The following is a 69,914-nucleotide window of genomic DNA, read 5'->3' as shown; positions in this document are numbered from 1 at the left end:
TAAGCTATTTAAATAAAAACATTTGAACCAAAATTTTGCTACTAAACCTACAAAAGGGCCTATAAATCAATGAATTGTAGTAAATATGGTTTCACTACTCTAATGGATTCTTGCAAAACCTAGTAAGAAAAGAAAATGAAATTTTAGAGTACGACTCTATACATCAACAACACAACACATTCACTTCAACAACACACTTCAACATAATAGAGAAAAACAACCATTTTGCTACCAAACCTACTTAATATATTATTTTTGTTGTTTGCATGTAGGAGCAATGAAGGACAAATAAACATAATAGAGAAAAACAACCATTTCATTACAATAGTGGGTCAAAGTCATTCATGTAGAGACAATCGGAGCTTAGTGAACAACGAGGTGAATAGTAGGATGTGTGGACCTATTTAAGGAAATACCTCAAATAAGAGTGGTTAGTTCGACAATTAGGCAGCTGAAGATGCACATGTAAGCAAAGTGGATTTTTTTTTTGTTTATTTTGAGTGCATAAATTAATTAATTGTATATAAAATCAAATTGTGGAACTACTATTGGCACCCACTCCAGAAGGTTCTTAACCTCCATCTGAAGACGAAATATGTGAGACATATTTGGATAGACGACCTGGTTATTTAAAAGGTCTTGGTTGAGGTCCTAAACCCAAGTTAAGGAGAAGTAGTAAGTCATTGAGTTCGACGTCCCAAGAAATGCACAATAGGTAGGTGAGGAAACTAAAAGCCAACTTTGAGATGTCGCAATGAAAGATTAAGGAACTTGAAAAAGGGTAACGACGTATGGCAGAGGAGCATGCTAGAGAAAAAGAAGAATAAAGAAGAATGTCAATTCAAAGATGCATGCAAAACAAATGGAAGAAATGAAAAAAAAAATGATTGAAGAAATGACACGAGAACAAAGAGGATCGTGAACTTTAGGTACGTATTAGCAAGAATCCCTAATACTTTGCTAAATAGTTAAGTATATGGTAGCTTTATTCCAAAACATTAGCATTCTAAGGTTTTGTTCTGGCTATCATGCAATTATGGTAGCCTTTAGGGGTGGGGATGAGGGATTAGTTGTATGTGAGAGCTTTTCTTCATTTGTAGTGTTGAGGGGTGTGAGCTTTTCTTGATTTATTGCATTAAGCGGTAGGTTTGAGGGATGAGTTGTATGTTTAATATGTATGGCTAAGGGGTGTGTGAACTTTTCTTAATTTGTTGTATTGAGGAGTGGGTTAAATTTTCTTGATTTGTTGTGTTTAGAGTTGGGTTGAGAGGTGAGTTGTATGAGTTAGTTTTCTTGATTTTTTGCTTGACTTTAATTTATTTTGTTAGTTTTGCTTAAACTTTAACTTATTTTGGAAAGTAGAATATTTTTATATTGAAATTTTTGCTTAGAATTTTGGATTTTCTAAATTTTGTAACAATGTATTTTACTTGATGTGATTGTAGGCAAGGAATTGTTCAAAGATAACGTTTTCAGATTGGTTTTGGAGATGACATTTTTTTATTAATTAATTCAAAAAGCACTTCGTAAACAATTATGAAAACTTTTTTAATATAATTTTCGTCACCAAATACATTCAAAATTAAGAAAAATGGATTTCGTATTCCAATTTCGTTATTTAATATATATAATTTAGTTTGAAAATATTCTTTTAAATTTTTAATATAAAAAAACTGAAAAAGAAATAACATAGATGATAATAAAAAATAATTGTAAAAAAAATTGAAGAAATTGTTCCTGAATATGCCATAAGAAAGTTTGGTGCTTCTGATGGGGTACGATGTTAGAAGATGATCATTAACTCCTAACGAATTTAAAGAGCCATCGGGAGTTATTATCACCCGACGATGTAAATTATCTATCGAGTGTAGCATGCATTTTCGATGTTGGAAATTCCTCTCCCAATTTGGTTTTTTGACCACATTTTCGACGAACCAATATGTGTTGGGGATCCTTTCCCAACGTGTTTTGGTACATTTCCTGACAACTTCTCCAACTTCTTCCGTCAAGAAGTTGTCAGTTTCTTGTAGTGTATAGTAAACTGTCTATCATACTTTTGTACAAGCTCTCATCAACACGAGCAACTTCAGTGTCTTTAGAACGCTTTAAGTGAGTGGCAGTAGGAGTGTGCTTGGATTGAGATTCGTTAAGCCTAAACTTTTTAACCAAGCTTTGGGCATATTTCTCTTAAGACAGAAATATTCTATCTCCACTATGCTTGACTTGAAACCTCAAATAAATATACTAACTTGCCTGGGATTCTTCTAACTCCATTTTCTTCTTTAATGGCAGAACTATAGACAATTCTTCTAAGTTTTAACCTAGATTTTTTCAGTTTGTTATGTCCTCTTCTTGCGCACAAATAACTTCAACATCTTCCTTTGAATTATACTTCATTTTTCTATTTGTTCTGGCAACTTGGCATTGTAGTCCATGTGTTTCTGCTACGTTTGGATTGGTAACTAATAGCTGAAGAGTCAATGTGTTGTCTATTTTAGGAGTGATGAGTTGGTTTTACTCATTATGTAATGGTGAGAAAAGGGAAAAACCAATGAACTCAATACCATTTATGTCGATCAGTTCCACACATGCCGACATTGAAGTTGGAAGGTCTGGTTCTGAACTTAACTTTTTCTTCTTCATTAATTTCATTTGAAAATAGCTTAGTAAAGAAAGTACATTGGCAATTCCATGGAAGTTAAAGATGGTGGTGACTGGTGTGTTGTTTTATCGAGGGTTTTTAATTTTTCTTTCATACTTTCACGGAGATCTAGAACATTCTTTTGTATACATTTTCAATTCTTACAAGTATAACTTATATGAGACAATTTTTGTGACTGAATGCATCATCTTATATGTCTCTCATACATCATATCTGCAAAAGTATGTTCTAAACCCAAATGTTATATGGCAAACAAATTACATGCTATTTTGAACTTATTATGCTGAAATATTATAGACTCTAGGGTTCTACAAGTAAGCACCCAATTTCGTTATAGGATGATTTGAGTAACTTATATCCTCCAATATTGTTATTTAGCAATTTTTACTACTTTTAGGTTCCATTGGGAGCAAATGAATGTGCGTATTTCCCTTTTGAGGAACTTTGTGACAAGTCTTTAGGAGCTGCAGATTACTTTGGGTTGTTTAGTAAGTGATCTTTCAGGATGACATTTGCCTCTAGGAGCTGTAGATTACTTCGAGTTGTTTGGTATTGGAGGGTAATATTTCAGGATGACATTTGCCCTTGTTTAGTAAGTAGTCATTTACATTTTACTGTGCTAAATTTTTAGTCTAACTTGCTTAATGGATTTATTTTCAAGTATTTGTTGTCTTCCTTATGCAGAAACATTTCATGCTCTGGCATTGGAAGGTGTCCCAATATTTAGACTCCACAACAGAATAACAGCTTATTGTTTGCTAGAACCTTTGAACCCAGTTTAGTGAATATTTGTTTGCTAGAACCTTTGAAAATCGTCTTTCTTGTATTTTATTCTTGTTTATTTTCATTGATCTGGTTTTTAGAACAACTGAAGGCATTTTTAATCCCAAAACTATTCTTCAAAGCAACAAAATTACATAAAAGATTATTCGTGGAGAAAAACAAGTCTAATGGCAATGTTACGTAATTTGCCTTGGTAATGTTCGTTGGACAAAGTGACTATAAGTTGATACCTTTTCTGTAACTATACACCATTGCAGTTTAAAATGGCCATGGAGTATTTTAAATCTGTTGAAGGTGGTCTTTTAGTGGATGCAAGCTGTGGTAGTGGTTTGTTTTCCAGAAAATTTGCAATATCTTGATCCTTCTCAGGTGTAATTGCTCTTGATTTCTCTAAGAATATGCTTCTTCAATGTTATGACTTCATTAAGAAAGATGTTACTCTCTTGAATAGGTAATTTTAGTGACTTTTATTCTCTCTTAGTTTAGTTCTTTAGAACTACAATCAATATTATATTTGGCTGGCTTGTGTATTATATTATGCTAGCTAATGATGCAAGCTCTAACTAAAATTTTGCTTTCTGCATTGAATAAGTAGAGACTTGAGATATGTAGTGCCCATTTGATGTGTTATTTGTAAATATGATTTTTGTAAGAGTAGTTATAGCCACTTCTTGCATTCTAGTTTTACTAGATGGTCGATTAGGTATGGCTAAGTTGGCTTGGTCCATATTGAACTGATTTTGAGAAAAGTTTTGAATTGTAATGTACTTATCTTTACGTCATACATGCATTTAATATTAAGAATTCAATCGGTTCTGATCATTGTGGGTTTCTTTTACTATATGGTGAGGATCTAGTTGACTAGGCTTTAGAGTGTCCATGTGTCTAGGACTCGTAAGTCATAAGTCTGCTTGAGATGCATATAGCTTACTGTTGATTTACTTTGATGTAGAATTTTTTTAAGAGAAGAAATTCTTTGATGTAGAATGTTAAAATAGTTCATTACCTTTTCAATTGAGGGCAATATATAGAACACCAAATCTTGAACTTTTCTTGAGTTTCTAAAGAAACTAGCTAAGATCTAGATTTAGGTCAGTACATAAGGCATCTTCCATAACTATGAGTTAAACCTATTCATGATGGTGATGCAAAGTAAAACTATGGTAGAATGTTATATCATTTGTGTGTTTTATGTAATCAGTTATATATATATATATATATATATATTGAATACTAGTTATTATATTTAGATAATAATGCAAGAAGTTAAAGTTTGTTGTCACTGTTTCTTGTCATATTTTTCTTCTGTGTGGAAAAAAAATTGAAGTTGAGATTGATTAGCATGATGGTCGATGAAGTTAATTGAAGTTGGCATAATCTTGTTCATCAGTTTCTGCAGTTGATCTCTTGCTTCATCTCTTTCTTCATATGCTGCCTGCAGTAGAAGAAGTAAGCTTTTCACTTTCTCTTTGTTCTTAATACTTTCTTCATTTGCTTCCATTTTTAGTGACTCAAGTTCAAAATTCGTCTGTAAGAGTTTCTGCTTCAAATCCTCCACGTTCTCCTAAAATCTCTGTAAACTGCCCAAATCCTCCATAGTTGTTTCTACTGTTTGGCTAATATTAGATGTAATAAGCTTTGGGCTTTGGGCATTATTGAGATTAATTTAGTTTATGAGTTTCATTGTCTTGTTGAATTTATTTCTTTTTGTAAGTTTAGTTTGTTTTTATTTGTTTAAATTTTGCATTGTTATGTTTCATTGACATACAGAAAGTCGTTCCAAGAGATTATTAATATTGAGGGGTAAATTTAAGTTTGAATTTAAAGTGTGTGTGAGAGGGGGGTACATAGTTTTGTGGGTAGTTTTCTTGTTGACTGCCACTAAAAGTTTATGTTGTTACATTTATTTAGTTCATTGATTTCCCTTTTATTTTAAAAAAGTATGCATTGCTTATGGATTTGAATTTGGGGTAGTGACTAAGATGCTTACTTAGATTAAGACTTGTAAATCTTAAGGATCAGTAAACTACTACTGTCATATCGATTTCAAGTTTTTTTTTTATTTTGTCTTTTCTCCTTGGAAATTACCTTACAAATTTCATATTGAAAGAATTTAAATTTTGAATTAATATTCCAAAGGATCACTAAGAATCCTGCTCTGTGTGGATCACTTACAAACTCTGGTTTGTTCCTTGTTACACATTATTCCAAACTTCGATTCTTGTGAGTTTTAGTATCGTCTTTTAAAATATTTTGGTTCAGATTGTAGATATTTTTATGCTTCTACTGCTTTTTTTTATTTGATTCTCTCTTTGATCTTAAATTAATCTTTGATTTATATATACTATGCTAGATGTTTGCAGATTTAAGATGTTCTCCCTCATGTGCCCATGTAGGAGTTCATGGTACAGTAGCAATATGTCCTCCTGACTGATGGTGTGTATGTGAATGTGATGTGTTGTGTATGTTCTGTGTATGTGAATGCTCTGTGTTATTGAAGTGAATGTGTTGTGTATGTGAAAGTGTTGTGTATGTAAATGTGTTGTGTATGTGAATGTGCTGCAGTTAAATGAAATGAATGTAAACCTTTCTTATATTCTTATCTTGATGTGTAGAGTCATACTCTAAAATTTCATTTTGTTTTCTTACTAGGTTTTGCAAGAATTCATTGTAGCAGTGAAACCATATTTGCGACAATTGATTGATTTATGTCTTTTTGTAGTTTTTGTAGCAAAATTTTGGTTCAAATGTACTTGTTTAAATAGCTTGTTGGTACCAAAACATGTATGTTCATTTCTTCATTGTAGAAACACTTTACGAACAATTGTACATATATTAAAGTATATATATTAAAGTGTTCATCATTTCTTTCCATATGGGTGTATTGTATAGTACTTTGTGATTATATTGGTCTGTGTAATGGTAGGGCGACAAGAAAACAAAGACTGAAAATACAATTATGACATTTGAATCTAAAAAAAACTGTCATAAAAAATGTTTTCTTGACAATTAATTAAAGTCATGGTAGAAGAAACGATAACAGTTAATAAGTATCATAAATAATAAATAATGATATTTAATATCTGTCAAACAAGATTAATAATGACACTTATTCTCTGTCATAAAAAACAACAATGACAATTATTATCTGTCATACAGTTATTATCTGCCATAAAATCTAAATAATGACAGTTATAATCTGTCATAAAATAAGTAATTCGTGACATTTATCCTTTGTCATGAAAAACACATTTCGTGATAGTTTTGTAGAACTGTCATAAAATACTTTCCATGACTGTCGCATCAATGACTTCAAATAACTGTCACAAAATCTTTCTATGACAACATTTAACTATCATCATATGCCTTTTTTCTATTAGTGATGATCGTACGATGCTCTTGGCACCTGCCTGAGATAAAGCCTTGTGAAATTTGTACACATGTTGTGGGTACACATGATCAGTAAAGCCTTTAGGTTGAGCTATAAGCACTTCCTCATTCAAGTACTTATTGAGAAAGACACTTTTTACATCCATTTGAAAAAACTTAAACTTTAGCAAGTACAAAAGGTCGAAAAGCAAGCAAATGACTTCCAACCTAGCTACAGGAGAAAAGATCTCACCAAAGTCTACTCCTTCAATTTACGAATATCCGTGTGCCACAAGCCTAGCCTTATTTCTAATAACCATACCACTTTCATCTGCCTTATTCTTGAAAATCCATTTAGTACCGATGATATTGGCATTAATAGGTCGACAGACCAATTTCCGTACCTAATTTCTCTCAAATTGTACCAGCTTAACTTACATTGCATTTACCCAAAATTTATCTTTAAGGGCATCATAGGCATTCATGGGTTCAAAAGTAGATGAGCATCAGACATTGGCAAATCATCTTGGTATAATCAATCCTCTCATTCTTTTCTACCGTACTTCCTATATCAATACTACTGATTATATTACTAGATAGATGATTTCTTTGAACATGAGTAGATGGAGTACCAACATTAGAAACGATTGATACCTTACCACAAATATTAACAAGTCTTCTTGTCCACTAGAAGAAATATGCCCTTTAATGTCGGTTGGAAAAAATGAAAATGGAGCTTTAATGTCGCTTTTTGAAATGCGGATGTTTAATGTCGGTTTAAAACCGACATTAAAGAGAGAGCTTTAATGTCGGTTTAAAACCGACATTAAAGGTATAGTTAATTTTTTTTTTTATTTTTAAAAAACTTAAGTACCTTCTCTCTTACTTTACTCTTTTATTTCTCACGATCCCTCGCCACACGATTTCTTCCCTCTCCTTATCAATTTCTTCCATCTCTTCTCAATCTCATTTTCAACCTCTTCTCCGACGAATAGTCACCGCACACACAATCGTCGTCCCTCGTGTCCAGCCATCGCCGTGTCTGTTACTGTTGTGCTCGTTCGTTGTCTGTTCACAGTCCTCATTCCTCACGTTTGCGCGTTCGTGCCCAGCCCTCGCTACCACCGTTCCTAGCCCTTTCGTCGACCACTAGCTGCTAAAAAGCTTTTCCCACTCTTTCACGACTTCATCGATGTTCTTTCTTCTCGTTCTTGCTGTGAAATCTCATTTTCAATACTTCAATCCTTTTTTTTCTTCCGTACAAAATTGGAGAACATAGTTTCATCCCAGGTTAGGGATTTTCTTTTATGTTAAAGCACTTGAGTGTGGTTTTATCCTTTTAGGTTTAATATATACATATGTTCCCTTAACTCTGGAAATTGCTGAGCTTTCTTTTAGGTTTATTCTTTTATGGAACTGAACGCAACTGCTGAGCTTTCCTATTGGAGACGTTCGTATGGATTGTTTTACGAACGTTTTTCCAACGTTTTACTATTGTTTTTCCAACTTTCCTATTGGAAAAAGCATCATCAGCGCATGAATTGTTTTACATGAGGAACAGAATGTTGAAGGAAGGAGATAGGAGACGTTCGTACCTTCCATACTGGCAAGACCTCGTCGGATTCTGGGCAAATCTCAACAGTATAGGAAACTGTACGTGACGACATCGGGCATCCATAAGGAACCTGTTCATTGCATATTTCTGATAAATAGATAACTCATGGAAATTGAGGTCTGATCTTACGGAAAGCATGTACATACTCTGCGTTGAATATAATTATCCCAGAGTGTGCAAATATCTCCTGTAGTTATTGTTGCCAAATAATACAATCAATGAAGGTACCCAAAAAAGTTCTTCTCTCCAACTTTATGTTTTCTTTGAATGCAGCGGAATATAAATGCATACTGTTGCAATTCTGATCTCCTAACTTTTTAAATTGATGTTTATTCCAGATAATACAAGTATGGCCTACTCCTGTGTACTAAAATATTAGGAATTGTAGCATTATGAGAAATAGTTCCTTCGGTCTAATTTCAATATATTGTACACTGTTACCATTGTCAATCAATGGGGGGAACATGAGCTCGAAAACATCGTCTCAGATTGACCAGTTTTCATATATCTGCAGCCATTCAATGAGGTTATTTACTTGTTCTCTTGAATCCTTTTAATTCATTTTTTTCCTTCTCCATTTGACATTCAAATTTCTTCAGGATATTGGCCATTGGGCGGATGATAATTTTACTTCGCTAAGGATACCACGGTTGTGAAGGAATATCATTTGACTTTTGTTACATTCTCTTAGACGTGTGCTGTACTACGTGAAATGACTTGTGAGTCTCTAGCCCATCATGATTGTTTTTTTATTGCATATTGCCTTTGACTCTGGCAATAGTGTGTTGGATAATTAGGGACAAAACCATATATTTTCTAATGAGGATTGACAGAGAGAATTTTACTTTTCTTGTTCTTCTTCTTGTTACTGTAGTTTTCCAACCAGAATGATGTTTCATCAATCTGATAGTGTACTGAGTTTCCTTTTACCAATTGAATAAAGAACAATCTATTGCTATCAATAATTCATGGTCATATAGCTCTGAGCTAATCAAGATCAAAGCTTCCTGCTGGTGTTCCCTCCCAAAAGCTATTGCGGGCTATTCTTTCCTAGATATTTCCAACAATTGGGTTTTTTTTGGTAAATTTGTGTTTTGTTCCTTTATCTTGTGTACATTTTTGCTTTCTATTGTCTCTTTTCAGTCACCTTGTTAGCCTGTTTTTACTCTTATCTTGTACTCATTTCTTAATTAATGAGAAATGTTGTTTCCTTTATAAGATATAGATTTTCCATATTATTGCTAAAGCTCATTTCTGTCCTTGATTAATCTAAATCTGGTTTCCCTTTTATAAAATTTCTATGCAGACTAGCACACAAGAATTTTGTGATATATTCCCCTTGCTTTATGATAATGTTTTGACTTAAAGTTAATTCTGTAATGATGCTAAGTACAGTATTTTTGCCTCTATATTATTCTTAAAGGCCATTACTGCTTTGAAGAAAGGAGCCTACTTGCTCAAGTATGGAAGAAGGGGGAAGCCAAAGTTTTGTCCTTTCCGACTTTCCAATGTGAGTAGTCTTGTTTCTCCAGATGAAAAAGGAATACAAAAGCATACTAGTGTGTAATGTTTAAGTGCATAACTCTACGACTACTTGTATTTGTATTATCTTTTATTTCATTTAATTATCACATGTTTGAGAGTGATTATGAAATGATTAAAATTACTCTTGTCATTTTCAAAATCAGTTGAAAAGTTCTTTTAATCATTCCAAAATTCAAATCAATTTTAAATAGTATGGAATTCTGTTTGAAAGTGTAAAATTGAATATTGAATTGATTTTGAGTAGGTGAGTTTCATAGTGATTTTAAACATGACAAATTGATTTTAATCATTTCAAAATCACTCCCAAACATGTCCCTGGCAGTAAACCTATGGATTTCTCTTGAGGCGTAATTTTTTAAAACCTATTTTGTGGATATATCCATGATCTGAATCAAAGTGGTCAAATATTGAGAAATTTTCCTGATTTCATTGGCTAATCTAGCACAGCCAATGAAATCAGACAACTTTTACTCTTTGAAGGAAGGTTGTTGCCAAAGTGTATAAATTTTGCCTTTGAAAGATGGCTCGAACTAGGTATGATTGATTCAAGCCAACTTGTGTAGCTTCTTTTAAGTTCCTCTGGCAGTGAAGTTGGTGCTTCTACTTCCCTCTCTTTGTTGGGTTAAATATAATATTCCGATGTAAAGAATTATCATACTTTCATGCATCAAAGGAAGTAAGACTTCAATAGTTTGGTTAGTGTGAAGTGAGGGATAAAAACTACTGATATGATGTATTTCTTCTTAATGTAGGATGTTTTGAACTTTTGTTGGAAGGTGGCATCTGCTTGATATAGAATCATGGGTGGCAGTGAGATGAATAAATCCGCAAAGGAAGAATCCAAAACAGCACCTGCCACTACGCAGGTCTGCTTGTTTTTCTTTTTGAGACAGACGACTTGGTCTGTTATGGGCTGTCAGTTGCTTTTCGTTAATATATTTTGTTACTTTTTGTATCTATATTTTGTGGAATTCTGTCTGCTTCATTGGCATTTCCACTAGTTGTAATTATTTCTGATTTACAGGCTTGCAAATACATTAAATTATGGCCTTGAACGAGTTTGGGCAATTGGATACATGAAGAGCTCACGCCGGTAAGTTGATCAATTTTCGACTTCCTTGCTTACGTTAAAATCTTTGTTACATTTCTTTCATGTCCTGGTGTAGGATTTTTGAATACTATACCTTTATTTCTATTTTTTTAAAACATTAACTTGAGATCCCTACCCATACCCATCCTCCTATGGTATTGGTTAAATTAGCATGATGTTATGATCAAGAAGAATTCCAGTGGGGTTTCAACCCAAAATTTCTATAATTCTTAAAATTTACAATGACCTGAACCTGCCTGAAATTCTACTACTCCCTACAGGGTTGTGATTGGTTATAATGAAGGAACTATTATGGTAAAACTTGGCCGGAAAGTACCTATTGCAAGTATGGACAATAGTGGAAAGATAACATGGGCTAAGCATAATGAAATTCAAACAGTAAACATCAAAAGTGTGGGAGCAGACTTTGAGGTTTGGAATGGTTTTATTTGTAACCTTTTATTGATCATTAAATTGTTTCTGGTGTGGCCTTAGTTGTGTGCTTTTTTTGCTTCATAGGTTACTGATGGAGAGAGATTGCCTTTAGCTGTTAAGGAGATGGGAACTTGTGATCTTTATCCTCAAGTAAGTTATTTTACATCTGCGTTTGAATTCTCTGTATATTTTGTCATGAATTGGCTGGATCTATTCCTTTATCTTATAAAAAACCTTTGATTGTAGCCTCCAGTGATATTTTAATATTTTCAGTATATATAATGTTTATAGATGTGTATGTCAATATGTTCTTGGCCCCTTTTTCTGCTACTGTTATGTTTTATTCTAAGTCAATGAAGTTGTTGAGTCTGAGTTCAATTCCCAATTATAGTTTCTTGTAGAGTTGTAGTTACTTGATAGTTACATTAATTCATATACCACGGGTAGAATATGTTTGGCTACCAATTCAAGTTACATATCAAAGAAGGGGCAAAAAGGTCAGTGGAGGTGAAACCGGTGCTGCTGGGGAGGGAAGTGTTGAGTGAGATGAGAGAGTATTTGTGGGGACCATTTGGGAGAGAGAGTTGGGGGCTGTTTTCCAGTTAGTGTGTACATAAATAATTGTTTGTTAGAGTGAGAGGCTAACTTGTTTTTTATTGCAGTCTTTGCAGAAATTTATAACTTATAACTATTGTTGCACCTTGCATGGCTGACCAACCTTTTTCATTTAAATAGTATAGCTAGAGTCTCATTTCTTTTGTTTGGCAATGAAAAGACTATTGTGGTGGTGACTATTTCTCAAAATTTGACTTGGTTTTTCAAAAACATGAATAGAAAGTTGATAACAATTTGTTCATGGGAAGTTAACAAAATCTTGCCTTTGTTTGGAACTATCATATCATCCTCATTTTGATATTTTGATATTTCTACTAACAACTAGGTCTTAACATTGTTACTTATCAATTCAACCATCTTGATGTCTTTTACAGGGAGTTATCACTAAACAAATGACTGCAATAGACGAAATGGTTGCAAGTGAGTACAATTAGCCAGACCCTCATCTTTGTGACAAGATCTTGAAGTTAGTCATTTGTGAAGCGTTCTAGTTTGCTATTAGTTGCAGTTTTAGTTATTGCTCTCTCAATATATTCTTTTTCTTTCTTTTTTTTTTTTCAAAGGATGATCAACGTAATAATTAAGCTTCATAATTTCTGTGTTTGGATCCAAGTTGTATATAAATGTACACATTATTAAGATTTCATTTTGTATATGTACAAGTAAAAGATTTCATTTTTAACTATTTGGCGTCATACAAAATGGACAATAATGCAAGGATTTAATAAAAATAAATTTCAAAAAACGACATTAAAGACATCGTTAATGTCGGTTTCAAAACCACATTAAAGACAACTTTAATGTCGGTTAAAAAAAATTAAAGACCTCTTTAATGTCGGTGGAAAAACGACATTAAAGATGTATCATAAGCGACATTAAAGACATCTTTAATGTCGGTTATCCACCGACATTAAAGATGAACCGACATTAAAGGCCTTCAATAACACCTTCAAAGATGTCGGTTTATAATCGACATTGAAGGCCTTTAATGTCGGTTTATAACCGACATTAAAGATGTCTTTAATGTCGGTTATAAACCGACATTAAAGGCCAACCGACATTAAAGCCCTTTAATAACGCTCGCAAAGATGTCGGTCGCCAAGTGACATTAAAGGCCTTTAATGTCGGTTTTAAACCGACATTAAAGGCCAGATTTCTTGTAGTGGTCCCTTAAGTTTTCATTGAAGCTAGTGACATTAGGAGCCACAGGTAGTACTTACTGCGAACATTAGCACTTTTAGTGTCCTCTATGTTTTCACTAGAGCTAGCAAAAAAGGAAAAGCCACAAATAGTCTTACTAGAGCATTATGAATATCGACATAATTTCGTAGGAAGGAAATTCATCATCGTTATCATTTTCCAGCGGGTTGGTTGACCAACGATCATTTATGACCACATTGATAGATTCCATTATAGTATGAGTTCGTTCATTGAATACTTTGAAAGCTCTATTGCTAGTGGAATACCCTAGGATGATGCCTTCATTAGACTTGGAATCCTATTTTCTATGAAAATTGCGATTTGCAAGAATAAAACAAACACTTCTAAAAACATGAAAGTATTTCACATTTGATTTCTTAACTCTCCAAAGTTGATAGTTCGTGCTTGTTGTATCAAGATGCATAGTAACTCTGTTGTGGATGTGACATGCAGTATTCCAGGCATCTGCCTAAAAGTGTAGTCAAAGTTTCTTGGCATGAAGCGAAGCATGACTCTCGCCATCTTCTGTAGCATTCTATTTTTTTGTTTAACAACTTCGTTCTGCTGAGGAGTCACAGAAGCAGAGAAGTCATGGACAATTCTTTCCAAGTTGCAAAATTCATCAAACGCCGCATTCTCAAAATTCTTTCAATGATAACTTCAAATGCATATAATACTTTTTTCTTGTTCAAGTTAGAGCTTCAAGCATAGAGCTCCACACACCCTAAATGTCTTTGACCTCTGAGAAACTTGACCTAGGTGTAACGCGAGTAGTCATGAATGCACACAAATGCATACTTCTTTCCTCAGAGACTTTTTACCTGCATAGGACCCATCAAGTCCATGTGAAGTAATTAAAGGACCCTGTTGATATAGCACTAACTAATTCTCTTGTGAGATGCCTTGATTTGTTTCCCTACTTGACACACTCCACATAAAATATCATACTCTTGTAGGTGGAATACCTAGGATAGTTTCCTCACTAAGGGCTTCTAATGAAGCTTAGACTAATATGACCAAGCTATTTACATACTTCTACTTCCTCTTCTTTTGACAAACTACATATAGATGTCTCTGTACAAGGATTAATTATCAGATAGGCGAGTACCATTCAAGGCAATACAATTATCTTTGTCTTTTACTTCACGCTTATCTTTAGAGAAGTTCACTTTAAATCTCTAGTCACGTAATTGGCTTATGTTAATTCGATTAGCAGTAAGACCCTCAACAAGTCTTACATCTTACAGATTTTCTGTCATGTGTCGCGAACAGTCACTATCAAAATATCAATCTTCTTTGGTCGATACATGAATTGATGTGAATGCAACACTGCACCTGTTACTGTTCCAAAAGTCACTGTTCTTTACTCTGAATTTCAACTTCAACACTCCTTGTTTCCATCCCTGACTTTAGTCCTCCTATTAGCGATTCTTTTATAAGGAACTTCAAAAACATCTCTATCTAACACTCGTAGCAAAAAGGGAAAATATGCCCTAGCCTCTCTTAAAAATGATCACACTCTCATTTTCCTTTTAGCTTGGTTTCAGTAGAACACAAGCAAGCCTAGAAAACCCTGCAATTTTCTCATTAGTTTTGATGATCTTTCCTTCTTGAGCTTGAACAAAGACAGTCTGCAGACTTTTGTTAGAAATAAATTCTCCCTTTTCTCTAGAAAATCCATCACCCTTTTTATCATATTGGTCTTACCAAACTTTAGAATTGTGTCTAAATCTTGTCTTACATGGTTGAGCATTCGCAAAAAGTTTAGTAAGGTTTCAAATTCCATAGAGTGGCTTTCAAATCTCGTTTTAGAGTAGAAATTGTGGACAGCAACCGATGGTTATCTTCCATTAATTCTTGAATCTTGTCATTTTGTTGTTTCATAACACTAGATCCTCTTTGCCATTTTGCATATAACTAATCAACACCTGCACCATTAGCTGAGGGAGCAGGGAGCAAAACATCATTCTTCACATCAGTCTCCAGCTTCTCATGAACCATAGCATTTAAAGCCACATCATCTATAATACACCCTAGCAAGGCACGACCGTCCTCCTTACTGTCACTATTTGCAACTAACTCATTATTAGAAAGCGCTGCAATAATACTTTTCTTTTTTCCTTTTCAGGAAGTTTGGACAATATGCTTGATAATGCCTGAAGCCCTCACACTCTCGACATCTGAAACTTCTGTCCACCTTGGGATGACCGCTGCTAATACCCTTTTCACTCTCTCCGTCTACCTGTAGGATACGTGAAAAAGTTGTTACTATTATAGTTACCATGATCTTTGTTATACTAACCCCCATAGTTACCAGAACGTTTATTAAACAGTCACACAATCTTCGTGAATTATTTTGTTAGTAGAGCAATTGAGTCAACTAGATTTTCATCATACACTTATCCTTATCCCGATGAGGTTCTTCACACTCATAGAGTGAAAAGCCAATCATTTTCCCTTATTGTGACTCTTATCGGCAATTGTTAGTTCAAAGTGTGTATAGGGATTCGAACAACTCATCCAATTTTAAGGTGGTGATATCATTTGCTTCTTCAATTGCATCTAACCTTCATGTTAAAACATCTCGGTAGAGAATGTTACACCTTTCTAACTAGCTTTGGTTCTATGATATTTTCATCGAGAGCAAACAAATTATTCGCAATATTCAGGACTCATACACTATATTCAACAATAGTCTTATCATCCATCATTCAGAGAGATTTAAATTTGGAGATGTTAGAATTTAGAGACGTGACATCTTCCCCTAATTGGATGTTCCTTCATAGGCTATCTCTAGAATTCTCAATGCTTCTATAGAAGATGTGCAAGTGTTTATTAACTTAAACACATTTTGACCAACACTGTTAAAGATCACATTCAGGACACGAGAATTACCGAGAGATGCCTCATTTTCAACAGTAGTCCATTCTATCTCTGGTTTAGGAGTCACTTTCCCTTCAACATCGGTTACAAAGGGGTGTTCCCAACCAATGGCAACTGCTTTCCATATTTTGTTGTTGATGAATTTGAGAAACGCAATCATGAAGTAGACATAGCTTGTGCCATCTAGCACGGGAGACCTAGTGGTGGAACCACCTTCTCTAATCATATTCATTGTCAGTTACTCATAACTTAGCTAGCTCTGATACTATATGAAAAACAATACAAAATCAATATAAAGAATTAAGTTGACACCAAAGCTAATAACAGAGTAAATGACATGCATAACAACTAAAGGAAGAGAACATAACACAACCAAGTTGGTGATCCAGTTTGATGCAATTGCACCTACATCTAGGGTGCCTTGAGTCCACTTGAAGAGATCATATTGAGATTGAAAAAAAGCTCATAAGTACAATGTTTAGTTAGAACTAATATCCTCCGGATATTAAATTATCACAAACTAAACAATCCATGTCTACGCTCGAATCTCCCCCTAGATTAAGTACTTCATGCATTAACCTTGTGTCACGTTGAACAGGTTCCCCCTGAGTGAGACACCTCCAAATCTACTAATCTTGTCAAGCTCCCCTTAACAAATGCAACCTCTTCACTCTAGTGCACTATCCAATCAATAACTTGGAATTCAACACTACATGTAGCATATACGAAGGTTATGCAAGAACTCACTGTTTAGCAGAATAAGGTCAACTCTTCAGGAATAACTTCTCCAAAAAGTCACCCACCGATCGGACTTTTAAGTCATATATATAGAGACGCCTACAGGCTGTAATCTAGGTCAAAATTTAAAGAAACAACAAAGTCTTTTAAAATCCAAAAAGGATTGAATCTTCTAGGATCTTTCAACACAGATAAAGATTTTAAATGAATTACACTTCCAACCAACTGGAAGAATTTGTCTATATTAAGAAAATAAAAACAAATGAAATTTGTACATCAAACACCTTAACACAGTACACGATCCTCAATACACAGTGGCCTTTGCTCGTGCATGGTACCATATCATCCTCAATACCGTCTTCACTTTCTGAATTTTGTGTTGCATCAATTGAACACTTTCTTTAAAAAAATTTCACCAATTTGCCATCGTCTTCTTGTCTTTATCATAGGTTAGACTACATCTTTTGAATTTGATTCTCTCTACAACAAGCAACACTCGTTTCTCTTTTTTGAGATTTCGTCATTTTCTCTCTTTTTGTGTTGGGCACTTTTTCTAGTTGCAAGTAGCATAGACAAAAATAATGTAATTACAAATTGACTTTAGTACAACTAACTTTTTTTTAACAACTAAGTAAAAGACATGTGTATGACACGTATAATGCATAGCTTTAGATTATAGTAAACATTGCATTACATATACAGGTTGTGCTAAATTTAAAGGTGCGGAATTCAAAATGTAATAGAATTAGATGTACATAGGAAAAAGTTATAATAATTTGATTAAAATAGAAGAATTTAAATGTAAAACTTGCATATATCAAAAAAGGATTTCTTTATAAATAATATTTTTTTGTACAATTTGAAGGTAACTTATTTTCACCTATGGACTTGATCCAAACTTTTGTTGTCTTCATTGAAATTCCTCTTGATAATGCAACATAGAGTTGTCCATGAGAAAACACATTTTTCAAGAAGATATATTCCAACATTAGGAATTGTTTGCTCATGAATGGGGAATTGTTTTCTTTTGAAATTGAATGGATATTCATTCTCATTCGGTGGGTTTAATAGTATTCGTAGAAGGAAAAACTTGTTTTACCCCATAATCACCCTATTTCAGAATGTACAATATTTTTGCTAAATGATCGACATACCAATATTGTCCCATTATATACAATCCATTGGATGAATCCAAATTTCTTAATAGCAATGTTGGTAGAAAAAGAAATCAAGGAAACCTTTTATATAGTAGAAAAAAATGTTATAAAAACTTTTAACTTTCAAGTTTTTAAATTTGTATTGTTAATTAGAATTAATAAGATATTTTAATTTGTAACTAATTCCTAAAATGTAAATGAAAAACCATTTGCAATATTCCAACTCTTCACATCCTACACTTTAATTCCACTCAACTAAGTATAATTAATTAAAAAAAAAGTAGATAAATGAAAAACTGTTTGCATTCAACTTTTTACATTGTGCATACTTTAAAACTTATGTAGAATTAATTCAAAAAGTAGTGGGAGATGGTATACTTTTTATAATTATAAAAAATAAAATTAAAAATGAATTTACCATAAAAGCAAACAGGGATTTGTAACATATAACTAAACTCAAGGATATAATCGAGAGAAAAAAGTTTTTCCACGTTCAAGCTTTTATTATATATACTATAGATGACTTAGATAGAGAATTTCGAAAACTATATTCGAAAAGTAAACCTTAGTAAAATAAAGAATAAATAAACAAATCAAAAAGTAAAAAACTAAATTGGGAATAGTCATAAGGATTAGGACCAATAAGACTATATTAAATAAATTAACATAGGTAAATTAAAGGTGTGATTGCTTTCATTCAAAAGCCCTAAAACCCTAACCCGACCCGAAGAACTTGGAATCGGCCGAACGTATCAGAAAGGCCGACGCCGATCTCCGCACCGTCTACACTTCATGTTGTGCGTTCGTCCCATTTCCCAGCTCTCTCCTTCGAACCCTAATTTTATGTGTCAGAGAATGGCTATGAAGAGATTACTTCTGTTTCTTAAGCCATTTGATGCCAACCCTGTTCTCCATTCTGATGCCTTTTCTCGCGTCACCACCCCGCAGGTTTATCCTCAATCGATGTTTATTCTGATCCAAACCTTCTATTTTTGTGTGGAAGTTCATTTCTTGACGCTTTCTGATACTCATCTTTTTTCTTGGTGGGTTTTTGCATTTACTTTGGATGGTCATTTGCAATTATGTGTGGGAATATTCTTGAACTTTCGGGCATTGGATTTTTGTTCTTTTTAACTCTACTTCACGTTGGATTTCGTAGTGATCCTTTAGATAGTTAGAAAAAAAATATCAATGAAACTTTGAAGTATGGGTTCGAAGTTCCACATAAATTCTAATGCTCGTTGGATTAAGCAAGGTGCGTGCCTTATTAAGGAAAAAATGTACGTGGAGTATTAAGGAAAAAAGGTGCGTGCCTTTTAGTTTTTGTCATTAATTTGTTGTAATTTGCCTAACAATAATATGGATTTATTTATGTATGTATTTTGATTTCATTTATCTCATGAGAGTAGACATATCTATGGACAACTATCGTATTTTGAAATTAATTCAAAATTTGATAGAAGATTGATGGCAATGACTAAAATGGGGATTTTCTTCAAATGGGCATTATTAATTTTTGGGGAAATGTGACTAGTGTCTATTTCTGCCTTCTTTGTGAACCTTCTTTGTTCTGTTCAAGTTTAAAGTTAGAGCATTTGGAATTAAATTAGATATGTTGAGAGCAGCTAGTTTGGTTGTAAAACTAACAGATTTGTGTGAGGCCGTTCTCCTTGTTTATTTCTTCTTTTGGCTCCCACGTGGGAAAATTTCATGTATTTTTATAATTGGATGTTTGTGTCATTGCAGATCTTACGCCACCTCGAGAACAGACATGAGGTGCACAGGGAAGCCATAAATTTTTGTAAGGATATTTTGCAGCAGAAGCATGTGGATTGGGAATCTGTATCACGCAATGATTTATCTGAGCCAATTACTAACGTAGACCTTGTTGTTACGGTTGGTGGTGATGGCACCCTATTGCGTGCCAGCCATTTCTTAGATGAGTCCATTCCTATTCTTGGAGTAAATTCTGATCCTACACAAGTGGATGAGGTAACTTTGTGATTTGATCATTCATTCCTTTGAATCCTTTGGAAAGGATTAATTATTGGTGGAGATTTATTTTAGTTAAATCACTCTTTCATTGAAAATGTAATTCGGTTTCAATTATGTCCTTCACCTTCAAATGATGAGTATGTGGAATCTCTATCGTTGTCAATAATGCTATTAAACACCACATTGGTTGATTTGGTACAACATGGTAGAAAATTAGCGTAATAATGTGATCGAAGTCCTTTTATTAAACATGATACTTTATTATATCGAACTATCCTCTACATAGAATCATAACTTAAAAGTTTTAAGATGTCAATGAAATGTTTTAAGGTTGGGAAATAAATCCACACATCTCTAACTTTGTAATTTAACCTTTTACACTTTGGGGCAAGGACTATCTAGCCACCTTTTGCTACGATAAATATTGTTTAAAAGTCCCCAATTAACTATAGTAAACAATATTTCAAAACCCCCATTCGCTATAGTTTTTGCTATTTTACATTAATAATTTTTTTTATTATTTGCTACAATATTTACTATTTCGTTATCAAACTAAAATTGTTTACTCACCAAACACATATTATTATTAATTCAAACTAAAACAATTTACACCTCAAACACAAAACTCTTATAACCCAACTATAATAATCCAAGATTATAAAAATTCACTCATTGCCCCAAATGTGCCCTTATTTTACTTTAACAGTATTTACCAGATGTTTTCTGGTCTAGGTTGAAGAGTTCAGCAATGAGTTTGATGCTTCAAGAAGCACAGGCCATCTATGTGCTGCCACTGTCAATAACTTTGAGCAAGTAAGTCTGCTTTACCTTGGATTCAAATGGTGTCTGGCTTTAGATTTCAATTTTCCCTCTCTCTCTAGTATTGACAATGATCTAATATATGTTAGTAATAGCAGGATTAATCTGGTTTTGGAAAACAATATTTGGCTCTAAAGAATTTGTGCCTTCAAATGATTGAGTTGGCCAGTATCTTATTTTGAGTAGTATGAGTTTTAGCGCTTATTCTACCTGTTAAATTTGATGTTGCCTTATTCGAAAAATGGTATATTGTCTATAATTTGAATGTTTATTAGCAATAGCGACTTCATTTCAATGGAACTTGTAAAGGATCTTATAGACTTTCCAAGGCATTGTTTGAGGCTAGCAAGGGGTTTCATCTTCATATAAACGTGCATAGGGAAGACCGTTTATTAGCCGAGAGAAAACCAGATAGAGGAAACCATCAAATTAGATTACCAGCGAAAATCAACAGCTAGGGTAAGAACTAAGAATTTTGTAAGTGTGGGAAGTCAAAAAAATTGAAAGATTTAAATGAATTTCTCTGTATAAAAAAAAACATAGCAAGTAGCATGGTGGACAACAAGATGAATGAAAGTTATAAGAGAACAGGGCTTTGGCAGAGATTACTTAGAGAAAGGAAAGGAGGAGGTGTTTGGGAGAATATTTCTTAATTTATTCATTAAAAAGTTTAGAGAAGTTTAAGATGACAAAGGGGCGTCATGGAGGTAGAGATTCAAATCCTTGACCTAGTGGTCAAAAATATAATGCTTTTAACCAATTTAGCAAAGCTCAAGCCACATCATGGAGTAAGGATTGTAAAATATTTGACAAATTGCTGCTGCAACAATAATCGAATCATTATCGTGTATTGATTGTTGATTTAATTTGTATTCTATTTGAAGAATATTGTAGCTGTAAGTCGGAAGAATGGGATACAAGGAGTGAGTGTAATGGACATCTTAATTTGCTACGTAGTTGGATTCTTATAAAATTCAATCCTATAAGGTCAGATAGATCCTTTTAGTTATCACCGGCAAATACAACTCATACAGGTATTAGACAGCATCCTTAATGGTGAGGCAGTTCCTTCCAAGTTATCAAGGATGTCTTTATCTGTAAACTCGGAGCTCCTCTCAAAATATCCTCTTAATGACGTACTAATTGCACATCCATGTCCTGCGTCAGTCTCTCGATTCTCTTTCAAGTAAGAAACTGTTCTCTTGCATTATTCTACATCCATATGATGTTGGTTCCTCTTTCAACCCTCTTCCTTTTGTTTAAGTTATCTTCATTAACCTCTTCCACTCTGCAGAATTAGGAACGAGCAGTCACGTTCACTTTTGTTGAACTGTCGATCGAGTGGTCTAAGAGTTTCGACTGCTGCTGGGTCAACAGCTGCAATGCTATCTGCAGGTGGATTTCCTATGCCCATTCTATCTCAGAAGCTTCAGTACATGGTACGTGAGCCCATCGCCCCAGGAAAACTGTACAGTTTTATGCATGGGACAATATCGCCTGATCAATCGATTGAAATGGCATGGCTTTGTAATGACGGCGTGATATATATTGACGGTTCTCATGTTTGTTATCCTATTCAATACGGAGACATTGTTGAAATATCCTCAAAGGCTCCGAGTCTCAGAGTTTTCTTGCCTCATCATATGATGAACATGATCGGGGCAGAAGAAACTTCAGAGCAACATACACATCCAAAATTGTAGATAAATGCATATATGCAGCTGAGTTGGCGACAGAAGATTTTATTTTGAGCTAGTGATTGAGTATGCAGTTTAGGTTGGCTTTCTAATTTAAGATTTTGAATCAACTTGTAATTATATAAAAATTAGTGGTTGAAATTTGACCTCTAGCTGATGCGATGGAAATATTAATGTCCCAATTGACCTTTTTTTCTTTTTTTTTTGAAATATTAATTGATAGGTAAACAAACCTTAAACTAAAATTGGTTTAAAAGGACACTTCATCAACATTTTAAAGATATAATGTTTAAAGATATAATGAAATTGTTGATTCACTCTTTATGTTAGCATTGAACTTTTAGATAACATATCGAACAAAAAGTTAAAGAAACCCTATGCCTAAAAATTGCTCTCTATTAAGGAAATGGAACAATGGGAGCCCTTCTTCAGAAGAGTTCTCTTTGCATGATGTTGCATCGAAATAGTTGATAATGATTTCTACATTTGTGTTTATTGGGGGTTTTCCTTTTTCTTTCATGTAGTGAAGATCAAAGCTCACGCAAGAAATAAAAAAAAATGTGTGTGTAGGTGTTGGGAGTTAATCTGTGTTATATTCCGTTGGTTCATGAACCGTATGATTAAAAACAGAGAGAGAGTAAAAGGTACATCGTATATTCTTCCGTAACCCTTCATTAGCTTCAAGCCAATTGATCTGCGCTTTTTCCCGCCAAATTTCAACTACTTAACTTCCATCTCACAATCTACAATGACAGTGTTATAAATCAGCTACAGAGAGTCGAAAGAGATGAATGTAGAAGTTTACAACTCTCTTTAATTTTAATTTGAAATCAAAAAGATTTGATATGAACATTATGTTTGAATGGTAACTGAAAAAGGAAAGAAAGATTTTTTTTTCGACAAAGTGTGGGGGTGGTTGATTGAACCTAGACGGCTTGTCTGATTCTTCAACTCAAAAAGATGAAAAAATTATGAGATTTCAAGTATTACTTACGTGAACATTTGAGGACGACGAGAGAGCTGAGGTCGTTTGATTGGGGACAGAATCAAGTTTCGGAGAGTCATGGAGGGATTTCCAGCTCCACTTCCAAATGCAGTGTGAGCTCCAGCCCTTCTGTTCCCAGCTTCCATTGCCATTGGAGCAGCTTGTTTTGCCGGTGACCCAACGGAGAGGTCGAAGTGACCAGAGTTCCCACTATTCTGTCTTGTCGGCCATATTTCTTCTCTTGGTCCTGGAGTTTCAGGAGCAGAAACCATCCAGTCTGCAAGAAATAAGTCAACTTGTTTCGGAAAAATACTAGAACAGTAACATCAGATATTATCAAACAGTATATATGTCACAACTGAGAAGCATCAAGCATGATATGAAAAAATATCGACTGTGTAAAATTAGACAGAAAAAGTTTACCTTTCCTCATAGCTTCTCTGTTATCCATCAAATTAACGGGGTTTGAGAATAAATCGGGCTCATTTCTTGTATAAAAATTAGTCACGGGCTGGATCGCCGAACGTTTTAGTGATTCATGCTCATTCCTCAATTGATCATACATTTCATCTAGTTTCCTCTTCTGCCTAACATGCAATTGAATTTTCTGGATCAGGATCTTGAAAACAGAAAATGGCCTCTTGAATCAGTTAAAAAGTTGAAAGAATAAATGAAAGGAGATGACCTGGATTTTTCAGCAAACTTCTCCTGTAGCTCTTGTTTGTCTTTGGATAAATTCTCCATTTGTCGTTCCATCATCTGGCATCTCTTGGCCATTTTTTGGTATGCAGAATGTACCTGCTCTAGTTTCTCAGTAAACTTTTCTTGCATTACCTCGCATTTCTGTCGGCATTGCGCCATGAGTCTGTTCATCTTGTACTGCATCTCCAATTCCTTTTGTCCAACATAGAACATTACACTTCTATATGCACTTTTCATCACTGGGACCAGTCAAGGAGAAGTGACAGACAATTTATGTTTCATATTGTTCTTATATACAACGGGAATGCATCACCACAATAATTACCTTCTCAACTGTTAAAAAAAATGACACAGCAGTGTTTTCCAGGCTTTGGAGACTGGTTTATTATTAATTATTATAATTTTGTATAATTGGTGATCATTCCAAAGGATACATGTCTGAGGTGATATGCCAGCCATGGCCATCTGCAATATTTTGTGCAGCGAATGAGAGCATCAAAATAATAGACATGGAAAAAGTCGAGAATGATAGAAGTGTTTTAAAAGATTTGACAAAGTTAAATGCAATCCTTTTAAGAAAATAATCAAAGTTAAATGCAATCCTTTTAAGAAAATACTAACATTTGCCCATTCGTCATTTGGATTGATATCCACAGGTTTCATGAGGCTGTTAAACAGAAACCGGATGTAAGAGGAAATGAAATCATCACATTTGTTATTGAATCTGTAAACCATGGAAAAATAATTTGTCTAAATGGCGCTATATTTTCTAAGAAGATGATAGGTATGATAGATCTGATGTTGGGTACTATAAGATATTCCTTACATACTATAAATAAAATTACGTTTCCATTTTTGCTTCAAACGTGCACTGGGTCTGGGGCCTAATGCAAACCTTGTTTAAACAGTACGTAAGTTGAGCAATTCTGAGACTTGAAAGCGTTTATAATAACAAACCCTTCACCTTTTAGAAAGAACTTGATCACAAATGGGGCATGCTCCATCATTGCTAAGGATCTTGCTTGCATCTTCTGTGCCTTTACACCGTTAAGGAACAATTTATCCAACCAAACCATTTGCATTGACTAATAATAGTAGGTCAAATATTTCACCAAGTTGAGCGATGTGAAACGAAAAAAAGCTTAGGATACACAATAAGTGACCACAGGTTGTGGTGACAGCTCTCCCTTCAAGTTCCCTCCAGCAAGCATTGCATTTCATAATTAACCCTCAGAAGTACCCTCCAAGTCCATGGAATGCTAGGAATATCATATACCCTGTAAAGAAAATATCAGCGATCCAAGCTTTCAATGTTCACTACAAGTCCAGAAATCAAATAAATCACTTTTTGACCACCATCAATGATTTTGAGGACTTCAAGTTGTGCATGAGGTTTATAAATGTGAATACCAGAAGCACTTCGTCCACTTAATGCTACCTCCCTCTCCACAAAGACAAAGTTCTACTTCCTAAAAGGAATCTAGTGGTTTTATGATATCTTAACACGAATCACTTACCATCTGACTAAACGATGGATATAAGGATATGTCAGTTTTCTCACCTAAAGTTCAATAAATTCTCCTACTCCAAAAAATTCAGCAAACAGCACATCTTTTAAAGGTTCAACAGCCATATACAATTAAAGGAAAAAAATTCCACGAGAATGGGAAGCAATAGATCCAGTAACATCTGTCAAGTGATTGAATTCTGGTAGAAACAGTTACTCATAATCTAAATCGGATATTGTTGTTTTAAGATGTTCAGGGGCAGGAGAATACGCCGAGTTCTTTGCATAGAATATATAAGATACCAGCCAAAGAACTTGAATGCAACAGCTGTACTTGTTCCCTTCAGAATTCCATTTTTCTCGGCTTATATTATATATAAAAAATTCCAGTCCACATGAAAAATAAATAAATAAGAATATAGAGGACTAGCACATTAAAAAATCTTGTCTTTTGAACATGCAGAGAATCAAGAGATAAAAACAAACCATTTGCAATTGCCGGAAATACTAGGCCCACTAAAGGCAGAAAAATCCTTCATAGCCTCAATTAGAGGACAAAATACTATGATTCTACCTCACGTTCTGAAGTTCAGGAGAGATTTAAAATAGTAACAAATGGTGGTAACTTACGTTAAAATCCTCAAAGCAAAAAACTGAGTAAACTATAAGATTCAAAATGAAACAAACAAAAAATTATCGGGGAAGATACCAGGTTTTGATCGATAGTTCCAAGCTTTTTGAAAAAGTAATGAGGTTTCTCAACATCATTCTTTGTTTTCAATCGGTAAAGTATGGAAATCCCAAATATCAAGAGGGGAACTGGAAGAAGAATAATTTCCAGATTACAAGCTAGTTAACAAACAACAATTAACCTAAAATGAAAACAAAACACACGAAAATATCTTTCTCGCATGACTGGAAGAAAGAGAACAAAATTCAACCGAATAGAAAATGGAACGTGAAAGCAGGAAATAACATTTCACTCGGAAATACTCTCTGATCATAAACGCTGCTTGAAAGAAAAATCCAGTGAGATTATGAACAATCAGAATCTTACAAGCAATTATACCTCGGCAAAATCTTCACTGCAGAGAATGCCGGTTCCGATAGGAATGTGAATCTGAAGAATCAGAAGATCATGAACGCTTGAAAGCACAGAAGAAAAGAGAAATGGAAAACCTCAAAAACGGCCGATGAATTGAAGATCAGATTTGGCGGGAAATGTTCTTCGAAGTCGATATCTCTATTACTGCGCGAAAACACAAAAAGACAAACTTCGAAGTTCGGTGGTGTGAGGAATGAAATTTGAAAACCGAATTTATACGAAAAATAAATGGCGATTTGTGGGGAGAAAAATATCTTTCTAACCCCAAGATTTTTAGTAGTCTCCGCTTCTTTTTCTTTTTCAATAGATTTTAAAATGTTATACTTAATTTTATTTGGATTTAAGTTGCGTTTAGATGGACTTTATAAATGCTTATAAATATTCTCTTATATTTATATACATTTTTTTTCTAGGTTAAGGAAGTTAATTCAAACATGCAAACATAAATTTACCATTTATCCTTCATTTTTTATTAAATATATATTTTCAATCTTTAGTATTAATTAATTTAAATACTTATAATTATAATTTATTATGTTTAAACTATTTCTTATTACATATAGGAACTTAGTTATTGTATCCATTCTCATGAGTTATTGTATGCATTCTCACCTCGTAGTCGAGACTCCAAATTTAATTTAAGTTCGAAGTTCTACTTATTCTAGTTAATTTATTCATTTGATGGGTCTAATTAGTTGAGTTTTAATTTATCAAAAAACAATAAGAGGAGTCTTGAACATGATCTTTATAAGTAGATTTAGTCAACTTAAGGAGAGGATCGAAGGGCATAACAAATCTAAAAGAATTCTTAAAAAGTAAAAAGTTCAAATGAGAAAAAATATATAGCTTAAAGCCTATTAAAACTAAAAACTACAACTTATGAAGTCGCTTAAAACATTGCGTAGGACTTAAAATCGTATTGGTACTCAACTTTTTTGTTTTGCAATAATTGAATTATTCTCATTTGGAGTATAAATTTACTGTTGATTGATTACATATTTTTTTGTAGTTCAATGGATTTGAAAATTTTTAACAAAAATAAATTGATTCAAATTTTGATTAGAAGCACTAATCCTCAAAATGATATTTACTATATTACGTATTGGGTTGCATAGAATTAACGTCATATATAATTTTTCTAGAAAAGTATAGAAGAAAGAAGGGAAATTGCCAAAAATAGGTTAAAAAAAGAGATTTAAATGAATTTTGGGACAAGTTTTCAAAAGAAAGACTTTTAGGACAATTTGGGTGTGAATAGACAAAAATGCCCTTCCTTTCCTTTCCCTCTTCCACGTTGCTTTCCCTTCTCTGATTCGTTCTCTTTCGCGTATAGTTCCGTTTCCCTTCTCTTTTCTTTCGTGTAGAACACTTGAACCTACTCCGGCCATCGTCAGTTGTTCATCGTCACTTGCCCATCGTCGCTTGCCCATCGTCGTTTGCCCTTCGTCGCTTGCCCTTCGTCGCTTGCCCTTCGTCGGTCGTTGTCCAGTGCATTTCGTCGCTCCTATTCGGACCATTCAATCAACTTCGAGCGTCTTATTTAGGTGAGTTTCATGTATAACCGATTTTCAATTTATCTGCTGTAAGTAAATGTTTGTTAGGGTATTTGGTGCTATTTTCATCCGTAATTGTCTGGTTTTTGGAATTGGACTTATTTGCCGTAAATTAGTTTAGTCAAATTTTGGTTTTAGGTTCTTAGAAAGTTCAATGTTCAATGGCTAGTGAAAAATGAATTGAACTAGAGGATGAGGATTTAGTTGGATCAAATAGAGGAGGAGTAAGCAATAGGAATAGAAGGAATTAAGGTTTTTTTTTTTTATCTCGCATTTTTTTTTTATCTCGCACTTATCTCGCACGTATCTCGCACGTTCCAAACTTTCACTATTTATTTCAAAATCAACTTGGTACACCTCCTAATCCATTTAGAGCTATTCTTTGCATGTTTAGTAACTCTCTTAGGCCCTCATGCTTTATCTCGCACGTATCTCGCACGTATCTCGCACACATCTCGCACGTTCCGAACTTTCACTATTTATTTCAAAATCAACTTGGTACACCTCCTAATCCATTTAGAGCTATTCTTTGCATGTTTAGTAACTCTCTTAGGCCCTCATGCTTTATCTCGCACGTATCTCGCACACATCTCGCACGTATCTCGCACACATCTCGCACACATCTCGCACGTTCCAAACTTCCACTATTTATTTCAAAATCAAATTGGTACACCTCCTAATTCATTTCTTTACATCTTGCACGCATTTTGTAGGTTCTTAAGTTCAAATCAATTTTTTAAGATACAAAAGTACTTAAGGTAGTTTAAGGATGGCACATGTTCGGATTTTAGTGCGTCACGGTGGTGAATGGGATGAGGGACGAAGAAAATATGAAGGAGGAGTGTTAAAAGGCATTGTTGTCCCTAAAGAAATAACACACAAAGATTTACAGTCTGAACTATATGACCTTGCAGAAGTTGACCCTACAAAGTTTGACATAAAGATAAGATGTATATATGAGATCAAAGGGGAAAAGGAAGCTCCTCCATTTGAGTTAAGCAATGACCGTGATTTGAAGTTTTATATTCTTAGTGAAAATCCATTGGAGGTCCCCCTATACCTATCGTTTGAGCCTACAAGCAATCGAAGCATGAAAGTGTTAAACAAAGATTACAATTCAGTATCTGGGAGCAACCAAGTTCAAAATTTAAACCCTCATCCTCCTCCAATTGGAATGGATAGATTAGATGAGAATGAAGTTGATATTGGTGAAGTCGAGGGTGGCTTGTGTCATAACATGATAGGGACCAATTCGGCTATATGGGAATCATATGAGTCATATCATTCAATAGATGATACTTTTACATTGGAGTCAGTTGAGATGTACAATGAATTGTTTGACATCCCAGAACAAAGAGATGCTCCTACAAAAGATTGCAAAGGAAAAGGTAAAGTTGACTACAGGTCCTCTAGTCGGAAGTTGAAGACAAAAGGAAGTGGCTGGTCGGAAGAAAGCTCTACAAGTGAAGAGTTGGATGTAGGACAAATATTTTTTTGCAAGAGAGATTTGTCAATGAGATTAAGTGTGTTGGCAATGAAAAAAAATTTTCAGTTTGTAGTAAAAAAGTCTACAAAAGAGGTTCTTTTCGTTAGATGCATCGACAACAAGTGTGGTTGGAGATTGCGAGCGGTTAGACTGAAGGATTCAAATATATTCAAGATTAAAAAGTATGTGAAAGTTCATTCATGTTCTCTTGAGTTTTTGAATCGTGACCATAGGCAAGCAAAATCTTGGGTTGTTGGAGAATTAATCAAGTCCAAATTCAAGGGGCCCGGTCGCATATACAAACCACGTGATATCATAGAAGACATGAGGCAAGACTATGGCATAAATATGAGTTATGAGAAAGCATGGCGTGCCAGAGAAAATGCATATGAACGAGTGCGAGGGTCTCCTGAAGAGTCATATAATCTTTTGCGTAGATATGGTGAAGCACTCAAATTTACAAATTCAGGTACAATATTTCACATGGAACTCGAAGATGATCGTTTCTTTAAATATCTTTTTATGGCTGTTGGTGCATGTGTTAGAGGATTCTTAAATTGCATTAGACCGGTCATAGTCATGGACGGAACATTTCTTAAGAACAAATATCGGGGTCAGTTGATAGTGGCCGTTTGTTTAGATGGTAACAATCAGATCTATCCTCTAGCCTTTGGAGTAGTTGATAGAGAAACAGATGACTCAATACAGTGGTTCTTAGAAAAATTGAAAGGTGCAATAGGGGAGGTGCCTAATCTAGGCTTTGTGACAGATCGGAAAACATGCTTCGCCAAGGGTATTTCATCAGTTTTCCCATCTGCATTCCACGGCCTTTGTGTCCAACATTTGAGTCAAAATTTGCATGATAAATATAAGAATGACACGGTTGCTACTTTGTTTTATAATGCATCGAGAACATATCGTGAATCAACGTTTGTTGAAGCGTGGAGACATCTTCTTTCATTTCCTAATGGTTCAGGGAAATATTTAAATGATGTTGGAATAGCACGATGGTCTCGTGTTCACTGCCCAGGAAGACGGTATAACATGATGACAACAAATATAGCGGAGTCCATGAATTCTATACTGAAAGAACCTAGAGATTTGCCTATTGCTTCATTCCTTGAAAATGTTCGAGCTTTGCTACAACGTTGGTTTTGGGAGCGTCGAGAAGAAGGCATTAAAGTGACGTCTACATTGACCAAATGGGCAGAGTTAGTTATTCAAAAGAAACAAGAAGGAGCTTTGACAATGAAGGTCAACCCAATTGACTGTTACCAATTTCATGTCAAAGATTTAGATAAGGAGGAGGTCGTAAACCTTCAGACTAAAGAATGCACTTGCAAGGAGTTTCAAGCTGAGCAACTACCATGCTCACATGCCATTGCTGCAGCACGGGTTCGTAATATAAATGTTTATAGTTTATGTGCTAATTATTACACTAATGAATGTTTGTTGGCTGCATATGCGGAGGCCGTCTACCCAGTTGGGAATCAGTCAGATTGGAAGACAAGCGAAGACTACGTACATATGACTGTTTTACCTCCAAAAGTAGTCAAAAGAGTTGGTCGACCGAAGAAAAAGAGGATTCCAAGTGTTGGTGAAGCTCCGAAATTGCATAAGTGTGGTCGGTGTAAACAAATAGGTCACAACAGATTAACGTGTACCAATCCAATTTCATATACCGACAAGTCGAGCATACAAGATTAGAAATTTCCCTACCAATGTACCAAGTATTACACTAATTAATGAATGTTTGTTAATGATGTGTTTTCTTAATGATTTGTCCCAACATTCTTACTTTCTGTGCGTCCAAATGGATGAAGAAGACGAAAATAACGATTGACTTATTCATTTAAGAACACAAACACTGGTTTTATGATCGTTTAAAAATAACTAAATGTTCGTTTAAAAATATGTAAACGATCGTTTAAAAATAACTAAACGATCGGTTAAGAACAACCAAACGATCGTTTGAAAACAACTAAACGATAGTTTAAAACAAAACTAAACGATCGGTGAAACAAAACTAAACGATTGGTCAAACAAAACTAAACGATCGTTTAAAACAACCAATCGATACCTTGAAATTAACTAAACGATCAGTTAAACAAAACTAAACGATTGGTCGAACAAAACTAAACGATCGTTTAAAACAACCAATCGATCGTTTGAAATTAACTAAACGATCGACTATAAAAAACTAAACGATCGTTTACATAAACTAAACGATCTTTTGAAACAACGAAAGACACCCGCGAATTGTTTACAACCGCGATTCAACATTTCAAAAAAAGTATGCGAATTTACAATATTGCCCCTTTGGTAAAAACGACCGATATATATATACGTTCCGCCTTCTCACTTTTCGTTTTTCGTCACTACGCAATACACAACCGCACTGATCACACCTTCGTTTTCTCTCAGTCCATTGTTCTCTCAGACCATTTTTGTCTCAGTCCATAGTTTTCGTCAACGTTAAAAGGTATTTTCCCGAACTTTTCCTACTATAACGTTACACTTTTCCTTTGTTTATATTTCAAACGTTTCAACTTCTGTCTTCAAAAACTATCACTGTGTTCTTATATTATTATTGTGAAGCGTTTAGGGTTTCGGGTTCGACTTCTGTCTTCAATATATTATATTCATTTCAGGATGGCTGTACCTAGCGAAAAGTATTTCCCTGCCACTGTGTCATGCCAAGTGCACAAGATTGGCAGTCTTATTAAGGATAAACTGACCAAGGACCAGCTGCAAATGTTCGAAAAAACAATTTTTGGTCCATTGCTGAATGTGAACATGGTATTCAACGGCCAGTTGATCCATCATTTCTTGCTGAGGCAGATACCTGAAGACGGTAACGCAGATGGAATCTGTTTCTCGGTTTTAGGGAAGAACGTCCGTTTTACCCAAAAGGAATTCAACATCATAACTGGATTGTGGCCAACAAACAATCCATTGGAGAAAGATTGCGATAGCAAGCGACTGCAAAGTCTTCTATTCGGATCAGAAAATAAGAAAGTAATAACATGCTTGGAAATTGAGGAAATTTTCAAGAATTTTGAGTTTACAAATGATGACGATGCTGTGAAGGTCGCCTTGGCCGTCTTTATAGAAACTGTGATGGTCGGGAAGGATAAGAAAACACAGTTTGACATGGACATTTTGGGAAGAGTTGATGATGAAGAAGCATTTAAAAGCTTCGATTGGTCAACTTTCTTCTACACTCGTCTGCTCAACAGTTTAAAGACAAGTCTCCAAGGCAAAAAAGAAGCATACGAGCTGAAGAAGACACGAAGTTCCAAAGCAGTGTCATACTATAACATCAAAGGCTACGTCCTTGCTTTTCAGGTGATTTTTATTTCTTCATACACTTTAAGTAAATGCCAATTGAACATCAAAGTTTAACATATTTGTTTAAATGTTGTAGGTGTGGGCTTATGAAGTACTCTCAACCGCAAATGAGCACCTGGCCACAAGAAACAGTAAGGGATTAATCCCAAGGATATTGAGATGGAATTGTACACAAGCTCCATCTTACAAAATGCTGCAGAATAACATATTCGACAACAAAAATGTAAGTAAAACCTGTCAGTCATCGTTTAATATAATTACACAATCCAATAATACAATTACATTGCAGACTGTTGTTCAACCTAAACTCAAGATGTCAACCCAAGAGAAGGCTTTCATGGAGAGTCGAATTCGAGGGGATGATAACATGCAAATGGAGGAGGATGAATCCATTGGAGCAATGAACAACAAATCATTGGAGCAATCAGACTCATCTCCACAAAGAGAACAACTCTCACCCCAAAGGGAACAAAGTCAAACAGTGGCTGAGGAGTCTGAAATGCATCCAATCACCAAGAAGAAACATTTCAGATCAAAGAAGTCCAATGACAAAGAAGAACGAAGTCATTCAAAATCCTACAAGAAACTGAAGAAGGAAATAAAAGAAGTTCGTAAGGATTTATCCACACTGACTTCTATAGTCTGTAGGATGGATGACACAATCACAAAGCAGTCATTGGAGCTGTATGAAATGAAGCAGATGCTGGAGAGATTGGTCCAGGTAAAATTTGTTTTCATCATACATTAGATAAACGATCGTATAACTTTGATAGACGATCGTTTATCAAAGTTACTCGATCGTTTAACTTCGATAGACGATCGTTTATCAAAGTTACGCGATCGTTTACTTTTATATACACGATGGTTTAACAATACATTATTTTTTTAATTTTATGTTCGTTTTTATTTGTTTGTTAGAATCAAACTGAAAATCAAGGGAATGATCATACTGATCAGAATGACAATGAGTATGTTGTTCAAGAACAACATACTCAACAACAACCTACTGAAGAACAACATACTGAACGTCAAGAGGAAACCCAAAGGTTAACATTTCATTCATTGTTTACTAGTTTATAAATACCTAACAATTGTATTTTTTTTTCTTATTCTCATGTTTCTTCTCATTTTGTTTAGGGAACATGAAGAGGAACGTGGTAGTGATATAAGCATAGACGGTAGGGATGCAGACTTGCTAATGACTATAAGAGATATATCGGATAGTCTAAGTCATCAAATTCAGAAAGAATCAGACCTGCCACAGATGATTACTACCCTTCCATATGTGAGCCAACCTCTTGCACTTTGTGAATTGGCTCCAATGGATCAAACTGTACAAATTGTAAATGAAGAATCTCAACTGGTATGTATACACAACAAATTTGTAGTCGTTTGAATGAATAGTTTGTTACTTGTTTAATACGATTACATTGCAGGAAACAACAAAAAAACAGGTTGAGATGAAAAAAAATGATGAAGCAGTTACTTTGGTTGAAAAAGAACCAGTAACTGTGCCTGATAAAGATGTGGAAGAAAAACCAATAAAGAGAAGAAAGCTATGTAAAATAGCAAATAAAGAGGTGCAACATGAAGATGAACAAGGTAATCCACCCACAACATCTGCTCAGATCATATCAGTATCTACAACACCTGTCCCAGATGTGGAAATCAGAGAAGTAGATCCATATAATCCGATGTGGAAAGTGGATCCAAAATTATGGAAGGAATACTTGCAATGGAAAAAATCAAGAAAAACAACCCATGAAGAAAGGAAAGTAGTCTCCACAACCAGAAAGAAAGACTTTTTCAGACAGCTTGAAGAAAACACATGGGTACATGGAGACGTAAGTACTCTTCCCAAACGATCGCTTATATTTGATATACGATCGCTTCTATTAACTAAACGATCGCTTCTATTAACTAAACGATCGTTAAGTTAATATTACACGATCGCTTACTACGTAAACGATCACATGTACATTTCTTATGCGATCGCTTATCCTCTCCTTTCATTCATTAAACGATCGTTTATTTTTTCTTTGTAGACATTGGATCTGCTATTCGCCCACTTGCAGAATAAAATGTTGCATCTCAAGCACCATTGCAAGCGTTCTTTTAGAATATTACATTCCTCTTTTCTGGTAAGTTGTTATTCTTTAATTTTTTTTTTTGTATACAAGTTAAACTGCATCATTATATTCTGATTAAATTTTGACTTGTTCTTGAAGACTGGAATCAATAAACCAGACTGCATTGTTTGGAACCACATTTTTGATACTCATCTGGTGACACCAGATAATAAGAAAGCTGAATGGACAGACCCAACAGCACACCTAAGTATATGGACAGAAAAAGATGTCGAATACTATTTCAACACTGCTGTTGGTGATTACAACGACATACCAGGGTGGGGAGATGTCAACTACGTGATTACCTGCATCAACATAAAAGAACACTGGTTGGCTATTGCAGCTGATATGAGAAAATGCAGGATCTACGTGTTCGACTCAATGCCAAATTATGTTGAGCAGAAACTTGTTGATGAAGCTCTTCAAATGCCTGCACGATGCATTGCCTCACTCGCGATTGCAATTGGAGTCAACCTCCATTCAGATCGTTTCACATATGGCCCTTGGCCAATACGCAGATCGAAGGCCACATTACAGAAAGGGCGTTCATTGGATTGTGGAATTTTCTGTACCAAATTTGTTGAATGCCTTGTAACTGCTAGTGACCTTGGTTGTCTAACTGTGCCAAACATGAAACTGTTTAGACAACAATATGTGCTGGAACTTTGGGCCAATAAATACTTTTGTTAATATTTGTATTCGTTTATATAATTTTTTTATGTAATTTTTATAGAGAGAATAACATATTATAATTTTAAACTTTGTTATAAAATAAATACTTTGTGATATTTTCAATTAAACGCGACCAAAATTGAGAAAGAATATTTGAGTTAATATTTGTATTCGTTTAGATACATATCACAAAATATTCGTGTAGAGAAATACTCATCGCGCACATATGTATAAACGATCTTCTTAATAAACGATGTCTAAACGATCTTCTTAATAAATGTCAAAATATTAAGCGATCGTTTAGTAAAGTCTAAACGATCGTTTGGTAAAGTCTAAACGATCGTTCGGTAAGTGTAAACGATCTTCTTAATAAACGATGTCTAAACGATCTTCTTAATAAACGTCAAAATATTAAGCGATCGTTTAGTAAAGTCTAAACGATCGTTTGGTAAAGTCTAAACGATCGTTTGGTACAGTCTAAACGATCGTTTGGTAAAGTCTAAACGATATTCTTAAAATCATAAAAAAATTCAGCGATCGTTTAGCTACAAGTAGTTTTGCAACATAGAGAATAATCGATACTACTAATTGAAATGCAACATACACAATAATAGAACAGCCAATTGATACTTGTGATTTATGTTAATATTTCAATACATAGGAGTGTTGGTTGGTCCATACTTGAAATGCTAATTGTTTTCTAAAGTATGACATGTTTTCTTGACATAATGTATCTAAACCAACACCAGCAGCTATGTACTCAAAATACTTAATTGCGAATACGCCACAATCACAATTATTTCGTTGAAGTGGAATTGGGTCAACAATGACAACTGGCCAAGGTTCCTTGTATGTCGATGATCTACCTCTCCTATCAAAGAAGCCAGTACTATCTAACAACTTTGGCACCAACTGTCGAATGGGCAGTAATATGTTTGTCATCTCTTCGGCAGTTGTAAGTGACGGAAGCGAATCCCATACCTTCACTTGACAACTTACCAAATCCAAGCATAATAGAACCCAATGGTTGCCATGGACATTGAATGGAGAGTAAACGTAATCAACACTTGCCCAAGGATCTTGGAAGTCCACTTTTGACCCGACAACATAGTCAACCAACCTATACTCTTCGTCCCAGTCAAACGGGCGATTCTCTTTAATACATTCTTTGTATAGGGGCCACTTCGAAACTAAAATGCGCTGCAAAGAAAAACATACAAACGCAAATATCAGACCGAAAGACAAATATCAAACGCAAATACATACATAAAGTAACGAGACGATTACAAACCATAAAGATTGTGTCCGCAGTTGTGAAGTTCTGAGAAGAAGGTATCCCGGCTGCCTTAATCTTCAAGCGAATGAAAAGAAAAAGTGCATCCAAATGCTAATACAAACAAAAGTAAGCAGTAAATGTATAGAACCATAACAATGATAAAATTATAATTGCATAAATGATAAGATAATCCCATACCTCATCCGACAACCACCGGCGACACATAAACAAGTCTCTGAAAAAAGCCTTCGATTTTTTCCCATGAAAGGTTTCACGCAGCTCATCGTCTGTACGCTTGTCTGTAATCCACGCTCGAAGTCTATCTAAATGGACGTCAAGTATTTTGTGCATAGGATCATAAACAATTGCTTCAGACTCAGAGGTGCTGGTGGTTGATGTCAGAGACCGTTTAGGTAGAGTTGTGAATGGGGTTGATAGGTAAACACTTGCACGCTTCCTACGGGCGGGCCGAACGTGTGGTCGTTGAGTGAGAAATGGTTCTATCTCTATGACGTCCTCATCGTCAACGACATCTATTGGCTCCTCTAAACCAATATCAACCTTCTTCTCCAACACATCTTCGTCACCCTATGGAAGCTCATAATGCATTAGTGTATATAATGATAGAAATTAAACATCAATATTAGCATGAACATGGAACCAAACCTTCTTTTTAACTTCAATGTGTTCATCCTCCAAGCCTTCGGACACCTTGTGGTCCCCTTCGTCACCCTATGGAACCTCAAAATGAATTAGCGAGAACATGGTTACCAAATATGAAACAACTAACGTGAATACACTTAACAGTTTCATTCCTAACCTTTCTTTGAAGTCCAATGTGCTTCAATATGGTTGACATCAGGCCCTTCAATTCGTCAATATCGGATTTTATAGTATTAAGTTGGCCTTCAACAACCGCTACTCGATCTTGGAGATTTCGAATAGCCTTTTTCATCTTAATCTTGGACTTCTGTTTCTTACTCTTTTTCAACTCATCTTCATCGTTAACAACTTCTCGTACTCTTTTTGAACCACCATTCTTCGACTGAATAATGGTAGATGAGCGGAAGTTTTCAAAAAGTTCACCTGAAGCAATTTTCAATTGCTCCTCTTCAGGTGTCATCTCAATGACCGCCTTAATTATAAACTGCAAATAGAAAAAGGCAAATGTATTTAGGACAAAGAAATAAGCACAAAATCACGCGATCCTTAAGTAAGTTACTATTGCTTGCTACTTACCATTGGCGAGTCAAACACCTGGCTTATAGTTTGGGACTTTGGTGATTGTTGGCACACCCACCTCAGCATTCGTGGTATGGCATGATCGTTTACTTTATCTACACCACATCCAATGATGGTTGGTATAGACTCATATGCCCAAACCTATTCCACATTTGACAAACAAGTTTAGAAAGTGCCACAAGATATATATAGATATATAAACAAGTGGTTATACAATCGTTTGAAAACAACTATACGATCATTTAACATAACTAAACGATCGTTAAAAAGAACTAAACGATCGTTTAAATAACTAAACGATCGTTTAAAATAACTAAACGATCGTTTAAAATAACTAAACGATCGTTTCAAATAACTAAACGATCTTTTTAAAGTTTTGAAGTAAGAAGTAAGAAGTCAAATACCTGTAATGCATGCGGAAATCCATTGATAGTATATTTTTTTGTCTGTGTTGATTTCTTCTTTCCCTTGGCATATTGCTTGTCCAAGGCTCTTTTCAATGCACTTAGCGTGCGTACAAAAACAATCCGACCCCAATCATAATTATTAAATGAATTCCAATCATCAGCAATCTTCAAAAAACCAATGTCCACTTTGGTTCGCCTATCTTTTCCCAACAAAGATATCTCTATAAAGTAGACTAAAGCTAATTTGACGATATCATCGTCATCACCCTCGTATTCCAAAAATATATCTTCTAAGTCGCTAACGTAAACACAGTCCTTGTCTTTGAAAAACTTCTCCAACAGTCGACTGTTCCCACCCAACTGAATATAGTCCTCTTTAGGACCCCATAGTCCAGTTACGATGTTAAACTCTCTCCTACCGAAAGTACAAACAACGCCCCCTAGTAGGAAACTTATAGAATCCTTTCCTTCATCTTCCACCTCCCTTAACAGTAAGTAGTGGATGAGTGGCCCATTGAAGACAATATTTAGGTCCAAAAAGTGCCCAAACTTTGTTTTCCTAAATAAGGCTAATTGATCGGGTTTGAGTTTGGCCTTAATATTATGTGTTGTCTTTTCCAAATGAGACAAACAGCTTACTAGGGAATAAAAATGATGGGAAGGATTAATCTTGTAGAAGGGTCCGTCGGTCGATGTTGAAGTCGATGTCATGATTCAAGCCAAGAAAAAGCAAATATATTGAAAATGGGTTACAGATAAAACTCACTGAAATAAGAGAACACGCTCAAAGTTGATTCTTAGGTTCGAAAAGGAGAAGCGACGAAATGCACTGGAGGACCGACGACAGACGAACAGTCGGAGTATCTTCGAAGAGCAGAGCGGGAAATTTGAAAAGCCAAAGAAAGGAGATGTTTTTTTTTTTTTTACTTCAGGTGTTCTATGCGAAAGAGAAGGGAAAGCGAACGTGGGTAGGCGAAACAATCAATAGAGAGCGATAGAAATTTAATGAAGGGCATTTTTGTCTATTCACACCCAAATTGTCCTAAAAGTCTTTCTTTTGAAAACTTGTCCCAAAATTCATTTAAATCTCTTTTTTTAACCTATTTTTGGCAATTTCCCAAGAAAGAACCTGAATTAAATCAGTGAAGTAACTAATTAATCAATGGTAGAAAGAGTTGGATTTGGACATAGCAACGTCACTATATGAATACGATATTATGAGGGAACGACATGTCGTAATGGGAGTGAAGAAGTACGACAGGAGCTCAGAGGTGCAACGTGGACAAAAATGGAGGGAGGAATTGGTACCAAAATATCAATCTGAATTCACATTCCGAATCACAAATCAAATCCCCTTCTTAAACCTCTCCTCAACTTCATCCACTTGCTCCCCAAGGAACCTTATTCCTTTTGATTTCCATCTTCGCTAAAAAAAAATTTATTTTTTCCTTTTTCAGCTTTAACTAGCGCTTTGATTCTTCTGAAAACCAGGTAACAGGGCGAAAGCTTTCTTTTTCTTTTCTGGGTTTTTCCCACAGAGTTTCGATGATTATGAATGGGATTTAGAGGATTCGAGAGAAGGTTAGAGATTTGAGGATGAAGATTCAGTGCAACGTCTGTGAGATGGCTGAAGCCACCGTTCTGTGTTGTGCTGATGAGGCGGCGCTGTGCTGGGCCTGTGATGAGAAGATTCATGCGGCCAACAAGCTTGCAAGCAAGCACCAGAGAGTTCCTCTCTCTGGTTCTTCATCTCAGATGCCTAAATGCGACATCTGTCAGGTATGAGTTATAGTTACTTGCTCTCTTTACCGTTCCATCCATTTCTATAACTGAGACAGATGGGTTTGGAGAGTTGTGATGTATTAATGAATTTTTGGATTTTTTGGATTTTTTTTTTTTTTTTTTTGTGTGGTAATACTTAGATAGGGACTTAGCTTCTACGATCGATTTTGATTGTGTTGCTATGAATTTGATTTCCATAGGCTGAAGTAGATTGATTATGTATACACCCCAAAATGAAAGATCAAGGAGTAATTGAATATGCTTGCCAAATCTCATGAGTTTCTTTATATTTTTGTTTTAAATTTATTATAGATATTTATGTCCAGATCTTATAAAGGGCTTATGATAATCCTACTGGCAAATGAAAGAAAAGGTGGTTCCAGCTCAAGATATCTGTGGGCAGTTTTAGAAGTTTGAAATTATGGTAAATAGACTTTAAAGATTTTCAAGGGTGATGAATGTTTTCCAATCTATTAAAAGAGGAAATCGTACTTCATATTTTAGGTCAGTGATGTCTAAAAGAGAGTATGGAACTGAAACATTCTTACTTGTGGACAGTTGAGGGGTAATATTAAGCATTGCATTTTTCTCCTCTCTCTCTCTCTCTCTCTCTTTCTCCTCCTTCTCTGCTGTATTTTTTAGGTTTGGGTAGTCTGTTTTATGTGGGGTTATTCAGTTCAAGTTCATGGTGCTGTTAAGAAACAGGCATAGTTCCTCCTATCTTTCTCATGCATGACTGGGTAGTATGTTTGTTATATGTTACCCTTTCTGAATTATCTGGGATTTCTTGCAGGAAGCTAGTGGATATATCTTCTGTTTAGAGGATCGGGCGTTACTTTGCAGGAAGTGTGATGTTGCCATACACACGGCAAATACTTATGTAACTGGTCACCAACGCTTTCTGCTTACTGGTGTGAAAGTGGCACTTGAGCCTACCGATCCTGTTGCTTGTTCTTCCATGGCTAAGTCACATTCTCGAGAGAAGTCTACTGAAACTAAAGTTAGACCACCATCTGAAAGGGAATTCTCGATGCCTTCTCCTACTGAACTCAGCAGAAGCCTGTCTGTACTAGGTGGATCTGAGGACTTTATGGCAAATAGAACGTTGCTTACCGGAAGCGGGGATTCTGGTTCTGGTGGCTTTTCACAGTGGCAAATGGATGAACTTATTAGTCTTACCGGATTCAATCAGAACTATGGGTATATGGACAACGGATCATCCAAGGTATGATCATGGTTTTCTAATGCAATGAACTTTAAATGATGGTTGCCATTTACCATCCATGTTGAACTCTAGTTTACATTTATATGGAATACCAGCCCCAACCTTGTCGATTTTGTTTACTATCGCAGAATCTTGACCACTCTTAGCTGTTGATAGTGCTTCGTGTTGCTTCTGGAATTTAATAACCCTTCTATTCCTTGGATGCCACTCACATGGCAAATCTCTTATAAGTAAACATCTTGTGTAGCCTGAATACTTTTCTCTATCTATACTATACACCCTTCAAGGCCGACAGAAACCGGAAAGATATAACAGATGCTTAGGCATGGCACACCAGTAAAGTATTGTTTCCAGAGTGCCGATGCTTTTTACTTTTTAGTGGAGAATACTCAGGACTTAAGTCTGTAATCATAGATTTTGTATAGGGTTATTCTAAATAAGTAATTACTTGATGATCTCTAAGATGCGAATTCTGTAGGGCGTTTATAGATTGGATTGTGGGTGGATTTGTGTATTGTATGTTACTACCCCATGATCCCATTCTCAGAAAAATTAACTTCAAGAAAGTGGACTGATCGGAGAAAATATGCTTTGTAAGTTGTTCATATTATTGCCAATGCTGATGCAAAAACTTTCTGGTTTTCCTTATTGGTGAAATGTATCAGGCTGATAGTGGAAAGCTTGGGGATTCTGATTCATCACCAGTTTTGAGAGCTGCTGACATTGAACTGGACGATGACGATGAATGTTCGGGTCAGGTTCCAGAAGCTTCCTGGACTGTGCCTCAGATTCCCTCTCCGCCTACAGCGTCAGGCTTATACTGGCCAAGGAGTTACCATAATTCTATGGATGGTGCTGTTTTTGTTCCTGACATCTGTTCTTCGGAAAAGGTTCAACATTGCTCACGTAATGGTACATTTTCGAAACGAAGAAGACAGTTCTAGACGCATGAGCTCTAGCATTGTGACTTCGTTGCTAGCGTTGTGAACGAACCCCTGCTCGGTTTGTTGTGTGTTTATAGGCTTTCATTTACAATTGAATTATAATAAGTGGACACGACCAAAGTTATCGCTTGAAATATATACCTTGTAACGTAACCACTATAGTTTAGGATTTGTTACATTGATGTAGAAATAAAACCTGTGCATTAGTTGACCTATTAGGTATTTTTTTCAGATTTATTTCAAACATCATATAATATGTTTCAAATCACGTTGACCTACTTGATTATTTGTAGTTTTACATAAATTATGAAGAATCAATGTTATGTATTGGCCATTTTCAGGCTTGTACCCCTTCTCATTGTGCATATGTATTTGGCTTTCTTTCTGGTTGTGTAATTGAAATCTCTCTCAACTTCAACTGAGATCATATTATTTCTTCATCGTCGGTGTCATCATTAGATTAAATATGACGATTTTGTTTGAAGCCAGGAGATGGACTTTGCTTTATCCCGCTATTATATACTTTTGATTCTTGTTCCTTTATGTTCCATTCAAAAATGTCACCAAATGGGTTTCCGTAAATCTTGCTCTTAAGTCCTTTGCAGATGGGATAATTTTTTTCTCATCTTTTTTTTTTTTTTTTTCCTTTTGAGTGGAGTGGTGATTGAATTGAATGGTCGAAATTTAAGATTATGGTTTGTGTTCTATCTACTGAACTACATGCAATTTGGCTAGTGTTGAATTCACTGTATAAGAAATTTGTCATTGCAATTTCATGTAGCATACCTCTTCACTTTTTTATAAAAGAGAAATAAATACTTATATAATTTATATCAAGCAAAAATAATCATAAAGGTTACTTTTCATTACTAACATTAATGATTTCATAAGCGAGTAAATTATAAGTTGAACTTTTAAGATAGGAATTAGATATTTCGAACGCTATAAGAAATATTTTGGACTCTAATTATGGTCGATTTATGTTTAGCTTCTGAATAGCATTGATCCATAGAAGCAAAAATTTGCAAAATTAGATGTTGGGGGGATGGATTTGCATGACCTTATATTATCACTATCATTGTGTTTCTTCTCTTTGATTGTAGCTTGCTTCGGCTTCCTTGAGGATTAATTCTAACATCTTCTCATACACAGCAATGGCTGATTCCAGCATCTCAATGGCTCTCCTCACGTCGCTTCCGGCCGCTGCCAGCTCGCCTTGCATATCAACTGTTTCTTTTATCGACAACCCCAACATTTTAATGGGTAATCTAAACCTCTCACTAATTTTTATTTCTCTTCCATGCCTGTCTGTTCTGACACACTGTTCTTTACCATGGGCTCTTTCTGTGGCCATCACCAAATCGCTTATGCTTCCCATCTCATTCTCAAGGGCCATTATGACCTGCCCTTTCTTCACTTCCCAGACCCAGATGCTCCCATCTTCTGCTGCAGATATTAAGTGCTTTCCTTCGTTTACTATGACTATAGAAACAACTGCAGCCTCGTGCTTTGGCGACCATGGAATTAGTTCAAAGCTAGTGCCTGTTAGGTGTTTGTTTTTATGCCTCAATGAGCGCTTGTACACTAAGTCATTGGAGATTTGTGGAATTAGGTCATAGTCTGTGCCCCTACGGTGTTTGTTGTTATGTCTCAACGATCCCTTGTACACCAAGCCGTCAGATCCTGCAGCGAAAAATTCTATCTCTGATGGTTCTAAGACCACACTGAAAATGGCACAAGGGAATACCACGGTGTGCAAGATGGTTCCTGAGAGCAAGCTCCAAAATTTGCATCTGGCATCCAATGAGCAGGAGACTATTTTGGTACTGGATATCCCCATGCCCGAGTAAATGGAAGTCACCGAATCAGTATGTGCTAAAAACTGATGCAGAATGTGTTCGGTTGCATTTTCTCGTGGTTTGGCTTGTACAAGTTGAAAGATTGGCATGACAACAATTGTGCCATCATCCCCACCTGAAATGAGAAGTGACCCATCCGCACTAAGTTTAAGGCAAGAGACTGGCTTTTTGTGTGCAGGTAGAGAGTTGAGAACATCCCCCGATGGAAGAGAGAGAATATGGATGTAGCCTGAAAGGCCACCAGCAAACAGATAAAAACCATCAGGAGTGGCTGTGAGAGGGGCAACGGGTTCTGGGACAGTGAGGCATTGGAAGGCAGATGAAGTCCACCAATTGTAAATATGGATTGAACCCGAAGCAGTGACCGGGCAAATGTGGGAGACAGCTATGAAACTTTTCCCGGCTCGGGTGATGCCACGGCGAGGCGAGCGGCTACTGTTGAAGTTGGCTAGAGGGGTGCCTGTGGAGGCATCATAGGCAACAATGGGACCATCAGGAGAGCTGGCAAGGACAACTTCTTGTGGAGAAGATGGCATAGTCATGTGAAAGGTATGAAAGTGAAGAATTTGATAAAGCAAGAAGCTGTAAGTTTTAATGGTTATGGGCGTTGAAAACAATGCATTTTTTCTTAAAGATCTGTCAGCCTCTTTTTCCTATTAGAGTAATGACAATAAGTAGAATTCAACTATGGCAAGATTTGCTCAAAATTCATTGGTTTTGGTTAGGTCATTTTGGCTTTATTCTAACCTTGGTATCAGTTTGTTTCCTTTAATTCTTATTTTGTTCTCTCCTCTTTTCTTTTGGCTAAAAAAAAAAAAAAACTATAAACAATCCATCCAACGTTGTATCACCGAAAGTTAGAACTTCAAATCTTTAGTCTAGTTATGAACAACCCATCCAACATTGTATCACCAAAAGTTAAAATTTCAAATCTTCAGTTTAGTTATGAACAACCTGTTCAACATTATATCATCGAAAGTTAGAACTTCAAATCTTCAGTTTAGCTATGAACAACACGTCCAACATTATACTACCGAAAGTTAGAATTTAAAATCTTCACTTTAGCCGTGAACAACCTGACCAACATTATATCACCGAAAGTTAAAACTTCAAATTTTCAATGTAGATATGAACTAAGGAAACACTACAAGAAACTGGAGCATTCCCGACGTCGAAAAGCACGTCGGCATAAAAAACATCGGGAATAAGGGCTTTCCCGACGCCGTCAACAACGTGTCGGGAGACGCGTCGGGAAAACAATCTTTCCCGACGCACCACGAAGGCGTCGGCAAGAATACGTCGGGAAAAGGGTAAATTAATTTTAAAAAACGAACTATTCCCGACGCCGTGAACAGTGCGTCGGGAGAGGCGTCAAGAATATGGGTTTTTCCCGACGCCGCGTGAAACGTCGGAAAAAGGGTTTAATGAGCGTCGGGAATTCCCCTTTTCCCGACGCGTTTTGAGGGATTTCCCGACGCCACGTTACTGCGTCGGAAAATCCCCTTTAAATTCGTTTTAGTTCTGTAAATTACAGAACCGAAATCGAGAGGAGAAAAAGAAAGGAGAAGAAGAAGTCGTCGCGCGATTGTTGCCGTTGTTTCGCCGTCGTCCGTCGCTGCCCTCCCTCGCCGTTGTCCCTCGCCGCCGTCTGCCACTTTAGGTAAGTGAAATATGAAAATTTATTTAGTTTAAGTTTATGTTTTAAGGTTCTTTTGATGAAAATTAGTTTAGGGTTTTTTTTGATGAAAATTAGTTTAGGATTTTCTTTTGGAATAGATTTTTGTTTGTTAAATGTATTTTTGTATAGAGTGTGTGTAATTTGTGGTTGAATTGAAATTGAAATTGAAATTTGAAATTTGAATGGTTTAGGATTTTTGTTTTAGAAAATTGAATTGAGGGGGGATTTTATAGTTAAATGAAAATTGAACGGGGGTTGAATTGGGGGAGGGGGTTTATTGTTAAATTGAAAATTGAATTGGGAGGGGGGTTTATATTTGAATTGAAAATTGAAATTGGAGGGTAGGGGGGGTTTAATAGTTAAATTGAATTAGGGGATGTATAGTTAAATTTAAAATTGAATTGGAGGGAGGGGGTTTAAGTTAAATTGAAAATTGAAATGGGGGGGGGGGGGATTTATAGTTGAATTGAAAATTGAAATTGGAGGGGGAAGGGAAGTTAATAGTTAAATTGAATTGGGAATGTAATATGTGTGTTAAGATTTGTTTTGGCTATCCTGCAGTTATGGTAGCCTGTTTGTGTTGAATATTTTTATTGTTGATTTGAGATGGCTATCCTGTAGTTATGGTAGCTTTTTTGTTTTGAATTTGTTTATGTTTGGGATGGCTATCTTGCAGTTATGGTAGCCTTTTTTGTTTTGAATTTGTTGGTTTCAAGGGGTGGTAGTAGGATAGCTTGAAGTATTTTGTTGTTAATAATTAGGTTGTGTTGGCTATCCTGCAGTTATGGTAGCCTCTGTAGTTTAGAGGGGTTTGTAGGATGCGAAGATATTTTGAAGTATTTTGTTGTTAATAATTAGGTTGTGTTGGCTATCCTGCAGTTATGGTAGCATCTATAGTTTGAACTTAGTTATTGAAAAATAGTGAAAATTCAGGGGAGTAAGTTATGGATGTGAGAGAGTGAGAGACATATGTTTCTAATCAAACCTATTTATGTTTTAGGGACTTAAACGATGGATAAGGATTGGATGAAACTTAGAAATAAGTTATCCCTTGAGTATAGACATTGAGTGACCCAATTTTTAGAATTTGCCAAATTTTACGTTGATGCTTACGGACGATTGAGGTGTCCATGCAAGAGATGTTTGAATTTAAATTGGAGCTCATTAGAGGGTGTGGAACGACATCTGCTGACTATTGGAATATACCCCTACTACACAGAATGGGTGTATCATGGAGAGTTATTAAGCTATAGAGGTACAGAAAACTTTGAGGAAGGAACTAGTAGTAATCCTTTTAATGAAGGAACTAGTAGTACACAATTTAATGAAGAAGGTGATATCTTTGGTATGCTAAATGATTTACAAGCCCCTATTGAACATGAAGAGGAAAGAGAGGAATTTCGTTTAGAAGATGAAATGGCGATGAATGTTGGGGTAAATATAGATGAAAATACAACAAATAATATATTTCAGGACTTATTGAATCAAGCACGTAATGAGTTGTACCCCGGTTGTTCTGAATTTTCGTCGTTGAATTTTTTGGTTAAGTTGATGCATATGAAAGTTCTAAATGGTTGGAGTAACAAGTCGTTCGACATGTTAGAACTTTTAAGAGCAGCGTTTCCAATGTGTAATAGTACTATTCCTAGTTCATTTTATGAAGCAAAACGAAAACTTCGTGACTTGGGCTTGGGATACGAGACTATTCACGTGTGCAAGTATGATTGTGTATTGTATTGGAAAGAGTTTGCTGATTTGCAACATTGTCCTACATGTGGCGAGGCTAGGTACAAGGTTAATCATAATAGAGGGAAAAAAATTCCGCATAAGGTATTGCGCCACTTTCCTTTGGTACCTAGATTACAGCGCTTGTTTGTATTGCAGGAAGGGTCTGCTGACATGAGATGGTATAGGGACAAACGTGTTGAAACAGATGATGTCTTGAGACATCCAGCTGATGCAGAGGGGTGGAAGCACTTTGATTCTGAATTTCCTGATTTTGCTTCTGATCCACGAAACGTGCGTTTGGGCTTGGCTTCAGATGGGTTTAACCCATTTGGTCAAATGAGTACCTCATACAGTATGTGGCCTGTTGTGTTACTTCCTTACAATTTGCCACCATGGAAATGCATGAAAGAGACAAATTTCTTTATGTCACTGCTCATACCCGGTCCTAAATCTCCTGGTAGGGAAATTGATGTGTATTCCAACCATTGATTGAGGAATTGAAGACTTATGGACTTTTGGGGTGCGTACGTATGACTCTCTTACAGGTCATTTCTTTCAGCTATACGCAGCCTTATTGTGGACGATTAATGACTCCCCGACGTATGGTGACCTATCAGGGTGGAGTACGAAGGGGTATCAGGCATGTCCTATATGCATGAGTGATAGATCGTCCTTCGGGATACGAGGTAGAATATCTTTCATGGGACATAGACGCTATCTTCCACAGAATCACGTGTGGCGTAGAAGTAGGCTACACGATGGAAAGGTAGAGCGTAAGGCTCCTCTTGTGGTGATGAATGGGGATGAAATATTAGAACAACTAGATCAGTTGGAGTTTCCAGTTATAAGTAAACATCCTTCAATACAGGATAAGAAAAGAAAGAGAGCTCTTAATTGGACGAAAAAAAGTATTTTTTTCAATCTTCCTTATTGGTCGAGACTTTTGTTACGTCACAAACTTGATGTAATGCACATTGAGAAGAATGTTTGTGACAATTTGATTGGTACGTTATTGAACATCGAAGGGAAAACGAAGGATACCACGAATACTCGGTTGGACTTACAAGATCTGAAGATAAGAAAGGATTTACATCTTGTAGAAGTGGGTAACCGATTGGTGAAGCCACATGCGAGCTACACGTTGACTACCAGTGAACGAGTAGAGTTTTGTAAGTTTCTGAAATCAGTTAAGTTTCCCGATGGATTTGTTTCCAATATATCGAGATGTGTGCATGAAAGAGAGGGGAAAATATCAGGACTAAAAACGCACGATTGTCATGTTTTATTACATCGACTACTACCAATTGGTATTCGAGCATTCTTACCGAAGAACGTATACACTGCTATAACCAAATTATGTAATTTTTTCCGTGACTTGTGCGCCCGAACGATAAGAGTAAGTGATCTAGATAGATTGCAAGCAGATATCATAATCATACTTTGTAAGTTGGAAAGAATATTTCCACCTGCCTTTTTTAGCGTTATGGTGCACCTTGCCGTTCACTTACCATATGAAACGAAGATCACTGGTCCGGTTTCTTATAGTTGGATATATCCGATTGAAAGGAGTCTACGAACGTTAAAGCAGTATGTTAGAAACAAAGCACGTCCTGAGGGGTCAATTGCAGAAGGCTATGTCATGAATGAATCTAGCACCTTTTGTTCACGTTACCTACGTGGTATAGAGACTCGGTTCACAAGAGATGAGCGAAATGATGATACCATTGTAGAGAACGAGGTAATTGGTGACTTTGAAATTTTCAAGCAGAAAGTACGACCCTTAGGTGCATCAAGTGTTCGTGCTATATCAGAGGAAGAGAAACGACTCTTCCATTTGTACATACTGAATAATGCTGACGAAAATATCAGAGTATCGCAAGTAAGCATATTCATCATCTTTGTAATTTTTAAATATTTGTTATATATTGTTCTTACATAAATTAAACTCATCTCTCTATTAGGAAACATTTGAGGCTCCAACGTCGACATGCTCAAAATTCTATGGATTTGTATAAAATACATGAACGAGCATTCCCTGAATGGTTTCAAGCACAGGTGTTAGAACTGCGTCAGTCTGCAAACCTATCTGATGATTTCTTCTCACTAGCGATGGGACCATCCTTTGACGTTCGTTGTTACAATGGATGCATCGTAGGTGGTGTAAGATTTCACACTATTGAACTTGATTCTCGACGTACTACTCAAAATAGTGGAATAATGGTCATTGGTGAAAGCGATGCAAGTGGAACTGGAGACAATAATTTCTACGGTGTTCTGGACGAAGTGTTGCACGTACAATATTCGTTGGGAAGAAATGTATGGCTATTTAAGTGTCGGTGGTATGACACGGACGTAAACAAAAGTCAAAGAACGACACACGTTGAAGTAGGGTACAAATCTCTCAACACATCCCGTTTTTGGTACGCGGAGGAACCTGTAATTCTTGCAACTTAAGCACATCAAGTTTTTTATGTAGATGATCCAAAAAATGGTAGCAATTGGAAAGTTGTGCAAGTCATCCAAAATAAGCATATTTGGGACGTGCCAGAAGTGGAGGATGTTCAGAATGACCATATTAATATACTAGAAGTTGTTGTAAGCCACCAAGTGGATGACCACATCGAGGATTACACTCTATGCAGAAATGACGTTGATCCCACAATCGTTGAAAGACCGGTTGTGCGTCATGTCACTGACGACTTCATCGACGATGTGGATGAACACTTGTCACATGCAAGCGATGAGGAATTATAGTGACAAGTTAAACCACGTATGCACATATTTATATATAGTTTATATATTTTGATTCTAGCTATGTTTTCGTATTTGGTTATTGAATGTTTGTTTTCTATATGTTCATAGTCATTATGTCATATCGACGATCAAATTTTATGGAGACGGACGATATGTTCCTTCAGTTTGAGGAGGATTTAGATAACATTGCGGGAGGGTCGTCATCTGTGGGCGACAATACGGGTGAGTCTAAGAATTTTCTTCATTTTTAACTTACAAATATTTCATGTAGGGGTTTCTAACTTTATATGTTATTGTCTATTTATTGAGCAGGGTCTTCTTCTCAACAAATGACTCCGACTCCTAGGAGACGTGCGCAGTCTCGACTCTTGGAGTTAGAGCGCCACGTTGTAATAAATGGGCGCATTCTGATGACGATCGCCCCTGGAGCGGAGAAACCTATTTCTCCACACGTCGTTCGCTTCAGCCAGGCGATAGACGTGTGCGTGCGAAAGACATTTCCCGTCCGCTGTCTTAAGTGGGCGGACATTGGGAGAGAATACATTGAGGTCATCAAGGGCGATCTCCAGATAATTAAATGCACTACACATTTATATATGCTTTCATTTGAAACATATCTAACTTTAACCAATCTAATGTGTTATGTTTGTAATGTGTAGCGATTGTTTGTGCTTGATTTCAATGATCAAGCAATGAACAGGTTTGTTGAGCATCAGATGCTCACGACCTTTAAAGAGTTCCGGGCCGACTGTCATAGACATTTCAAAAAGTACAGCAACCCGGAGGAGGCTCGTGCCAACCCACCAAACGCATTGGTTGGACATGATGAGGATTGACACTTCCTTTGCGACCATTATATCAGCCGTGCATTCCAGGTATTTGTCATGATTAATTATGATAACAAGTTTTAATATGTATAAGAAATAAACAATATAATTGTTTTAATGCAGGAGCAATCACGGACAAACAAGGCTGCTAGACAGAAGCAGCCTTACAATCATAGTAGCGGGTCCAAGTCGTTTCTACAACGATAGTATGAGCTCGCTGAAAGAAGAGGGTAGCCGGTCGATCGTGTGGAATTGTTCCGGGAAACACACGTTCGAGCTGAGACATTCGTGTCGCAGGCCGCCGAGGATGCGCATGTAAGTTATACCCTTATTAATTATCCACTTTTATTATATATTTTTGCGCGTTACCTAACATAATTTTTAAATTTGTTGCAGAATCAAATGCTGGAACTCCAATCCCAGCCTACCCCAGAGGGTAGTCAGCCACTCTCTGAGGATGAGATATGCGATCAGGTGTTGGGTAAACGACCAGGCTACTCAAAAGGCCTTGGTTAGGGACCCAAGCCGAAGGCCCGCAGAACGGCAAGTGCAAGCAGTTCGTCGACATCTTCTTCGCAGTCCACCCAAAAAGAAATTGAATTATAAGCTAAACTTCATAAAGCTTTGGAACGGATTGAAGTACAATATAGAAATCACCAAGCATTAGCTTCACAAGTGGAAGCTATGAAAAAGATGATTGAAGATCTAACTCGTGCACAATAGGGACCACCACATGATCCCTAGCTCTGCGGTACGTTGTATATGTCTCTATTATTCTTAAGTTTTTGCAATATATGATTATGTATTAAACTTAGTTATTTTTATACCATTTTTAGGATCGAAGGTGTAGAATGACGCGCATACGCACCTCGTTGGGAGATTTTTCATTTTGTTTATGTTTTTTCTATTTTAAGAACTATATTTTGTTGTAGTCAACTTATTCGTATTATTAATTTTAATTCTATTTTTTTTTAATTTGTGTTTGTATATTTATTAATTTATTTTAATTTAATCCAATACGTCGCGAAATTTTTTTGAGCAATCCGAACATCATTGTGAATGTTTGAGCAAAATATTATAAGGAAAAAAGTAAAAATAAAATATTTTAAAAAATATATAAAAAAGATTTCCCGACGTTCATTACGTCGGGAAAAAAAACGTCGGAAAACAGGTTTTCCCGACGCTGGGAGATGCATTGGCATAGACGGCGTCGGGAATAAGGTTTTCCCGACGCCGGGAGATGTGTCGGCATCGACGGCGTCGGGAAAACCTTTCCCGACGCCATACCAACTCGGCGTCGGGAAATCCTCTCGCGACGCATTTCTCCCGACGTTCTTCCCGACGCCGTTTTGTACGTCGAGATATCCTTTCCCGACGTACTTTGCATTTTCACCGACGTATTTGTGCGTCGAGAGTACACCCGTCTCTTGTAGTGAAAAACGAAAACTTATAAACGAAAACTTATAAACGAAGACTATCAAACATTGTGAAGTGATAATTTCATGTTATTTAAGAAATACTTTTATTGATTAAGTTCTAGCATATAATTGGTAGAGTTGGTCGATTGAGTTTTTATCAAAGTTGGTCGTTGAAGATGATTGGCAAAGTTGGTTGTTGTAGGTAGTCGTTTGAGCTACTTGCTAAAGTTGAGTATCGATGGTGATCGTTGTGATCATCAATGATTATTATATTTGAATCTATTACTAAAAGAATTTCAAATGGGGGATTGTTAATGAAAAAATGTTTAGAAAGCAAAAAAAAAAATTTATAATATTATTATTTTGTTCTAGGATGGCATTCCCACGTTGCTAAGAAAGCAATGTGGAAGCCTCTTCAAATACCCACACATTCATTTGTAGGTTTGGGATCTAAGGGGTATCCATATTTTGGAGAGGGGGAGGAGATCAAAAGTGGCTTTGCCAATATCTCCATACACGTATTACCGTTTGTTCGATCGGTCGGCCATGGTGAGGAATAAAATTAATACTTTTGCTAAAAATAATAAATATAAAATTATTTTTGAAACTGTTTTTCGTTTAATTACTAAACGTTTCATAATTAATTTTGTGAAGAGTGAGATCCGTGACTCGATCATTTTATTAACGTGCTTTTGTTTTTTAGGTTTTCCCTACTAAGATGCTTTAACTCGACCAAAGTGCATCAATATAATCAAATCTAATTAGTAATTCATATTATTACAATATTGACTCATTTTTTAACATGCCACTAGTGAGTACGAGTTAGATGTTTTTTTTCCCATTATTTTGGCATACTCGTTTTTTTCTTTTATTTGACCATCAATCTCATCCCTATTAAAATTTTAGATTATTAAGAAAAATAAATAGATACATATTATTTTTCTCTGAATGTCGACAAATTCATAAATTGTTTATAGAAATGTTTAATTAAGCTGAATAAATTCAAAATAAATCAAAACTATTTTAAAGTTATTTGGGTTTTTGGCTCTAAGAGTCGGAAAAAAAAATGAAGTTTCTAAGGAGTTTGTAGTCAAAGTTAAAATACATCAATTTTTTATATTTGGAAAATGCATAAATATAACAAATCATATGATGTTGAATTTTTTAAAAATATCCTTATTAATTACAAAACTATCCTCAATAGTCAATAGTTCCAAAGACATTACTTCTCCCTTTTCTTCCTCGAAAATTTATCAAGTTTGATAAAATATAATGATTGTACCATTGAAGTTTCCCATAAGAGTTATGGAGTAGGATTCTTTTGCTTTTCCTCAAAATTCTCAAGGGCTTCATTTATTTTGCTTTTGTTGCAGAGTCAGTGGCTTACATAGCTTCATGCATGGGATGAATTTGTTAAGTGTCCCACACGCCACTAAACATCTCTCAAAAGCAAAACCACCCACACCAAAATAAACCTTTGAACCGAGACCACCTTCATCAACAAATACCCATCACCGTTGGGATCTTTTACATTTATACTCCATTGAATGATAGCAAACAGATCAATCTCTCTCTCGCCACTGTAGGTTCACGTTTCTCTCTCTAGATCTTCTTTTTTATTTTTATTTTTTTTTTCGTTTCACTTTTGTTCTTCCCTTCACGCATTGATTTTAGGTTTTGGCTGTTTCCTTTCTTTTTATCATTCAAATTCTTAAGAAGTTTAGAGAAGATGAAGTGAAGGAGGAGATCAATGGCAGAAAACATTGATATTGATGAAATTTATTCAGTTGGTTATGAAATTGATGCAATTCAAATGCCTTGGCTTGTTTGCATGTTTATCATCAAAATTCCATTCATAAATGAGTAGAGTTCAGTTATCATTGCCTTTTGTGTCAATTCCAGATGCCTATGTTTTTCTTCTTATTCCATAATTATAACAATCAAATAGAATAACTTTTAAACTCCACTCTATAAATTATTTTGACTAAATCAGAGCTTTTTAGGGGCTTTAATGGCACACTTCATTCCAAATTTTGACATGAGTTTAACCATTGTTTATAGCCAAAAAGTATGCAAATATGATATCTATCACATGATTTCGGTCTGATTGTCATATAAATTCCTATCTAATTGATATTAGATTGCTGTTTGATTGTCATGTGATCTTCATTAGATTTTTAGTATTTTATTATTTATGGTTGCTATTTGATTGTCATAGTAGGTAAAATTTGTAACTTATGGTCGGTATTACAAACTCGCCTCAGTATGATAGATTGCTACATGATATCCAATAACTAATTATTAGTGATATACCCAATAAGTTATACACGCAATTAATATATTGATAAGTGATGCCCAATAAGTTATACTTTATTACAACAATCATATACAATATGACTCGTAAATTTGCAATGACTAAGTATAAGATATCAATTATATACAACATTGTTCAATATGTTATCAATAAATATAAGATAAATTACTTGGAAATGGAAATGAGGTAACTCAAATAGTTCATCTTCAACGTCAACTTCAATTGTTAATATGCCTCATTGTAAAATTAGGTAATGAGATAACTATCAAAAATTTAAAAAAATTGACAAAAAAAATATAAAAAGAAAAGTAATCAAAACAACAAATCTAAAGTTATTAGAAAACACTCGATATCATTTACAATTAGGTAATAATCAATATTGAATTAAATAACCATAAAATGGTAAATGGATATCATTAAAAATCGATACATTATAGTAATCAAATAGCAATCTATACCTAATTTATCCTTTACGCTTTACTTCAAAACTCGAAAAATACCTTGTCTCAAACATTAATTTACACGTATTCAAATTTGGAAATTTGTTATTAATCTATATTTAATTTATTAACAAAATAAATTAAAGAAAACGAAAGAAAAAAGAAAAGAAGTGGAAAAGAAAGAAAAAGACAAACTTAGGACGTACCTTCCAAGAAAGTCCTTGAGGGGAAACTTCAAAAAGTGTAACGCAGCTTTCGTTTTGAAATATTTAGACCGGTTTAGCCCTACGTTTATCGTTTAGGGAAGAGGAAATAATTAAAATTGGCTCCCAATATGGGTATTTTCGGGAACTTACATTTAATGTGAAAAATCTCTATTTCCTTTGTTTCTATGTGAGCGTTAGAACGTGGGTTTTTTGTATCACTGGCCGACGTGTCCAAGTTTTGAATACACTCTATTATTTTCTTTTTTTCTTTTTACAATAGGTAGAAGATCTAGTTTCAAGATTAATAATATATACTCATTTTTATTTACAATAGGTAAAACTTATATTTACTGTCCACAAAATAATACTCATTTTTAGAGCAAATTTATTTATTTATTTTATTAATCTTAATTTTTATTTAGTTTATAAGACTTAGCAAGAAAAAAGGAAGAAAAATCTTAGAGAGAGAAACATAGATGGTAAATAAAAAAGACTAACAATTTCCACTAATTGAGCGTACCAAAGCATCTTCCACAACCAAATCAACAGTTCTTTATTAGATTTTCAAAAGCTGCAAGGATCATAATTTAAATTAAAAAAAAAAAAAATAGAAGAAGCAATTCAAGAATGAAAGAGAAAATAGCAAAGCAATGCAATTGAAAGAGTAAAAATAAGACGTGTGATTGAAATGGTTCTCTAAATACCAATTGTTCCACATATAAAACAGAAGGCCAAAAACAAATAGTCCAATTGTTACAAATTGAAAAATTGGAACTTCAAAAGCCTATAATCACAGTGGCTTGCTTTCCTAATTTGACTAACAATCTGACATCCTTTCAGCTACCACGCGTTCAGAGTTCAAACCATAACCTAGGCTAGCCTACAAACCCAACTCGTTCTTTTTTTCTGTTAAATCTACGACCGTATTGTTGTTGCGGCAAAAGACTATGAACATGGAACTATGGAAGTAGAAGCACATAAGAGAAGACGTGGAGATTCAGAATCTCAAGGATGTGATATCTCTGTGCTCTTACAGTGAACCAAAAGCTAGAAGTTTACCTGCTTCTTCGACTTTAGATCTTAAGATTTGTTAAGGTTAAGAGAGTTGTGACAATCCCTAGGCACCAAAATTGACAGGGAGCTCTTTGGCACCACCAAAGCATAACTTAAACCGAACAAAAAAAAAGTTTAGAAACCAAACAGACCCAATTCGCTGACTTTCTCCTTTTCGAAAGTCTCGAAGTACTGATAAATAATTGTCACTGCAAGCAAAATTCCAGTTCCAGAACCTATTGCTCCCATGAAATCAGCCAACACGGTCAGTGCACCAATGCACATTCCTCCAAATGCTGCCGCTGTGGGTATGTAACGGTTCAACTCTTTCTGTAAGTTAGATTCACGGTGTCCGGGCATGACCATTTGTTGTTCCTGCAAATCAAAGCATTGGTAAATCAGGAATCGCTCAATTGAATGTTACTCTCTTCAATTCTTAAACTACAGTGGGCAGACTTTTTAATCCAACACTTCATTTTGTGAAATAAATAAGACCAAGGCCTGAAGGGTTTAATTTAAATATTCACTAAAAGGAAGCACACAGGATCAAAATGATACCTTCAGCTGCTTGGCCACATCTCTGGCGGAGGAACCAGAAACTTCAATCCAAGTTTTAGAGAAGAGTGCACATGCTGATAGCATGAAGACGAGATAAAACAAAGCATGGAAGGGATTGGCTGCCATATCAGCTAAGCTGTGAGAAGAAACGTCACATGTTACACAGAGAGAGAGAGAGAGAACATATGTGATAGGCAATATAGAGTACACGAGAGGGAGAAATTGAGGATATTACCTTGATGGTGGGGTAATGTAATAAGCAAGGCCACCAACAGGGACAGATTGGCCGTTTGAATACTCAGATTCCTTCCATATACCCAGAAGATTCACCAGGAAGTTCCCACTGTACTTCCTGTACAGCAACTGCAAATACAATAATTCCATGCAATCAGTTAGGAGGAGGCATTCGAAAAGTGTACATCATTTGTGCATCAAAGGAGATTAATCAATTTACCTGAGAGATGAAATAAAGGTTGGAAACAAGAGCAGAGTGAAGAATGATAGGCATGTTGGAGGTGTAGAAAAGCTTAATTGGGTAAGAACCCTGTTGTCCACGGGAGTTCTTTGACCTCACAGGCAGAACCACCCGGAATCCTTGGAAGTAGACGACAATTAAGAAGATCAAAACCGTAGCAAGCAGATTTGTCACATTCGGGAGATTCTGTCGATAGAATGCTTCCCGCAATGCACGAACCTTGTCCGTCCGGGTAATCAGCAGGTGGAATAAAGCAATGACAGCTCCTTCAAATTCAGCTCCTCGTCCACTGTTAATGGTGGTCGGACTAAATGCTTTCCATATAATGTTCTCACTGCAGAATCCAGACAATTTTGAGAAGTTCATTAATGACAGCTACGAGAAAATATGTCAACACTTCAGTTCAATGATAAAGGATGACAGAAAGGTAGGAGAACCAGAACTTACCACATGTTCGTTGCTATGAAGAGGGAAATTCCAGATCCTAAACCATATCCCTTCTGGAGAAGCTCATCCAAGCATATGACAACAATACCGGCAAAGCACAGCTGAACAATTATAAGAATAGCATTTCCCACCCCAAGTTGGCTAACGCTACCATACATTCCGGAAAGAACATAAGCAACCGCTTCACCTATGGCTATGAGGATACCCAGCAATTTCTGTGCACCGTTTCTGACAGTGGAAAATAATTGGGGAAAGATGTATACAAGTTAAATTATAATGCAAAAGTGAATATAGATCAGAAAAGGAATCATACTAGCAATATGTAACCAAAACAACCAGGAAACATTATCTCAATGCATTCACGATCAACTATAATAATAATAACTTTATGAAAAATGAAATGCTACAAACGTCGCCATTTGTAGGTAAATTATAACAGACGTCATCGCACTTAATCAACAAGAAAAGCAGCCACAGAAATTCAAGCCATCGTTTTCAACAATACGCAGAACTTAGAGAAAATAAACTATAGTATGCATGATGCATCAAACTTCAATTACAAACTACAGCTTTGTAACAACTATTTCTTCAAACAAAATGTTCAATAAAGGCTATGATTCTAAAAGAATTTATAAAAGGTAAATTAACAAATATTAACAGACGAAATTTTTTCACAATGCAGAAAAGCTAATGCGGCACAATTTAAAATGGAACATCTACGGAAAAAGTTTGAAATGAACACAACAGGAGGACAGATCAACACAAGTTATAAAATTGCCTACCCATATCGAACAATATCTCTGCCTATGAACCTCAACCATCAGCAAGCACGACAAATAAATATGCGTGTGTCTATATGGATATACAAAAACTTACAAGAGAGCACGGTCCTCCCGCACATTGTTGTCGACCTCAATAATCTTGGACCCAACGAGGAGTTGCATCACCATCCCAGATGTGACGATGGGGGTGATCCCAAGCTCCATGACAGTACCACGATTGGAAGCTAGGATAACACGCATCCAATAAAACGGATCTGCGCCCGTGGTGGAGTGAATCCCATATAGAGGAAGCTGGCTGCATACCAAGAAGATGAAGAGAGCGATGACAGTATAAATAACCTTCTCTCTGAATGGAATTTTCCGATCGGCACTCTGCACCTCGGGAAGAAACGAAAGGAACGGTCTGACGAGATGAAGGACTCTAAACCCACCTCCCATTTTCCTTCAACCAACTTATTATCAACAAAAGGAAAACAAAAAAAAAAAAGTCAATAATCGAACATTACATTCAACAGATCTAGACAATCTACCGATTCGTAGAACCAAAATTGATAAAGAAAACCCCTAATCACGGATATATCCAATAAAATCATGGAACATGCAAAAAAACAATAGAGATCTGAAAATTGGAAGCTGTGGATGTTTGTTAATGAAAATTAATTTGTTGAGATTATCTGGTAGAATCATCAAACAGAATAATTGGTTTGAACTTCAGCAAAATTTTAATTATCAAACAGAAAAACAAAAATAATAAACAAAAGAAAAAAGTTAAAGAGCTCCAAATGATCTCAAAAGACGACGCAATTACGTCAAATAAAAAGAATAGAATTTATTTTCAACGATCCCATTAAGACATTTTCTCAAACACCTTTGTAATCAAATAACCCAAAACCCGAACGAAGGGTTTGTGTTGAGTCACTGTACGGATCCGAAGGCGGTGGCAACGTGCTGGATGCCGGCTGTAGGTGGAGCCGTGAAGTGAGAGTCAGAGAGGTGAGACGGAGGTGGAACGGTGGCAGGTCAAGGATGGAGGGAACGTGAACGTGACGGGAGTTGAGAGAGATGAGATCTGAGATGGATCGTGAGTATTAAGAGAGAAGGAGGTGGGCGGCATGAAAAAGAGATGGAAAAAATCTATTTCTAACCAAAAGCATATCATCATTTTTTTTATATTTTTTTAAAAAGTAAAGCGGTTTGGTTCGATTTTATTACTTATTTTTAGTTAAATCGAACCAAGTCAAATAATTTCCGTTTTAAATTATAACAATCATATGAATTCCATTTGATTAGAAAAACCATACGATTTTTGCAGTTTCGATAAACACGAGAGCCCATAGGTTGGAAGAAATATATGCATCAACCTAAAATATCCGGATTGGAAAAAAATAAACCCTATCGGTTCAAAATGAAAGGACCAACCCAATCTAAAAAATTCGGATTGGGTTGGCGAATTGTTTTATTTTTTCATCTGTACATAATCTCAATCCCACCTATTCAACTAACTTAAATTTGGCATTGATCATAAAACCAATTTCAACACCAAAAATTCAACAAAATCAAATTTGGTACTGAACTCAAAACAATTTCAACGCCACAAATTCAACAAATCAAATTTGGTATTGAAAAGAAATAATTTTAATATCACAAAATTCAAAAAATTTCAGCACCACAATTTTAACAAATTCAACTTACCAATGTGAAGGTACAAGGCTTTTAATTCTGAAAAAGTATCAACAGGGATGAGGCTTCTTCTACCTACCCTTAGAACATAAGAAAATAAGAAAGTCCTGAAGACAACCCTTTCACAATAAACTATAGAAGATTTTAGCAAAGGGGACGGTGGAGAGAAAGTTGAGCTAAGGTCAACGGTAAGGCTTGTGGCGTGGGAGGCGACTGGGCTTGGACTGAACTAAGGCGCAGCAGAATTTCAGCGGTCAACTTTAAGAATGGGTGAAGTCTTCAAAGATGTGGGAGGCTACCGCTAATCGTTGAAAAGAACCACTAGAAGTGGTTGCAAAGTGTCGGCCGGAAGGTTGAACGTTGAAGAGAGGCTACGTGCGTATGTGAAGAACGCAGGATGGAACTGAGAGGCTGCAAACTGTTAAACGTGAAGGGGGCGTTTGGGGGAAGGGTTGGATTATGGGGGTTAGGGTTATGTAATCCAACCCTCGTTTGGGGGAAGGGTTATGTAACCCTAGTTTTAACTCTTTAACCCTTCCTCAACACTTCTTAACCCTTCTTCAACTTTTCCTCAATACTTCTTAACACTTCTTAACCCTTATTCAACTTTTCCTTAACTCTTCTTCAACTTTTCCTTAATCCTACCCACATAACCCTTCTCCCAAACACATCTTATCACAACATTATCATAACACTTCCTTCATAACCCTTCCCCCAAACACATCTTATCATAACACTTCCTCCATAATTCTTCCCCCAAACACATCTTATTATAATCCTAGGTTTATCATAACCCTAACCCCCATAACCCAAATCTTCCCCCAAATGGCCCCGAAATGTCTAAGATTTAGGGTTTTAATATATCTATAACCGGATTGAATTAGGTCAACCCGACCCCTTACTTGTTCAACCCGGTAACCCCCCCTCATATATTTTATTTTTCAAATTTCTAACCCAACTCAACCCTTACTGTTTGGGTTGGGTAATATGGGTTGGTCGAGTTATCGATTTTTTTGAACACCCCTAGAAGCTAAGAAAAAAATGGCATGTTCCAACACAAACGTCTTTATTAATGTTATACTTATACATACATATATACTCATATTCTCTTTCTTTCTTACGACTCCTTTTCTAAAATATCAAGATCGTTTAAATATCTCTTCGATATGATTTAAACTATCGTTTATATTTGAAGCATTTCCTATACGATCGTATATCATTTCCTACACGATTACATATCATAATCATTTAGAAGAATAATTACATGAAACATGTTTTCCATCGTTAAAAAAAACTACACGATCGTGTATCTTCTCCTACACGATCGTGTATAATTTCCTACACACACGATTGCTTATATCATGATCGTTTAGAAGAATAATCACACGAAGTATTTTTCCCATCGTTAAAAGGAACTACACGATCGTGTATCATATTCTACATGATCGCGTATCATGATCGTTTAGAAGAAAAATTACACAAAACACTTTTTCCATCATTAAAAAGAACTACACAATCGTGTATCATTTTCTACACGCACATAATCGTGTATCATGATCGTTTAGAAGAAGAATTACATGCGCGCGTGTGGCCAATTAATCGCATGTTAACCGTGACATTTTTTGCATGAAAAATTTAGAGAAAACACATACTTTTAAATATGGTTTTACACAAAAGTCTAAAAATTTATTTCGAGATTTTTATTAACCATTTTATCTTTAAATATAAATAATATCTATTTTTGAAAATATATAATAATATAATACCATAATTATATTATATCACATTTATTATGTATTTTATAACTTACCTAAACTTACCTATTTAATGTATTAAATTAAAAGTATTTTTATTTTCATTTACTTATAGTATATCATTTATTAGGGATCCAACTTAATTATGGTATAAAATTGATTCAAATATGGTAATAATATATCGAAGAATTTTCACGAAAGTAACAAATTTCACTTGATTGCACATTTAACAAATTCACTTAGGTCATAAATAATATCTCCTATCCACTTTCCGACGCCTTTCTCCGATCAATCTGACCATCTGATTTATCTCATTTACGATCTCTTTCTCTATCCTATCTTTCTTATTCTAGTCATCTCCTTTAAATTATCCGATTAGTGCATATTTCTTTCATATTATTGATTATGTTTATGAAATTTTGACATATATAATTTCGGTTTAATTTTCTGTTGAAGTTTCTGGTAAATAAAAATTACAATGAATAAATTATTCAGTCATCCCCTTCATGTGAATTATAGTATATAGTATATAATCAACATCTTTTCCCTTTCTTATTGAAATAGTACTGTGCAGTTATTAGTATATACCATTGCATAATTAAAATAATTATATGTTATGCTCATTATAGTGACACATATATTTCTATAATTTCTTATCATGTATGACCAAATTTGCAATATATTATGATAGTATTTTAAATGATCTGTTTCAGTGCATATTTGTTTCATGTTAGTAACTTTGTTTCTTAAATTGTCAAACATAGTATATAGTCACATATAATCCACGTCCTTTTTCTTTCATATTTAAATAATATTATTGTACAATGATTATTATACACTAGTGCATATTTAAAATAATTCTATTTTGTAATCATTATATACACTTGCATATTTAAAATAATACATAAGCAATGACTCGTATATTTGTATTATTTCTTGTCAGGTATGCCCAAAATTGTAGTATATTATGATGTTTTTTCAATGATTTTGACAACTACATTAGTTATAGCATGTCTGAAATATTAGTAAATGAACATATGTCTTTAGACTTATACAATAGACTTCTATCCAAGTTAGCAGTTATATTGATATGGATAATATTGACGTATACCTTTGTCTAGGTTTTATAGAATGTCTTAAGAAGGACTTGCCTATTACTAATGATATAATGTTAAATGGGTTTACCACATAATAACATCTAATGTGGAGCAACACATTGCTCTCATTGTTCATTTTGTTGGCCATTTTGCTATTACTTTGGGTTCTTCATCTTCTATTTCATTTCAAACAGACATCCATGAAGATGAGGGTCATTTTTTATTTTAAATATTGATATGTCTAAGATATCTTCCATTTTGAACTAAAAATCAATGACATGTTTTCAACGAAGGATTTATTGAAACAATCCTTGCAAGTCATTCCCATTAGAGATTTTCAATACATTACAGTTAAAATCAAACAAGAAAGTTTTGATTTTGCGGTGCGTATTTGAAGAATGTTTATGGTCAGTATGTGCTTCATGTTGGTTCCATGGGGATAGATCTTTATGCGTTGTTACTAGTTTCGATGGTGAACATATATGTTTTATAGATGTTCCTTTAACAGATCACAGACAAGTTGCTTTTTCTATTATCAAGTACTTAATGAAAGGGAAAATAAGTATAGATGGTTCAGAGTTGAGCATTCCAAAAGATATAGTCCACTACATTCGTTCTGAGCATGTGATTTAAACATTAGTTACCAAAAAATTCGACGTGCATGTGAAGCGGAATTAGATGAAGTAAGAAGACTCGTATAAGATGTTACCAGCATTTGCTTACATGTTGAATATCAAAAACCCAGGTATATTTGTAATATACACCCCTATATATGAAATAATGTCTAATAAGTCATGCATTTTTCATTATTCCTTGCATTAATATATCAATTTTTCATGTCCACGTGTTCTGTTATTGAATACAAAGTTGATGCTGAAGGTAGATTTTTATACTTCTTTATGACATTATCTGCTTTAATTTTCGGTTGACAACATTGTTATCCTGTTATTTCTACTTGTATTATTTGCTTTAATTTTCGGTTGACAACATTGTTGTTCTGTTATTTCTAGTGATGGAACGAGTATAAAAAATAAGTACGATGGTACTCTTTTAACTGCTTCAACACTTGATGCTAATGATCATATATTTCCTTTAGTTTTTTGTGTTGTTGATTATGAGAATAATTCCTCAAGGACGTGGTTTTGCAATCAATCGAAGATAATAATAGGTGGAAGGAATGACGTTGTCATAGTATCTAACAGACATAAAAATATATGCAAAGCCATAGAGTTACTATTTTCCAATGTTTTATATTGCATGTGCATAATTTATTTACTAAGAAACCTGAAGTTGAAGTATAAGAGAATAGTTGATACCGTATTTCATGCATGTGGCAAAACTTTAATCTCGTAGACTTTAAATATGAGAAGCGTTTGTTGGAATTTGGTGTACCTAGTATACGTGAAGAGTTAGAATCAATTGTTTTTTCGAGGTGGTCTATGCATACTCACCACATATGAGTTATCATTGAAGGGATAAGAGTTCTACGCAGCGGAATAATTAAACAAAACCATTACTCAATTTAATTTGAAACCTAAAAATACCATTACATTAGCAAAACAATTACAGAAACAAATTTCTATGGCTAAACATGCTTTCAAATTAAATACAAAGAAGAGGAAGAACACTTACTCTCATTGACGACTCTGTATCTACCAATCACCAAATTGGGGTACCACCACTTGGAGACCTCCCTATTCTCTGAGTTGTGATTTTGGTTTGTGTGAACCAAAATTGGAGATGAGGAATATTTAAAGAGGATTTTTTTTTTGTTAAGAGAATTTCAGAGTACGCAAAAATCCCTTATGTATTTTATGACGTACTAATATCTCTCTCTTCTTCAGGCTAAAGAAGAGGAAAGTTGAAAGAATATCGAAACGTGGGAAAACCACCCACGTTCCATATTAATTTAATAAATTAATATTAAATTAATTAATTAAGTTAATAATTAATAAAATCATATTTAATTAATATTTCATTTAAATCATATTTAAATGAATATCTCTCACATAATATATGGTTTTAATTTAACTAAATTAATTAAATCAAATTTAATTAAATAAAATTAAAGGGTCTTTTTAAAAATATAACAAAGTGGCAAAATATTTACACAGTATAAAACAATTTTGAAAATGAAAAAACCCACAGGCTCACAATGAGAAATACAAAAAATGTCTCGTGATTAATTGGCACCTATGCACATAATATATTTGGTAAACGATCGTTTAAATTTGGCTATTCTTTGGTACACGATCGTTTAGATTTGATCGCCAATTTGAAGTATCCAAATCTAAATGGTTTTTTAAAATATTTTTTGGTACACGATTGTTTAGATTTGATACATGATCGTTTAGATTTGATCGTCTAAATTTGGGTAGTCAAATTTTGTTGTTGCACTTTGGTCTTTAACTCACGGCTCGACCAGTTTGGCAAATTGTTACGTACGAATTAGAACAGCAACAACAAAACAGATCAGTACTGGAACAGAAGTTGCAAAACAAAAACGAGGTTAATAGACAGCTGAGTCACGAAACACGCTCTCTTTAAGACGTTTTGCAGCTCTACTCTCGATTATGCAAATAGATAATAGACTCATCATCTCCAAGATAAAATAGCCTCTCGTCTTCAGTTGATTTTGCACGAAAATCAACTAGTAATAAAAACACTCAAACGACACACACTATTGCTCGGGAACTTTTGTTTAACACATATAGTATATCATAGAAGAGAGGAACAATTTTTTTTTTATTGTTATGGAATAAGAGAAAACTGAGATATATATAGTGATAGATGAGGGGTGGCCAATGGTCACAAATTTATGGTAAGAGCAAAACGTGGAGTAGTAATGAGGGAGAAAATTGTTGAAGTCAAACGATAATAATATTGTAAAATGTTAATATCAATTAATTTCTAAAACAATTTTAGTTAATGAAAATAAATAAAAAACGTTTTAACGTTTTGAAAAGTCTGAAGAAATTTTTAGTAAAAGGAATATATATATTATTTTATCTCTCATTTCTTCGCCACGCGCATGTGTGGAGATAGTAGACATATTTACAATTGCCTATCTCCTCTCTCCTTTCAAAACTTGGTGTACTAAGGGCCCAAACCCATTGATCAAACAATGAGTATAAAAAGAGACTTCCACACTTAAAATTAATCAATGTGGGAATGCAATTGAGAATAAAATAATATTATATTTTCCTTTCACAAATTTTTGATCCAATAATCTCCTACTTGAAAATTTTTTACTATCAGTCCTACTATCAGTCCCCCACTTGAAATTTTTTTAAAACATTTTCATCGAGCAGTGTCTGTCTCTGTAGTGTTGTATTGTGCTTAAGTAAAGGTGTCTGATGACTTAAGTAAAGGTGTTGTATTTTACTATCAGTCCCCCACTTGAATTTTTTTTAAAACATTTTCATCGAGCAGTGACTGTCTCTGTAGTGTTGTATTGTACTTAAGTAAAGGTGTCTGATGACTTGAACCTTTACGTAGTGATAATAGTTTAGAGTGTTGTAAAGTAACTCGTAGTTTTAAACTTTACTTCTAAAGCTTTTGCACACATAACATTATTTGAGTGAAGTTCTAAAATAGTCCGTGCTTTATGGCCTTGCATGCATATCCTAGTTTAGTGAATGGTCTAAGAATCTGTCCAGAATTTCATAGGAAGCGGCTCTCACTTCCACATTCACAAAGGTGAATCTATCAAAAGTACAACTGTAGCTAGGTACACTACTTGATATCAAGTATATATTTCATTAAGAACAAAGTTTAACCTCTTCATACGCTTTAGGATGTCATGCTAATCCCTAAATCATAAGAATGGAACTCTTAATCATTTAGCATGATTCTCATCATATTACTTATGATCAATTATTACCCATTGAACTTGTTTCTTGGGATCTCCAATCTTTCAAGTTAGGTTTACCTCATAGTAATTCAAATTTTAATAGGCTTGAGTCCCATTCTTTCTGAGGTTTTAAAAAACCTTTTCTCTAGCTAATCCTTTTGTCAAAGGATCAACCAAGTTATCATCAAATCGTACATAATCCACTATCGTTGCACTAATAGTAAGCAATTCTCTAATGGTAATATGCTTACGATGTATTTTTCATCTCTTATCGTTATAATAATGGTTTTGAACATTTGCGATAGCTGCAGTACTATCACAATGGATTAGTATGGCTGGTATCGATCTTTCTCATGTGGGATTCTCTGATAGCAAGCTTCGAAGCCAACTTGCTTCTTCACTAGTAATAGCTAGTGCTATCATCTCTAACTCTATCGTTGACTAGGCTAAGATTGTCTGTTTCTTGGATTTTCAAGCAATAACTCCTCTTGCTATATTAAAAATATAGCCTTTGAGTCATCTAAGGGGAGTTCCTATCTGCATCGTTGTATGCTTTAAGCACAGTAGGAAACTTTTTATAATGTAATCCTAGGTTTTGAGTTTTCTTAAGATATCTCATTACTCTTTCTATTGCATTCCAGTGTTCTAGACTAGGTCTCCTGGTAAACCTACATAGTATTCTTACAACGTAAGCTATGTCTAGTCTAGTGCAATCAACAATATACCTCAAACTACCTGTGATACTAGCGTACTCGGATTGGTTCGCACTGTCACCAGTGTTTTTGAATAATTTAATACTAGAATCATAAAGTGTACAAGCTAGTTTACTTTCGAAGCAGTTGTACTTCTTTAGAACCTTAAAATAATGTTTGGGTGTATGCCCTAGTTAATTGTATTTATATGCTTATTGTATTCATATGAGTAATTCTCTCATGGTAAAATTCAGTAATATTTTATCCTACTAAGAGCTTTAGGACATAAATTAGTCCAAGTGGGAGTTTGTTGGAATTTATGTCCTAAAACTCATAGTTTGTAATTAAATTATATTTTATTCAATAAAGTGGTTATTGGGAACTTATTAGTGAAAATAAAATACTATAATCTTGAATCCAATAAACTTAGGTCTTTAGGCTATCTAGTGTAGACCTGAACTTTATGTAGAGACATAAACATGGATCAAGTTCAAGTATCTCAAACGATCTATAATATATGAATAAGGTTGGGCGCCTTATTCTCGGAATACTATGGATGCGACCTACTTTGTAGTTAATACAAACGGGGTGATCCTAAATCGTTCATGTAAAGACATGGAAGTGGAGGCATCCTATGTAAAGAGTTTACATGAGATTGGAACCATGAAATAGTCACTTTTAAGTTATAACACCGTTGATTATATAAAATTGACTATTTCAATTATTGATGACCTAGGCAACTTAATCTTAATCCTGAGTTAGCTATGAACTTCTGTTCGCATGAAATTATTCTTAGATTTGCATAGGTGAGGACAGCTCAACGACTCTGGTCCAATGAGCCTCCAATTTCAGGGATAAGAATGGGTGGATGGCTAGGGACATAGGGTGCAAGACGGAATTCACTTCTACCTGCTTTTAAGGTTAGTAGATAGGTTGTTCCCTTAAGGACTGAATCCAAATCTTGAACAAAGGTCCCCACCCTCTCATTGGCCCGAGAGGGATTCGATTTATAGGTTGGACCTTAAACTAATTGTTCAATAGTGGATCAGTGAGACTTAAGGAGCAAGATGTAATCTCGAGGGTAAAATGGTTTTTTAACCCAACCGAGATTATGAACAATCTATGAATGATTAACTTACTGATCATGATTATATCAAATGGACAGAAATATATCTATAGTGAGAGGAGTGCAAGTACGAGACTTTAGTGGAATGACCTGTTAGTTAACGAATGTTGATTAGCTCGGTCTAAAAGGGTTTAGCCAGTTAATCTCAGATCGTTAGAGCCTATGATCTATAAGTTTATTAGGTTCTTCTGCTAGCTCATACAA

At 35.2% G+C, this 69,914-nt stretch overlaps 8 protein-coding genes across 18 annotated transcripts; 4 read left to right on the top strand and 4 right to left on the bottom strand.

Moving 5' to 3' along the window:
* Positions 1-18,771: 18,771 nt before the first annotated feature.
* LOC103492940 (NADH kinase) lies at positions 18,772-22,785 on the top strand. Its single transcript, XM_008453517.3, has 5 exons — positions 18,772-19,040; positions 19,839-20,084; positions 20,820-20,900; positions 21,941-22,092; positions 22,201-22,785. The coding sequence occupies exons 1-5, from the start codon at positions 18,885-18,887 to the stop codon at positions 22,607-22,609; spliced, it is 1,044 nt and encodes a 347-aa protein (XP_008451739.2). The 5' UTR covers positions 18,772-18,884; the 3' UTR covers positions 22,610-22,785.
* Positions 22,786-22,981: 196 nt separating this feature from the next.
* LOC103492939 (E3 ubiquitin-protein ligase CCNB1IP1 homolog) lies at positions 22,982-27,137 on the bottom strand. Of its 8 annotated transcripts, none has more exons than XM_017045654.2 (9): positions 26,855-27,137; positions 25,442-25,567; positions 25,255-25,327; positions 24,912-25,014; positions 24,725-24,755; positions 24,274-24,529; positions 24,012-24,175; positions 23,598-23,865; positions 22,982-23,346 (listed from the first exon to the last, which is right to left on the bottom strand). In XM_017045654.2, the coding sequence occupies exons 2-9, from the start codon at positions 25,509-25,511 to the stop codon at positions 23,340-23,342; spliced, it is 972 nt and encodes a 323-aa protein (XP_016901143.2). In that variant the 5' UTR covers positions 25,512-25,567; positions 26,855-27,137; the 3' UTR covers positions 22,982-23,339. The 8 variants fall into 8 exon arrangements, with proteins under 8 accessions (XP_016901143.2, XP_016901144.2, XP_016901142.2 ...); XM_017045655.2 differs by having other exon boundaries at positions 23,598-23,835; positions 26,867-27,136; XM_017045653.2 differs by having other exon boundaries at positions 26,867-27,135.
* A 5,144-nt stretch (positions 27,138-32,281) lies between these two features.
* Positions 32,282-36,163, top strand: LOC127150145 (uncharacterized). Of its 2 annotated transcripts, XM_051087011.1 has the most exons (9): positions 32,282-32,423; positions 32,593-33,289; positions 33,369-33,515; positions 33,582-34,013; positions 34,211-34,338; positions 34,430-34,655; positions 34,729-35,136; positions 35,338-35,433; positions 35,521-36,163. In XM_051087011.1, the coding sequence occupies exons 2-9, from the start codon at positions 32,594-32,596 to the stop codon at positions 36,109-36,111; spliced, it is 2,724 nt and encodes a 907-aa protein (XP_050942968.1). In that variant the 5' UTR covers positions 32,282-32,423; position 32,593; the 3' UTR covers positions 36,112-36,163. The 2 variants fall into 2 exon arrangements, with proteins under 2 accessions (XP_050942968.1, XP_050942969.1); XM_051087012.1 differs by lacking the exon at positions 32,282-32,423 and having other exon boundaries at positions 32,592-33,289; positions 34,747-35,136.
* A 543-nt stretch (positions 36,164-36,706) lies between these two features.
* Positions 36,707-40,132, bottom strand: LOC127150143 (uncharacterized). The gene is made up of 7 exons (XM_051087007.1): positions 39,016-40,132; positions 38,609-38,752; positions 38,190-38,516; positions 38,036-38,101; positions 37,568-37,957; positions 37,385-37,480; positions 36,707-37,293 (listed from the first exon to the last, which is right to left on the bottom strand). Exons 1-7 carry the CDS (start codon positions 39,727-39,729, stop codon positions 36,736-36,738), a joined length of 2,295 nt encoding a protein of 764 aa, XP_050942964.1. The 5' UTR covers positions 39,730-40,132; the 3' UTR covers positions 36,707-36,735.
* A 212-nt stretch (positions 40,133-40,344) lies between these two features.
* LOC103492938 (B-box zinc finger protein 22) lies at positions 40,345-43,320 on the top strand. Its single transcript, XM_008453509.3, has 3 exons — positions 40,345-40,797; positions 41,594-42,025; positions 42,691-43,320. Exons 1-3 carry the CDS (start codon positions 40,615-40,617, stop codon positions 42,967-42,969), a joined length of 894 nt encoding a protein of 297 aa, XP_008451731.2. The 5' UTR covers positions 40,345-40,614; the 3' UTR covers positions 42,970-43,320.
* Positions 43,321-44,044: 724 nt separating this feature from the next.
* On the bottom strand, positions 44,045-45,370 carry LOC103492937 (protein ROOT INITIATION DEFECTIVE 3-like). The gene has a single exon (XM_008453508.3). It carries the CDS (start codon positions 45,368-45,370, stop codon positions 44,045-44,047), a length of 1,326 nt encoding a protein of 441 aa, XP_008451730.2.
* Positions 45,371-46,998: 1,628 nt separating this feature from the next.
* On the top strand, positions 46,999-52,786 carry LOC127150144 (uncharacterized). Of its 3 annotated transcripts, XM_051087010.1 has the most exons (8): positions 46,999-50,113; positions 50,196-51,004; positions 51,097-51,210; positions 51,301-51,536; positions 51,648-51,863; positions 51,939-52,130; positions 52,212-52,566; positions 52,652-52,786. In XM_051087010.1, exons 1-2 carry the CDS (start codon positions 48,890-48,892, stop codon positions 50,247-50,249), a joined length of 1,278 nt encoding a protein of 425 aa, XP_050942967.1. In that variant the 5' UTR covers positions 46,999-48,889; the 3' UTR covers positions 50,250-51,004; positions 51,097-51,210; positions 51,301-51,536; positions 51,648-51,863; positions 51,939-52,130; positions 52,212-52,566; positions 52,652-52,786. The 3 variants fall into 3 exon arrangements, with proteins under 3 accessions (XP_050942967.1, XP_050942965.1, XP_050942966.1); XM_051087008.1 differs by having other exon boundaries at positions 46,999-51,004; XM_051087009.1 differs by having other exon boundaries at positions 46,999-51,004; positions 51,301-51,863.
* A 4,063-nt stretch (positions 52,787-56,849) lies between these two features.
* On the bottom strand, positions 56,850-60,739 carry LOC103493235 (uncharacterized). The gene is made up of 7 exons (XM_051087004.1): positions 60,377-60,739; positions 59,603-59,960; positions 58,727-58,954; positions 58,259-58,613; positions 58,040-58,167; positions 57,805-57,940; positions 56,850-57,621 (listed from the first exon to the last, which is right to left on the bottom strand). The coding sequence occupies exons 2-7, from the start codon at positions 59,944-59,946 to the stop codon at positions 57,382-57,384; spliced, it is 1,431 nt and encodes a 476-aa protein (XP_050942961.1). The 5' UTR covers positions 59,947-59,960; positions 60,377-60,739; the 3' UTR covers positions 56,850-57,381.
* Between the last annotated feature and the right edge of the window lie 9,175 nt (positions 60,740-69,914).

The sequence above is a fragment of the Cucumis melo genome, chromosome 7 (genome assembly GCF_025177605.1).
Source record: "Cucumis melo cultivar AY chromosome 7, USDA_Cmelo_AY_1.0, whole genome shotgun sequence".
NCBI lineage: Eukaryota > Viridiplantae > Streptophyta > Magnoliopsida > Cucurbitales > Cucurbitaceae > Cucumis > Cucumis melo.
Note: the sequence above shows the minus strand (reverse complement) of the source record. Positions and strands in the feature narration are given on the sequence as shown.

What these genes read in the sequence shown, in the direction of transcription:
- LOC103492940 (XM_008453517.3), top strand. Translation starts at nt 18,885, where the DNA reads ATGTTGTGCGTTCGTCCCATTTCCCAGCTCTCTCCTTCGAACCCTAAT. An exon ending in CTCGCGTCACCACCCCGCAG is followed by an intron (nt 19,041 to 19,838) that starts GTTTATCCTCAA and finishes GTGTCATTGCAG; the next exon opens with ATCTTACGCCACCTCGAGAA. An exon ending in CTGTCAATAACTTTGAGCAA is followed by an intron (nt 20,901 to 21,940) that starts GTAAGTCTGCTT and finishes CAACTCATACAG; the next exon opens with GTATTAGACAGCATCCTTAA.
- LOC103492939 (XM_017045654.2), bottom strand. Translation starts at nt 25,511, where the DNA reads ATGAAATGCAATGCTTGCTGGAGGGAACTTGAAGGGAGAGCTGTCACC. An exon ending in AACCTGTGGTCACTTATTGT is followed by an intron (nt 25,328 to 25,441) that starts GTATCCTAAGCT and finishes AACGGTGTAAAG; the next exon opens with GCACAGAAGATGCAAGCAAG. An exon ending in GATCAAGTTCTTTCTAAAAG is followed by an intron (nt 25,015 to 25,254) that starts GTGAAGGGTTTG and finishes CATGGTTTACAG; the next exon opens with ATTCAATAACAAATGTGATG.
- LOC127150145 (XM_051087011.1), top strand. Translation starts at nt 32,594, where the DNA reads ATGGCTGTACCTAGCGAAAAGTATTTCCCTGCCACTGTGTCATGCCAA. An exon ending in CGTCAAGAGGAAACCCAAAG is followed by an intron (nt 34,339 to 34,429) that starts GTTAACATTTCA and finishes CATTTTGTTTAG; the next exon opens with GGAACATGAAGAGGAACGTG. An exon ending in ACACATGGGTACATGGAGAC is followed by an intron (nt 35,137 to 35,337) that starts GTAAGTACTCTT and finishes TTTTCTTTGTAG; the next exon opens with ACATTGGATCTGCTATTCGC.
- LOC127150143 (XM_051087007.1), bottom strand. Translation starts at nt 39,729, where the DNA reads ATGACATCGACTTCAACATCGACCGACGGACCCTTCTACAAGATTAAT. An exon ending in ACATTGAAGTTAAAAAGAAG is followed by an intron (nt 37,958 to 38,035) that starts GTTTGGTTCCAT and finishes GAGCTTCCATAG; the next exon opens with GGTGACGAAGATGTGTTGGA. An exon ending in CTGCGGACACAATCTTTATG is followed by an intron (nt 37,294 to 37,384) that starts GTTTGTAATCGT and finishes TTTTCTTTGCAG; the next exon opens with CGCATTTTAGTTTCGAAGTG.
- LOC103492938 (XM_008453509.3), top strand. Translation starts at nt 40,615, where the DNA reads ATGAAGATTCAGTGCAACGTCTGTGAGATGGCTGAAGCCACCGTTCTG. An exon ending in CTAAATGCGACATCTGTCAG is followed by an intron (nt 40,798 to 41,593) that starts GTATGAGTTATA and finishes GATTTCTTGCAG; the next exon opens with GAAGCTAGTGGATATATCTT. An exon ending in TGGACAACGGATCATCCAAG is followed by an intron (nt 42,026 to 42,690) that starts GTATGATCATGG and finishes GAAATGTATCAG; the next exon opens with GCTGATAGTGGAAAGCTTGG.
- LOC103492937 (XM_008453508.3), bottom strand. Translation starts at nt 45,370, where the DNA reads ATGACTATGCCATCTTCTCCACAAGAAGTTGTCCTTGCCAGCTCTCCT.
- LOC127150144 (XM_051087008.1), top strand. Translation starts at nt 48,890, where the DNA reads ATGAGTGATAGATCGTCCTTCGGGATACGAGGTAGAATATCTTTCATG.
- LOC103493235 (XM_051087004.1), bottom strand. Translation starts at nt 59,946, where the DNA reads ATGGGAGGTGGGTTTAGAGTCCTTCATCTCGTCAGACCGTTCCTTTCG. An exon ending in TTCATAGCAACGAACATGTG is followed by an intron (nt 58,614 to 58,726) that starts GTAAGTTCTGGT and finishes TGGATTCTGCAG; the next exon opens with TGAGAACATTATATGGAAAG. An exon ending in TACATTACCCCACCATCAAG is followed by an intron (nt 57,941 to 58,039) that starts GTAATATCCTCA and finishes TTCTTCTCACAG; the next exon opens with CTTAGCTGATATGGCAGCCA.